At 47.6% G+C, this 71477-nt stretch overlaps 1 protein-coding gene across 1 annotated transcript; it reads right to left on the reverse strand.

The window, feature by feature from the left end:
* Positions 1–15086: 15086 nt before the first annotated feature.
* On the reverse strand, positions 15087–55106 carry CAPN9 (calpain 9). The gene is made up of 20 exons (XM_025448577.3): positions 54791–55106; positions 49554–49623; positions 46617–46735; positions 44591–44724; positions 39835–40003; positions 38791–38874; positions 36255–36340; positions 34164–34241; positions 32704–32864; positions 31552–31709; positions 31201–31409; positions 28206–28242; positions 27109–27189; positions 25163–25220; positions 23594–23658; positions 22818–22886; positions 22443–22521; positions 20717–20833; positions 17572–17636; positions 15087–15572 (listed from the first exon to the last, which is right to left on the reverse strand). Exons 1-20 carry the CDS (start codon positions 55001–55003, stop codon positions 15546–15548), a joined length of 2079 nt encoding a protein of 692 aa, XP_025304362.1. The 5' UTR covers positions 55004–55106; the 3' UTR covers positions 15087–15545.
* Between the last annotated feature and the right edge of the window lie 16371 nt (positions 55107–71477).

A 71477-nucleotide genomic window follows, 5' to 3' on the forward strand; every position in this document is an offset into this window, starting at 1 on the left:
TGTGTACCTTCATGAAGCAAGGGAGGTGAGACCTTTCTGGAGAATCCTGATCATGATGCCATAAGAAATCAAAGACTCTAGGAAATAGTGGTGGCAATTGTTCAGGAAATGGATTTTGACTTTAAAAGCAATAGGAAAAAAAGTTGAAAGCAAGCTTTTATAAGTAGAAAAAAATATTAATTAATCAAATTCTCTTGACTCAGTTTCTCGGACATTGGCCTTAAATCTTCCCAAGAAAGACTTTTCAAAATCCCCACCCTTACCCAAGTGTTCTTTTGCAGTCGGAGGGTTTTATTTTTTAAAAGATTTTACTTATTTATTTACTTAAGAGCATGTATGAATGTGGGGAAGGGACACAGAGAGAGAGAGAGAATCTTAAGCAGACTCTGTACTGAGTGAGGAGCCCAAAATGGGGCTCAATCCCATGACTCCAAGGTCATGACCTGAGCTGAAATCAAGAGTCAGACTGACCCAGGGGCCCCAGTCTGAGTGGTTTAATAGACTTTATGTTTTAGAGCAAGTTTAGGCTTAAAGAAACATTAAGCAAAAAGTACAGAGTTTCCATATATCCTATCTGCCTCCCCTAACTCCCCCCAACCTACCCACTTTCCCTATTATTAACATCTTTCATTATTGTGGTACATTTGTTATGATTGGTGAACCAATGTTGATACATGATTATGAACTAAAGTCCGTAGTTTATATTAGGGTTCACTCTTGGTGTTGTACAGTTCTGTAGGTAACTTCTGATGTTTGTGGAAAAAGGCAAGAATTAATTCAGAGAAAACTTCTCATACATAGAAAAATGTCTGAGGCCTGAGGTGATTGACTATTCATCTGAGTTACACATTCTCAAGAAAGATTTATTCTGTGCAGTGTAGGGGGGGGGTAAATTTGCATTGCATCCAGTATTCCTTATAATAGTTGTATTATAGAAAATTCTCTCAGGAAGAATTTCATCATCGGAATGAGCAGTTGTGTGCATACATACATATCTGATGGGGAATTGAAATTTAATTTTTGTATTTTTCACGGAAGACACCTTTAGCCATGTTACCTCCAGACAGCCCACATTCACGACACAAATTGTATCTTTACTCAGAGTTGAAAGGTCCTTGTGTACACAACCACCATGCTCAGCAACTGTCACCATGCTTGAGCCAAGTGCCACTGGGGAAGGAAGGAGAGGAGGGAAGAAGGGAGGGTTTTGTTCTTCCTTTCCTGTTGCAGTTCTGGCTCAGTGGCAAAGGACTTCCATGCTCTCTCCCCATGTGGAGGTATGTTAGAGAGGGCTATTCTGCTCTCCCTGTATCCTGGGCTCTCTCTTTCCTGGAAGAGTGGCTAATAGGCTCACTTGGGGACCAACATTCACAAGCCAGTGTCTGCAGGGTCACTGGACTGAAAGTCATGGGCATTACCTCTGTACTTTCAGGGTAACCCATGTGCAAGGTGTGTCAGCCACTAGGCTCTCATCTCTCTGCTGCACACACTCACCCTTTCAGATCCAGCTCTGTGATACTAAGGCTGATTCTCTGCAAAATCCTTTTCTGCTTTGGCAGTTGCTCCCCATTGGGCCCTGCCAATAGGGGATCTACACAGAGACTGCAAGGCCTGTGGAAGAGGGGACTCCCTGCTTCCTACTTGCTTCCTGTCCACTTGCTGTTCTTGTGAGCTTCATCCTATAATGCTTCTCCACCCTGGAAGCAACAAGCCATTCCCGTTGCAGTAACTGAAGCCTGTTTGCAGTTTCTCCAACTCTCGCAGAACCAGCCTAATGGCACCCTCTTCAAATGCCACACTATCTTCAGGCCTCATCCACTGCATTCCAGATTCTAGCAACCCTTCAGTGGGTGTTGCCCACTGATTACTACAACTGGTTCTTCATTCACACTTTGGCTATTGCTCTTTGTGCATTGCTCCCACTGGTTGTAATCTAACAGAAGAGGAGAAGTGAGTGCAGCCAGACCCACCTAGTCCCACACCCATCTTTGTAGACAGTGTACTGGCAGGCTATATTAGTGACTGGAAACCATTACGTACTGCCAATAGGAAAGAGGTCCGAGAGAGATCAGAACACAGAAGGAAGGGAGAACCTTCTATTTCTGGTTTTGGCAATGTGGTACTGCTGGCAGTTGCAAGAGCAGCAAGAGTGGAGTAATGCTGGAACAGAGGCTGCTCTGGACTTCCGGGAGGCTGGGGGAAGGCAGCACCTGTTTGGCATTTCCAATCTTTGTGATATTTTTGATGGTGCAACATCAGGGGAAGGCTCATGGACTCCTGTATATTTTGCGTGTGGAACAGACATGAATCTGGGGGAAGGGACACTAGAGGGTGAATCGTGTGAGGCCTAATGACAACCCCTCAAAGATGCTGAAAGAAATTATTATTTTTTTTTTTTGCTGAAAGAAATTAAAGAAGACATAAATGGAAAGATATTTGATGATGTTCATGGATTAGAAAGCATAATAATTAAGATGTCAGTACTACCTAATCAATCCACAGTTACAATACAATTCCTTTTTTTAAAAGATTTTATTTATTCTAGAGAGAGAGAGAGAGAGAGAGAGAGAGGCAGAGATATAGGCAGAAGGAGAAGAAGGCTCCATGGAAGGAGCCTAATGTGGGACTCGATCCCGGATCCCGGGATCATGCCCTGAGCCAAAGGCAGATGCTCAATCACTGAGCCACCCAGGCATCCCTCCAACACAATTCCTATTAAGATACCAATGACATTTTGGGGGGCAGAAATAGGAAAAAAAAACCCATCCTAAAATTTATATGAAATTTCAAGGATGATAGTCAAAATGGTATCGAGAAAGAACAAAGTTGGAGGACTCACACTTCCTGATTTCAAACCATCTACAGAGCTAAAATAATCAGTGTGTACCAGGCATAAGGGCAGATGTGTAATGACCGATGATATGCAATAGAGAGTCCAAAAATAAACTGTCACATATACAGTCACTTGAGTTTTGGCAAGAATCCTAAGACCATTCAGAGGGGGATAGGACAATCTTTTCTGTAAACAGTGCTGGGAAATCTGGATATCCACAAGCAGAAGAATGGAGTTGGATCTTTACCTTACACCATATACAAAGTTTGATTTAAAATGGACTAAAGACTTAGACTTAATGGCTGTACCCATAAAACTCCCTAGTGGAAAATAGGGGGAAATCCTCATGACACTGGTTTTGGCTTGATTTCTTGGTTATGACACCAAAAGTTCAGGCAATAAAAGAAAAAATACATAAATTAGACTTCATGAAAAGTTAAAACTTTTGTGCATCAAAGGATGCTGTCAGGAGAAAGAAAAGACAGGTCACAGAATGGTCATAGAAGCATTGTTTACAATAGCCAAAATAGGAGAGGTGCCTGGGTGGCTCAGTCGGTTAAGCATCTGAGTCTAGATTTCAGCTCAGGTCATGATCTCAGGGTCATGAGATCAAGCCCCATACCAGGCTCTGTGCCCAGTATAGAGCCTGTTAAGATTTTCTCTCTCCCTCTGCCCTTTCCCACCTTACTCCCTCTAGCACACACATGCACTCTCTCTCTCTCTCTCTCAAAACAACAACAACCAAACAATAGCCAAAATATGGAATTCTTGGTCAAGAGATGCACAAGTAAACAAAATATGCTATATACATAACTATGGAACATTGAGTCACAAAAAGGAAGGGAATTCTGACACATGATACAACTTGATTGAACCTTGAAATCATAGTGCTAAGTGAAATAAGCCAGATGCAAAAGGACACAAATTGTATTATTCCACTTATTGGAGGTACCCTGAATAGGGAGACTCAGAGAGAGAGAGAGAGAGAGAGTAGAATAGAGGGCCCCAGGGGCTGAGCCTAGAGGGACAGGGGGTGCCTGTGGGTTTAATGACTACTGAAACGATGAAAGAGTTCTGGAAATGGATGGTGGTGATGGTTGTGCAACATTGAGAATGTACTGAATGCCACTGAAATGGCTAACATGATAAAATTGTATGTCACATATATTTACTACAATAAAATAAGTTTAAAAATTATTTTTCTCTGGATGATGGTATTTGGGTGATTTTTTCCAACCTCATTCATATATAAATAGTGACCTCTGTCTCTCCCTTGTGCTTCGCGTGGACTCCATCAGACTGGGGCCTTGATGACCTATCCTGTTACTTTATCCTCTGACAGTGGAAGGCATTTGCCCAGATGTCTGAGAGTCATCAAGTCTGTAAAAACATCATGGGAAAAATCAGATACTTTATGGAATAGTAAAACTTGCTTATTAAACGTTCACCTAATACCTCAGGGCACCTGGGTGGCTCAGTCAGTTGAGCATCCAACTCTTGGTTTCAGCTCAGGTTGTGATCTCAGGATCCTGGGATCCAGCCCCACATCAGGCATGTCACCGTCTTAGCACAAAGCTGACCTGAAAGAGAAAGATCAAGAGAGTATAGAACCGTAGTACAATACCTAAGGATCCCATTGCCTGCCACTGAGGAAGCATAGGCCCTGGTTTGACTCAGCCTAAGTGTAAACTCAGAGCCAGAATTCACATGAGGTAGAATTTCCCCTGGAAACTAATGAGAAACATGCTTCCATAAGTCTAGACAGAGATACATGGATTTTGAACTGTGCTTGACCAGAGGACACAGGCAGAGTGAAGGAGGTAATTAAGTCTAGGGCAGGATGACCTGACACCATGGGATGTTTTTACAGACTTGAACTTGGTCAAGTCTAGATTTGGTTAGGTTAGATGAATAGTAACAAAGACAAGAAATGGAAGTATGCACGCTTGCAGGAAAGATGAAGAAACCGTTTACTAAAGAAATACTCAAAATTATTGGTGAGTGTGGAATCATTCTTTGTATTTTTTATCACTTAAACCCTTTGTAAAAATATATAAAATAACAAAATATAAAGTGATTTAAGAAATATTGGGATGAGTTTCAGAAATATCAGGGTTTATAATAGGCCTCGGAACTGTGCTGCAAGAGCCCTGTGCATTATTATTGTGTCTAATGCCCAGTGATATGATGACATCCATGGCCACATATCTCTGTGATTTTAACGAAAGAAAGTTCTGTTTCTGTAGACACAGTGACCAATTACCAGTCTTTGCAAAAAGAAATCAGCTTTGCAAAAACAGACTGACTTTTATATATTTCTACCAAATGCAATCATAGAGATAAACACAATATAGGATTTCTGTGGGAAACTCAACTGCACATTTTCTGACTTTTCCAGGGACTTTAAACCAACTGATGCTACTCAGATAGGGTGATTAAAAAAAAATCTTGTAATTATTGAACACAGCAGGCATGTTCTGTGAACAGCACTATGATTCTTTTGTTTAGAGAAAGGGGCCTGCATCTGCTTCCTATCAAAGGCTTTTACCATAGTGTTCCTTGCTTCAATGAAGGCCACCCTGTATGCTTGAAAATTCTCATATCTGGAAGGCATAATGCCATCTCTGGAGCAGAACACCCTGCATGCTTTTTGAGCAAAGCAGAGCCAGTATTGCATGCTAGCAAACAGATGTTCAGTGGGTACCCTTCATGTATCCACAAAAGCTGGGCCTATTTGAACAGAGCAAAGGGATCAAAGGGGTTTAGGAATACGTATTCTGGGTCCCATTTGTCTTCCTCCATGCTTGTGGTCCACGCACATTAGAGACAGGAGGCCCAAACATTAACATGGACCAGCCACTGTGCTGGTATGACATGATCCCGTCCCTGCCAGCAAGTTATTCCTGGTCTATGAGGGTGCACAGTAGAGGCAGTGCTGTGATCCGTCAAGGCTAGAGCATCGTTTCAAAGAGGAAGACAGCCAATCTGGCTCCGGGGTGCATCCTGAGAACACACTTAGCGCTAAGCAGGGCCATACTGAGTTCTGGGCATTTTTCTGGGAGCAAAGAGGAGGCCCGACTGTATGTTAAGCAAGAAGGCCACATATCACCCATCACAGTGCTGGCAGAGTATTCAGTATTTGTAGAATGCAGAACGGAGGAGCCTATTGGAGTCCTCGCCAGAGCTGGGTAGAGGCACATGCAGATACATTTCCTCCTCAGTGCTGTCAAGGAGTTCAGGAGGGGCCTGGAGGGAGACATAAGGTTGGGAGTCAGTGGTGTAGAAATGGTGACTGAAGCCACGAGAACACAAAATTCGGGCATGTGCACAGTGGGATGAAAGCAGTGACAGCTGAGTCCCAAAGGCACCAGTATTCAAGTCTGAACAGAGGAAAGAGCATGGGAATGGGATGGGCAGGAGTGGGTGGCAAGGCAGGAGGAAGCTAGAGAGTAACAGTGCTGAGAGCAAAGAAGTGAGTTCATAAAGAACATAGCCAGGAGCATCCTATGCTGCAGAGACCTCACATAGGAGGAGGACCCCATTGTCCCCAGGAGCTGGCACCATCCTAACAGAGATGCAACCACAGTGGTGGAGGGAGGAAGACCGTTCCAGCAGTGTGTTGAGAAGTGACAATAGGGGAGACCATCTGATGGATGACCACCTTTTTAGGATCTAGAAGTTCAACTGCAAGGGAATAGAGAAAGCTAAATCATATGGATAGTTGACTTCTGATGAGTTTGGAAGATGGAGGAGCATGGTGAGATGCTGAAAGAAAGGAGGACAGAGAATTTCCTAGAAGCCAAGTCCTGATGTAGCCTGGAAAGTCTCCTCTGGATGCTCTCATTCTTTTCAGAACCCTGAGTTTTGTCAGGGAATCAGATAAGTGAATTCTCAGGCTGGCTGGCCCCATCTCTACTCCCTCCTACCAGTCTCTCCATCCACCCCACTGGACCAGGACTGAGCCACATGTGTTCAAAACTCCAGAGTTAGAGAAGGAATCAAAGCAGCCCAGAGAAGTTAAGTGATATGGCTAAAGTTCCACCGCTAGCTGGAGGTAAATTACAGACTAGAATACAGGTCTCCAGACTCCAAAGCCAATGCCATTTGCATTATGTAATCCTGCATTTGTTCCATGTGGTTCAGCTGCTCTTTCTATGGGAAGAGAGAGAGACTTTTCCTCCTAGCATAGCTCAGCTGGTAATGCACAGATAAATCTGCTCAAGAGCACCACCGGGCTATGCTCTTCCATCCAGAGGCACCATGCAGGGATCAAGCAAGAGTCTCTCTCCCTCTCTCATATGCATTTTTCCTCTCTCCCTCCCTCTTGTCCCAGTGCCTAGCCCTTCCCCCTTTCAGAAAGCCACTGTGGGGCTGGAGAAATGCCCCAAGCAAGCATCAGTAGCAAGCACAGCCTACTGTTGATTCACAGCTGTGGTGCCGACACAACCCACACTGGTACTTGGCAGGCGTTCTTGGCTCTTAGTAGAATGGTGCTTTGTTACCGTGAATGATCAGGGCATTGAGTAGAGCTGGCACCACTGACCACAGGACTCCTGCCAATCGGGTCCCCTATTCTGGTACTTTCTGAATCCCTGGCACCTCAGTGCACTGTGTGACTGTGTATAGGACAGAAGAGAAGAGCCTGGGGCATTTCAGAGAAAGGTGTCTGTGGCCCATGGTTCCCTCCTGGTAGGGCCTGAGGGGTTTGGTCTAAGGATCTAGGGGAAAAGATTTCCACTCCCTGGGTTGGGTGCAGCTCTTTATATGTGACCACAAGGGCTGCAGCTGATGCTAGGGCTGGAGGCAGCATACCCATGGGAACAGATACTGGAGAGGTAGGTCATCTCTGCTATCTGAGAGAATAGGGCTCGAGGCATGACCACTCCTTACCATGGTCCACAGGCCTATCTCAGAGAGCCCATGGAAGTCTTTATTTAGAGAATTTTTACATTGTCCTTCATTGAGGGCTTACAGTGTTACAGTGTATCAAACACTGCTGTCACATGCAGGAATTTCAATCTATCAGCCATTGTAGAGTTTGCAGCCTGCAAAGTTAGGTCATAGGAAAGTTTAGGTACTCAGTGCACAGCCACCCTCTGTGTGTGAAGCTTTCCCAGGTGAGCAGAGAGCTGCTCACAGGGGAGGAAGTCCACCCACAAAATAACATGTATCCTCCTCTCTCAACCTGAAATCCCACCAAAGAATATCAATCCTTAGGCTTAAAGCTTTCATGGTCCTTCAAAATGTCAGTAAGAGAGGACATTTTCTTTTTAAATATCAGTCACTTAGACTGTTTTAAGAATAATTTTCAGTTTATTTAATAGCATCATAGAATGTCAAGATGGGGAAGGACAACACCACCTCCAGGAGAGGTTTGAACTTCTTTATCCAAATTCTGCTCAAACAGGAAGCAGTTAGCATTGCATTCAAGTCTCTCTCTGCTGCTTCATGTGCCCCTCTGTGCCTTGGGTTGTTTAGAAATCTTTTACAGGAAAGAGAAAAGCAAACCTATAAGATTGTCTGAATATTAAATGAGCTAATTATAAAGTATGACTGTTTTTAAAGGTTTATTTATTTATTTTAGAGAGAGAGAGCAGGAGTGGGATGGGCAGAGGGAGAAGGAGAGAGAGAATCTCAAGCAGACTCCCTGTGGAGCATAGACCCTGATGCAAGACTCAATTCCAGAGATCATGACCTGAGCAGAAACCAAGTGTCAAACACTTAATTGACTGAGCCAAACAGGAGCCCCAAGTATGGCTGATATTTTGAATGGATAGACTGAAACCAGAGAGCAACCTTGTTTTGTCTTCCACTGTCATTCATTGAACACTCCCCATTCTTCCCAGGCCCTGGATGAGATGTCAGGTGGGTCTCCTGCCTTCGCTGGTCTTCCCTAAATCTTCCTTAGGCCCATAGATCTGCAGACACTGGAAATCAAGAAACACACTTTCAATATGGTAATTAAAATGTCTCCACCAAGGTCCCGGTAAGCAATCGAGACTGAATCCATTGCAATCCATTGCACAAGGACCAAGCAAGTGTCCACTGGTTGTGAATGATTTTCAGTATCACCCCTGTAGTCAAAGAAGGAGTGGTGGTCTGTCTAGAAACATACATATTTCACACAACCAAGCAGATGTCTCTATTATTAAGAAGTTGAAAATTAACAGACTAGTCTACCTAGATGTACTCAAGCTCAGCTCAAGTTGTGTTTTGTGAAATTGATGGCTACCACCCTAAATAAGAACTCTTGTCCCAGAAAAGATGAGTGAAAATATTCTCTTTTTAAAGATTCAAAAAATTAATTAATTAATTAATTTATAGGGATCATGAGCAGGGGGAGTGGCCGAGGGAGAGAGAGGGACAGAGAATCTCAAGCAGACTCCACACTGAGGGCAAAGCCCAACACAGGGCTAGATCCCACGACCTGAGATCATGACTTGAGTCAAAATCGAGAGTTGGAGGCTTAACCCAATTATTGTTGAAAGCAAGAAAAAAACACTAATGTGGATTATCATTTTGACTGATTCAACAGAACACAGTAACTAAGGTAGATAGTAATTAATTCAACATTATTTATCTGCTTCCACCCTGTCTCATGTCTCTGTGTCTTATCTCATAGATCATGTACTTTTTATTAAAGACTTTATCAAGGTATAATTTAAATGCCACAAAACACACTCAATGTAAGTGTACAAACAAATACTTCTTAGTAAATGTGTAGGGTTTTGCAACCATCACCGTGATCCAGTTTTAGAATATTTCCATCACCCCACACAGTTCTCGTGCTGGTTTGATTAATCCCCACATTCATTTCCAGTCCCAGACAACTGCAGATCTGCTTCTTGTCTCCATATGTTTACATTTTTAAAAAGTTTTATGCAAATAGAAAGTAGAATAAGCACATATCAGCAGTCTATTTTACAATATTTACAAAAATTCTATTGTAAGGAATTTTGTTAATCTCTTCCACAGTTAGGAAAAAAAAAATCTCTTCCACAGTTAGGGATTGTTTTCATTTTCTTGACTTTATAAATAAAGCTGCTATTAATAGTCACATACAAGTCTTTGTGTGTACATCATATATTTTGATTTTTCTTAGGTAGGTACCTAAGAGGGAATTTGCTAGTATATGTGGTAAGCATATGTTTAACTTAAAGGAAACCCAACTGTTTTTCAAAGTAATTACATTTTACTTTTCCACCAGCAATGAATGAGGGATGTAGCTTCTGCATATTTTCACCAACACTTAGTATTGTCAGTCTTTTTCATTAACCATTACAGTGGGTCTCTGTGGTATCTTATTGTGGCTTCAATGGGTAGATGTGCTCATTTCACTAATGGCTGATGATATTGAGCATCTTTTCATGTGCTCATTCCATTTGCATATCTTCTTTGGAGAAATGTCTATTGAAATATTTGCTCCTTTAGAAAATGGGATTGTTTGTTTTCCTGCTGAGTTGTAGTTCCTTATATATTCTGGAAACAAATCCTTTGCCAGACATATGATTTGCAAATATTTTCTTCCAATTTGTGGCTTTTCTTTTTATTGTTTTTGCACCTAGTGCAATAGGGACACTATTATTAGTGTCTTTTGCAAAGCAAACATTGTGATTTCAATGAAGTCAAATTTATCAAAGTTTTCTTTTATGAATTGTGCTTTTGGTGCCAAATCTAAGAAATTCTTTGCCTAATGGAAGATCACAAAGAATTACTCCAATGTTTTATTTTAGAAGATTGATAATTTTAGCTCTTACATTTAGGTATGGTACATCTTGAGTTGATTTTTTGTATATGGGATGAGATAACAGTCTAAATTTGTTTTTATGTTTTTGCATATGATTATATGGATAGTCAGTTGTTCCAACACTATTTTTTTTTAAGATTTTATTTATTTATTCATGAGAGACACAGATATATATATAGAGAGACAGAGACACAGATAGAGGAGAAGCAGACTCCATGCAGAAAGCCCCACATAGGACTCCATCCCGGGACTCCAGGATCATGCCTTGGGTGGAAGGCAGGCGCCAAACTGCTGAGTCACCCAGGGATCCCCCCAACACCATTTGTTGAAAAAACTATCCTTTCCTCCATCGAATTGACTTGGTAGTCTTGTAAAAAATCAGTTGACTAGGGATCCCTGGGTGGCGCAGCGGTTTGGCGCCTGCCTTTGGCCCAGGGCGCGATCCTGGAGACCCGGGATCGAATCCCACATCGGGCTCCCGGTGCATGGAGCCTGCTTCTCCCTCTGCCTGTGTCTCTGCCTCTCTCTCTCTCACTGTGTGCCTATCATAAATAAATAAAAAAAAATTAAAAAAAAAAATCAGTTGACTGTAAATGGAAGGATTTATTTCTGGACTTCCATTCTGTTCAATATATCTGCATGTTTGTCCTTAAGCCAAAACCACACTCTCTTGATTACTATAACTTTATAGTAAGTTTGGAAATCAAGCAGAGTGAGTATTCTTTCTTTATTCTTTACTTAGATTTTATGTAGAATTTTCAGGATTTTCTGTGTACAGATTCACATCATCTGTAAATCTGTGAACAGGTTTACCCCTTCCTTTACAATCTGTATATATTTAACTGATTTTTCTTGCCCATATTACACTGGGTAGAGACTCCAGTGTAATGTTAAACAGAAGTGGTGAGTGCTTCTCATAATAAGATAATAAGGGATCTGCCTTATTCCTGATCCTTGGTGGGGAAGGATCTGGTATTTTATCATGTCTCTTACCATTATGTATCATAGTTGTAGGTTTCTTACCGATGTTTTTTTGTAAAGTTGAGAAAGTTTCCTTCTTTCTCAACTGTTTCTTTCTTTCAGTTTCCAAGTCTTCAAATTTTATTTATTTATTTATTTATTTATTTATTTATTTATTTATGCATTTATTTAAGAGAATGTGAGTAGGGGGAGAGGCAGAGGGAAAGAATCTCAAGCAGACTCCCAGCCAAGTGCAGACCCCAAGATCATGACCTGAGCTGAAAGCAGGAATCAGATGCCCAACCAACTAAGCCACCCAGATGCCCCAGTTTCTTAAGAGTTTAGTTAAAGCACAGTTGTTGGTTAAGCATTTGACTCTTGTTCTCAGCTCAGGTCTTGATCTCAGAGTTTTGAGTTCAAGCCCTTCAATGAGATGTACTCTGGGTGTGGAGCCCACTCAAAAAGTTTCAATCATGGTTTTGTTGAACATTTTTCTGCATCTGTTGAGATGATTATATTTTTATCCTTAATCTCTTAGTATGGAGTATTACATGCTTTCATTTTGGGGTGTTAAACTAATCTTGCATTTCTAGGATAAATCCTTTGTAGCCATGTTGTATAAACTATTTAATATGCTGCTGGATTTGGTTTGCTAATATTTTGTTAAGATTTTTGAACTTACTGCAACAGAGATGCTGATCTATAGTTTTCTTTCTTTTTTTTTTTTAAGATTGTATTTATTTATTCATGAGAGACCTAGAGAGAGAGAGAGAGAGAGAGAGGCAGAGACACAGGCGGAGGGAGAAGCAGGCTCCATGCAGGTAGCCGGATGTGGGACTCGATCCTGAGACTCCAGGATAGCGCCCTGGACCAAAGGCAGGCACTAAACTGCTGAGCCACCCAGGGATCCCCGGATCTATAGTTTTCTTTGATGTCTTTGGTTTTGAAGAGTTATAGAATGAGTTGGGGAGTTGTCCCTCTTCCTCCATATTCAAAAGGAGTTGTGAAAGATTGCTATTATTTCTTCTTTATTTATTATTTTATTATTATTATTATTATTATTATTATTTTAAAAGATTTATTTATTTATTTTATGATAGACATAGAGAGAGAGAGAGAGGAAGAGACACAGGAGGAGGGAGAAGCAGGCTCCATGCCGGGACCCCGAGGCAGGTCTCGATCCCAGGACTCCAGGATCGCGCCCTGGGCCAAAGGCAGGCGCCAAATCGCTGAGCCACCCAGGGATCCCCTATTTTATTATTTTTTAATTTCTTCTTTAAATATTAGATAGATTCACCAGTAAAGTTACCCGAGCCTGGACTTTTCTTCATGGGAAGAGTTTTTTTCTTTAAGATTTTATTTATTTATTCATAGAGACAGAGAGAGAGAGAGAGAGAGAGAGAGAGAGAGAGGCAGAGACACAGGCAGAGGGAGAAGCAGGCTCCATGCAGAGAGCCTGACGTGGGATTGATCCAGGGTCTACCAGGATCAGCCCTGGGCGGAAGGCTGCCCCAGGGTAAGAGTTTTTAACCATTATTTCCATTTCTTTACTTGTTAAAGATCTGGTCAGGACTTTCAGTTTCCTCTAAGTCCATTTTGTCAATTTCTTTCTTTCTAGGAAATTTTCCATGTCATCTAAGTTGTCTCCTTTGTTGGCATAATGTTGTTCATACTATCTTCTTATAATACTTTTCATTTTGTAGGGTCAGCAGTGATGCCCCTCTTACACTTCTGATTTTGTTAATATGGCCTTTTCTCTTGGTCAGTTTAGCTAAGAGTATATTGATATTGTTGATCCTTTTTTAAATTGTTGATCTTTTCTAAAAACAGTGTTATAATTTCCTTGAGTTTTTTTATTCTTCAATGTTCTAGTTCATTAATTTTTGCTCTGACCTTTCTTTCTTATTGCTTTCTTTGGATTTAATTTCTTTTTTCTTTCTTTCTTTCTTTCTTTCTTTCTTTCTTTCTTTCTTCTCTCTCTCTCTCTCTCTCTCTCTCTCTTTGGTCTCTCATGTTTTTGTTTTTTTAAGATGGAAGTTTAAATTATTGATGCAAGAACTTTCTGCTTTCCCAAGTCCTATCTCATCCATTTTGATACATTGTATCCTTGTTTAATTCAGCTTAAAATATTTCTAATTTCCACTGTGATTTTTCTTTGGCTCCTGGATTATTTCTAAATATGTTGTTTAATTTCGAAACACTGAGATTGCCCAACTTTCTTTCTATGATTTCTAATTTAGTCCTTTGTGGCTGGAGAACATACTCTGAATGACGTAAATCCTCTTAAATATATTGAAATTTGTTTTATGCCCTAGTATATGATATAACCTAGAGAACATTTAATCTACTTTTGAAAAGAAATGAGTATTTATTTTAGATAGAGTGCTCTAAAAATGTCCATTTGGTTGACAAGGTCATTAAAGTCTTCTGCATCTTTGCTGATTTTCTGTTTAGTTGCTCTATGAATTACTGAAATAGGATATTGAACTAATTGTTAAACTATTTCTTCTTTCAATTCTATGCATTTTTGCTTAATAAATTTTGAGGCTCTACTATTAGGAGTATTACATTTATAATTGTTATATTTTCCTTATGTCTACTATTAGGTGGTATTATATTTATAATTGTTATATTTTCCTAATGTATTTAGCCTTTATCATCAGTCTGACTGCATCAGTCGAGATGCAGAAAGAGGAATAGGAAATGTTGACAAGAGTCTTTATTGTGGAAGGAATGAGTAAGGCCAGATAAGGAGTCTGAAGATTGCCTAGTTTGAATAATTTCGGCAGGCTCTGGGGGCATAGGAGTATTCCCAATTGTCTGGTATCTGGCCCTGTGGCAATTAGAGAAGGTAGGTAGTGGATTGGAGTGTGAAAGTCCCATAGAGGAGGTGATTGGGTGTTGGCTCTGGATTGGTTGGCTTGTATATGAAAGGCACACTTGCAGGCAAGTTGTTTGCTATCTCTGGGAATTGATTAGCCCTGGGAGGAGGAATCCCTCCAGGATCAGCAAGGCCTCAACATGTTAAATATCAAATACAGAAACTAGAAAACACTGTTATTGCATATTGCTCCTATCACATGCCTCCATTGCTGGATGAGCTCAGGGAAGTGTTGAGAAGTGAGAGAGGAGACCCTTCCCCCCTTCCCTTCCCCTTTCCCTCTCTGCACATCCCTCCATTCCACCTCCCCTACCACAAGTATATAAATAAGAAAATGAGAACTAGCATTTACTGAGGCAATATTGTGTTATTTCCCATTATTCCAATTTGGTGGGCCAAAATAAGGCTTCTTTCCTGCTCTGTTCTTCTTCATCATGGTAGAAATGAATGCAATCCAGACTGATACAAATCTGGACTCCTGAAAAGAAATAACATTGCCCCTGGATCTTCTGACTCAAAAGCTTTAGACACAAAGAATGGATTGGACAGAGACTGACTACTTAGTTACCACCTCTTGGAAGAGGAAATAGGGATTTTCATATTGTTCCACTCTTACAAGTAATCATCCAGAATTCCCTGAGGTTTGCCCCCAATAAGGAAACATCTAGGATGAGGAAAGTGTTTAATTATGATGTCATACCTTTCCATTTCATCTCAGGCTCCAATACATTAATAAAAACTTTGTCCTGTATAGGATATTTGAGTATAATGATTGACACTCCACACCCCAAACCATAGTTCTGTGCACTGATTTACACTTTTGACAATTGGTATTGGAAAGAGATGGTGAAGGTAGGGGGAGAAATTGCTAGAAATGCCTAAACCTGAAGGTAAGGCACTGGTGGTGGCATCAGCCTATATTAGGACAGTGCTTGTACAAAGAAGTAGCATAAAATCAGAGATCATAGCTGAGTCCATTTCACTCTTCCAAGATTAAAGTGGTGGGGCAGGGGGATGAGAAGGTTGGATAATGGGAGGAGAGCTCTACACCAAGAAACATTCTGAAGTTCATGGCCCAAGAGCCAAGACTCAGCTGGACAGACTGTATCCTTGCCAGGGAAGCCTCAGATGTTCATTGTCAAGTTGATGAACTAGAAACAAAAAGAAAAAAAAAATAAAGTGAAGAGTTGATTATTCCTCTACTCCCCTACCAGCCCTGGTTTGTTTATGTCACAGCAGTTCTGCATCCAATCATATTGCCTAAAATATGGACTTCGCCTTCAACATGAAATATTTTAAAAAATGATTCCAAGCATTTTCAGTTTTCTGGAGGCCCTGAGCTCTTTCTGAATTAGCTCAAATCAAGTGCAGATGGTGAGAAAGAGAGTGAGAGAGAGAGAGAAATGTGCTTTCTTCCTGGCAAAGCAGACAGCATTCCTGAGGCACCTCAGGCAGGACAGTACTGGACTCATGGGGGAATTTAAAAAATATCAATGCTTGGGCCCCACCCTGAGAGATTTGGACTTAATTGTTCTGGGTTATAGCCAGGCCATTGGGGTTTTTAAATCTCCTGAGGTGATCCTAATGTGCAGCCAGAGTTGAGGATGATGGGCTTGAAGGGAGAGAGAGGGAGAAGACTCAAAGTTTTGTCCAGTTTTGTAACTAACAGTTCTCCATGTTTTAGAGATGGACAACTGTGAGTTACAGTGTATCCAGGGATCTGAGATACACATATGAGAACATTGGTGATGAGCCCACACAGTAAATGGCCAAATTACATGATATTTTTAGAAACCAAACTTTTGGTATAAGATTAAGGTCTTGATCTCTCTGCAGATGGGGAAACTGAGGCACCGAGCAGGTGAATTGACCAAAACCAAGGCACAGAGGGGAGGTTCCATCCCATTTACTGCACACTTATCAGCCTCTTTATCTTGATGGTCAATAAAGTAGAACCCAAATCCCAAGTTGTTACTGAATTTGGAAATGAGCCAGGGTTTGCAGTGTGAAAGTGGAAGACATTGGGGAGGGGGAAGAGCTCAGAGATGACAGGAAGGAGACATGGGCTGCCAGCTTTGCAACCCTTCTGTCTGAGGAAAAGCAGAGCTGGACAGGAAGTCATGGAGCAAGAATGGGAAAAAAATGGGCAATAGAAATTCTGGGAACCAGCAAAAGGAGGTGTTCCGTAGTTTCCTCCCTGCTTTTGGTCAGGAGAATGTCTAGCCAGCAATCTCAGACTTTAGTATGTGTAGGAATCATTGGGGATCCTCCTAAAACAAGATGGGATTTAGCAGGTCTGGATGGGGCCTCTGCATTTTTGTTCCTTTGCATAATTTTTTATTGTATTTATTTTTTTGACTTAACTGACATATAACACTGTACAAGTGTGAGGTGTACAATGTGCTGATTTGATACATTTATATATTTCAATGTGATTGACTAAGACCTCTTTCAGGTCACATGATTATCATTTCTTTTTGTGGCAAGAATAATTAAGATGTAGTCTTTTAGCAACTCTGAAGTTTATAACAGTATTGTGGACAGTTCCCCTAGGTGACACCCAGGCCACTAGTCCACAGACCACACTTTGGGCAATGGGGAGAGGACGGTCCACACCTGGGATGCCTCTTCCAAGCCTCTGAAACTCGGATCCTTGTGCTTCCCTTCATCACATTTGCTGTGGTTAGCCTTGTAACTGGCAAAAGTTGTATCTTTCTCAGGGTTTTTGAGGTGTGTGCACACGTGCGCATACACACATGTACGTGCATGTGCAGGCCAGGCCCCCCTCCCCCGAGGATCACAAGACCCACATGATAACATGAGCAAGGGGAGTGCACAAATAGGGAGCGAGAAGGCAGGCAGGCTAAGGAACCCATATGGCAAAAGAAAGAGAAGAAGGCAGGTTTTGCTTGCTCACTCTGTTCCAGGTGATTAAGCACCTTATGCCTCAGTTTCCACTTCTGCCAAATGGGGACTCTGTTAACCCTAAGCTCATAGGAGTATCGTAATGATTGCATTGGCTGCTGACTGACTAGTACCTAAAAAATACTAGCAGTTTCATTGTTGTTACTACGCCCATGGCTAAGGGTGACCTTCGCGTGCATTCAGCAAGCATTCAGAGAGCAGGGCTCTGCGTAGGCTGGATCGTACCTCATTTATGTTCAGATGAATGAACTCCTCGTCCTTGTCCTTCGTACTGAGAGCCTGGAACACCCCTAATAGGAGAGACACAAGAAAGGCATCATTGTGGGGACGGTTCCTTCAACAGGTTTCTTTCTTTCCCAGTGACCTCGGGGCCTGCTGGGCAGCCCATGGAGGAGCTGCTCCATCTGGTGGTAAGCAAGGATCTTCTAGAATGGCCGGCCTAGACTCAGGCTGACTACATGGGATTTTCTGTCGCTTGGTGGAGGTTCTTGAATTCCTGGGACGGCAGACCTGGTGGCCTTAGCATCGGGTGGCATGTGCTGTCATCTACAATACGCCAGTCAGCCAGCCAGATCCTGGACCCCAAACATTCCCTCTATGTTAACTTTTCGGGGAGCTACAGAGCCCTTCTTTTCCACAGGCCTTCTCCCCAGAGAAAAAGCACATGTGCATAAAATTTTTCATGAGTCTTGAAAGCTGTTCAATCTCTACGAGTCCCTGATGAGCACTGTAGGTGCCCATACACGTAGGTGGAGCTGGGGGAGGACAGGAGCTGGCCGGACACCACAGCTGATGCACTGAATAACCTGAAAGTTACTTTCCTCTCTGGACCTCGGTCTCCCCATTTAGTTAAAGTGGCCAAGCCAGGCAATCCCGGCTTCCCCTAAGAGTTACACAGGAGTTTTTTTGTTTGTTTGTTTTTGTTTTGTTTTATTTTTAGGATTTTTAATTTATTTATTTGATGGAGAGAGAGCACACGTAAGAGAGCACAAGTAGATGGAGCGACAGGCAGAGGGGGAAGGAGAAGCAGAGCCCAACTTGGGGCTCAATCCAGAGGACCCGGGGTCATGACCTGAGCCAAAGGCAGATGCTTAACCCACTGAGCCACCCAGGCACCCCAGGAGCTTTAAAAATATAACGAAAAAGAGGAAGTGGCTGCCATAGAGCAAAGGAGACAGAACCCAACAGTCAAGTGCAGCAACTAGATCCCGAGACGAGCAAGCAAACGTGGAAAGATGGCCTGGGGATGTTCAGCGTGGACCAGGTCTTAGGTGATGTTGAGGGCTTACGAGAATGTTGTTGGGGTGCAGACGGCATGAGGGCTGGGTTGGATAACAAGCTTGCCTGTTAGAGATATTTACAAAGGAAAAGACTGGATTTCTGAGCTTTGTTATCAAATAATTCAGAAAAAAGTACTTGTTAGAAGAACATACAAAAGATTAGCAGGATGATAATTGTTGAGCCCGATGTAAGGCGCTGGAACTATCGGGGGGACTTTTATAAACATCAATGCTGCTTGCCACTCCCTACACTCTAATGGACTGGCCTCCTGTCCAGCCTGGTCATCACAAAACATCTTTGACTCCCCTTCCCCTATTTTGCCCACCCCCCACCCAAGGTCATCGAAATTTTTTAAAGCTACCCTAAGGGGTTGTAATAAGTGGCAAGATTTGGGAACACTGGTGTGGGGCACACGGGGACTAATTGTTATTCCTTATACTTAGTTGTATGATTAAAAATTTCGAGAATCGGGACACCTGGGTGGCTCAGCAGTTGAGTGTCAGCTTTTGGCTCAGGGTATGATTCCAGGATCTGGGATCGAGTCCCACATCAGGTTCCTACAGAGAACCTGCTTCTCCCTCTGCCTGTGTCTCTGCTTCTCTATCTGTATGTCTCTCATGGATAAATGAATAAAATATTTTTAAAAAATCAAAAGTTTAGATAATCCTAGGATAAAGCCCTAGCCTTGGTATTTTAAAAATGTTCTCCAGATGGTGAATGGAACATGAAGATCCTGGAGTAGGATGGTGTTAAGACTGAAGTGACTTTTCCTTTATATTCCTTGAATATAAGAACTAGTTTGTAAGAACTAGCTGAGAGCCCCCTGTCTGGAAGGATCAGGCTGAGGGGATTTAGAAAGGACAGGGACAGTTGAGAGCAGAGAAGCCAGCAAATCTCATTATTTCTAGGTCAGTTTTGACCACTGTGTCAAACTTAGAAAGTCCCTACCTTTCACGAGGGCCCTTCTAAAATGCACCTATTACTAGCTCATGGTGACCACCTAGAGAAGCCCAGCCTTCTGGCTTGGTTGTATAAGGCCTTTTGCACCACTTGCCTCTCTCAAATCATCATGATTACCCAATACATATGCCTCACATGTCCACGAAGTGTGACCCTCCCGGTGATTACAGGCTCAACAGGTAATCACACATGTTCTAAGTGTCACAAAAGAAGTAGAGGGAGCTCTGGCACCAGAGATCCAAGGAACATGGACTCTGCCTTGGCTTAGCAAGTGCCTTGGGGTCACTTTGCAAACATCCTTTAGAAGATCCCAGACAGGATGAGTCCATCATTTGTGAGGCCCAGTGCAAGATGGAAATGTGGGATCCCTTCTTAAAAAGTGATTAAAATTCAAGATTTGACACCAAAGTGTTAAACCAAGCATGGGCCTCCTCAGAGGTGCAGGGCCTGGGCACGGACATATTTTGCTCCCCACCCCCCACACCCAACCATGGCAGCCATCCTGGATGGTGCTGGGTTCCAGGCCCCTAGATGTGCTTCACTGAGCTTCCACTCTGTGACAGTGTGACAACAAACTACAAATTCTAAGGACCCCCCTACACATAATGTGTCTTTTCTTGATAACTGGGTCAGCCCCTAGGGCTTACAAAACACAAAGGTAGGGTGGAGGGAGAGGGAGGGAGAGGGAGGGAGAGGGAGGGAGAAGTTGGGGGGAAAGAGGATCTTTGGATTCTATGTGCTATGATAGATTTGACCCCAAATGGGACCTTTCCTCAGATGTGAGGCGGGAGTACCCCCTCCACCTGGTCCTCCTGCAAGGACCCTAGAATGTGCCCGCAGAGAATGACTCTTAGCAAGCGGAGTGGCCAGCAGAAGTGTGCTGGGCTCTAACCCAGAGTGGTGGATGAGAAGACTCCTAAGGACTGCAGGCAAAGACTCCTGCCCCCCCCTCCCCCCCCCCCCCCCCCCACTAACCACACACACAGCACAGAGGTCACACGGCGGCGGCTCCCTGGCCTATTCTCCCAGGATTTCTGGCCAGCTGTCTCTCACCCGCTCCTGGGAGGGAACTGAGAGGACAGGGACCCTCCCCCAGGGCCCAGGAGACACAGCCCCACCAGACACTCACGGCTGGCATTCTCCAGCCGGACCAGGCAGTTGAGGAAGTCATCGAAGGTCAGCTGGAGGCCCTCGTCCGCGTACCTGAGGACAATCAGCTGCAGGAGGTGACAGCCCAGCTGGAAGCCTGTGGGGAAGGGAGATGAGACTCGGCCTGTCCAGACTGGGCCCCACGGGGCACACCTGGTCAGTGCTCTGTCAGCAGTGTGGGTTCCTGGGCACAGTGGGGGCCACTGTCCCCAGCATGGATGCAGCATGGCAGTGTGTGTCGACGTTAGGGGGGCTGTTGGTGGACTCGTGACGTCATGCTCTTGGTTTTAACATTCACTTACCCATGGTATCTTGCTGACTTTTCAGGAAGCCTCACTTGGGAAGAACTTAACACTGAAGGGTGTCTGAGCTCCATCCCCGCCTTCCCCTGCCTCCATTTCTGGAGAGCATTTTAACCCAAAGATGTTGAGGATTCTAGAAATCGTGTTTCTAGAAGGGATGCTGCTGCCTACAGTGGGTGACACATGGTGCAGGGTCCCCTTCACACACCCAGGCTGAGCCAGGGTGGTTTGCTTCTCTTCTTTGGGATTCGAGTCCTATGGGTTGGTTGAGGGCTTTAGACAGGTAAAGTCACTTTAGATCCGATATTTAAGGCTTCGATGTCTAGCTACATCCCAGGGAATGGCCTCCCTTTGGCTTCAGTCTATGTGCTCACATTCCAGGCAATGTTCAGCATACTGCATAGAAGTCTCCTGGGTCTGTCCTGTTCCTCAGTTCCATCCCAGACAGAGAGGAGGCCAGTCAGGCACAGAGGGCAGTGCAGGGCTCCCTTTGCTCTCTGCTCCGTCCTCCTCTCCTGGATATAGGACCCTCCAAACACACCCTCCTCTCTGCAGGGCTCCCTTTGCTCTCTGCTCCGTCCTCCTCTCCTGGATATAGGACCCAAGATGGTCCGGATTTTAGACATTCTTTATCAGACCATGAAGCTGACAATGTATCCTGATGTTTGGCTCACCTGGGAGGGAAGCAGATTATAAACTCTGGCAGGGCCCGGGGGTGTTTTGTGAGACACACCACACAGCTTGGCAGGGGCTGGGGACTACAGTGGCCTCAAAACCACGACTGTGTGCAAAAGACCTCAGAGCCCCAGAGACTCAGGTGGCCACCGTAGTGACTGCCAGGGGGTTAGAGACACCACCTGGATCCCATCCTTCGTGTACAGAGCTGATAGGAACCATGACTGAATCATCTGGTTTAGATTCAGTCTGTTGGTGACAAAGCCAGGGACAGAGCTGCAGGTGGCAGAGGAGCTCAAATCAAGGGATTTGAGCCCAAATCATGGGATCAGGCTGCCCTTCCTCATCCATGATAATCATCACCTGAAAGCAGCAATTAGAGGTTTGGACACACTGGGCCTGCCACCAAAGGGTCACATGTGCTTCTGCTTGGCCAGAAAACGCGGCCAGAGGCTGGGGAGGGGGTTGGGCTAAATTCACCCTTAGTGGATACATTTTAAAGCTTCCTGCCAATATTGCAGGGTTAAAACATGGGCCTTGGCGTGAGTGGGTCCCGAGCCTGAGGCCTGGCTCTGGCACCCACAGGGCTGTGTCCTTAAGAAGCATGAACTGCATGGTTCACCGAGGTCAAGGACTGGCCAGCTTCCAGGGCCTGAGAAGCAAGTGGCTGCCCACAGACAGTACCTGGCATGTAAGCAGCCCACGCCGGACATTCAGGCTGTGCTTTACCTGTGGCTTTCAGGGCAGTCCGCAGCTCGTAGGAGGACATGGTGCCAGACTTGTCCGTATCGAACTGATGGAAAAGGTTCTGTGGGAAGGAGAGGGCGTTGAGAACAGGGGGAGGGCAGCCGAAGGCGTCATCCGTGGCAGTAACTGCACGGCGCCAGCACAGGACGAGAGGCCTCATAGGGCCTGGCTGCATTAGGCCTTTTGCTTTCCTTCTCATTTTGGAGGCAAGCACTGTGGCACTTTCGTAAGCATGAGAAGGGAACCAGGGAATTCCATCATGAATCCTTCCCTCCTGCCCTTTCCCTCGGCCACTTAGAATCCCCTCCTGCTCTCGGCTTGTGCGATCCCCAGAGGCCATGGTGCTGGGTCTCGTACTGTCCACTTCTTCAGCTTGTCCCAGAACACTTTGAACTCCTTGAACTCCAGCTTCCCATTGCCACTGGTCTATGCCGAGCGCGTCAAGGAAGGAAGAAGAAAGGAAAGAAGATGAACAGGGTTTCAAACCAAGGTGCCTCACAGGACTTTAGGGATGGGAGGGTAACAGGCTGGCCTTGGGGACTTGTAACATGGATTCAAGGCTTCTAGGGAGGGTGGCTTAATCATCAAACCACGCACCTCTGAAGAGGGGAAAAGGCAAGAGTGAGGTGGGGATGGCACCAGAAGGTTGCAGAAAGCGCATAATAAAAACACACTTTAGGGATCCCTGGGTGGTGAAGTGGTTTAGCGCCTGCCTTTGGCCCAGGGCGTGATCCTGGAGACCCGGGATCGAATCCCACATCAGGCTCCCGGTGCATGGAGCCTGCTTCTCCCTCTGCCTGTGTCTCTGTCTCTCCGTCTCTCTCTCTCTCTGTGACTATCATAAATAAATAAATAAAAATTAAAAAAAAAAAACACACTTTATTCCCTTAGCTGGGACATACAATTGTGGCAACAAGACCCCCAAGTGGCAACAAGACCCCCAAGTCCCTTCAAAAGCATTCCCCCCACTGGACAGTCTGTGCCTCTTGATTCTGTTCCAGTTCTAGGGGCTCCTTGGTCTTTGGATATTCTCTGGGAAAAAGGCTATCCTGCCAGTTAAGGGTGTCACATCCTAGGAGGGTCTGCACAACAGGAGAACACAGCTCTTTCTGCCCACAGATTTGGAAGGATACATCCATTAGAGAAATGATGTTTTTACAGGAAATCAGGCTTAGCTTCTTGAATTTGAAGTCCTTTTCTGAAATCACACAGGAAAGCAGAATTCATCTGGATATGTGATAAGATAAACCTATTCCTGGCTGCTGAGAGTCCAAGGGTATGGTCAGATCTGGAGCTGGTGAAGGGGAGACAGGCTCACTCTCAGGATGCTGGTGAGGCAAGAAACTGACATGGCCTTTTGGGAGGAAAATTTGCAAAATATAAAAAAATGCCTTAAAAATGGGAATATCTCTCCATTAATTTATCCTAGTTTTAAGAATCCCAAGCAAAGAATTACAAATTAATTAAGATCTTTATCACTTGATTATTTATAATGGCAGAAATTCAGAAATGACATAAATGACCAATGGAAGGGTAGGAGCAGCAAAGGTTATATGTATAGGATGGACTGTGACACAGTCCTTAAGAACCATGTTTTTGAAGCACATTTAATGACCTGGGGAAATGATCATAAAACATCAGTTTAAAAGGCAGGATTTGAAATTACTGAAGAAATTTGAGCATTCACAAATGCTCATAAAAGAGTCACTTTGGAAAAGAGTCGGACAGTTCCTTAAAACAGAAAGTATAGAGTTACCATGTAATGCAGCAAATGTCTTAGGACACCCAAGAGAGGTGTCCACACAAATAACTCGTTCACAAACATTCACAGCAGCATTATTCATAACAGCCAGAAAGTGGCAATATAAAAAAAAAAAAAAAAAAAAAAAAAAAAAAGAAAGTGGCAATAAATTGTATGTCATCTGTGAGGAATGGAGAAACAAAAGCTAGTATATTCCTACAGTGCAGTATTATCAAGCCAATAAAAGGATTAAATTAGTCCTGGCAAATACTACCGTGGATAAAGCTTGAAGACGTCCTGCTCAGTCAAAGAAACCAGTGGAAAAAGACCACCTACTACATGGGTCTTTCTATGGGAAAAGTCCAGGATAGGCAAGTCTGTAGGGACAGGAAGTAGATTAGCAGGTGCCAGGGGCTGGGGGAGGTGGGGTCTGACTGCTCCTGGGTACAGTTTTTGGAGTGACAGGTTCTAAAATTGGTTGTGGTGATGGTTATACAATGTTACGAACACATTAAAACCCGTGATGAGTGAATTGTATAGTATGTGAATTATATCCCAAAGCTGTTAGGTTAACAAATAAAATTGTATCTATAATTTAAGGACCATTATTAGGTGTGTGTTCATATATACACACTGAGAGAGACACACATACATGAAGTCACACACGCACATCTTAACAGTGGTTATTTCTGAGTGGTTAGATTATTGGTTTTTGTCTTTGTCTTCGGGCTTCTCTGCATTTTTGTGGACTTTTCTACCATTATTGGCATCAGATTTGTAATCAGGAAATAAGCAATGAAAGCTATTTTAAAGTCTACCTAAAGTCAGCCCTGGAGAGTGGGAGCCTTGGGATGCTGGAGGAGACCCAGTGGCGTGAAGTCACAGGTCACACGGCCCCTCCATTGGAACCCTGGGGTCTCCCATGGGTGAGTGGGTGGGTGGGGGTGGTAAGAGCACTTACTCTTTTGCAGCACAGCATTTAAAATATATTCTAGTTCCTCCGCTGTCACCTCCATATCCTGTTGAAGGGGAGACAATTGCTTTTTACGGCCCTTAGAGCCTTTGTTACTTGCTTCCAGTTCTGAGCTTGATTTGGCTCAAGTCACAAGCCTGGCCCTCGAGGACCCGGCTGCCAGGCCCAGGTGCCCATCTCCTGTGACTTCAGTCTGCTTAACTTCTCAAGGACTCACATGCCCAGCCCAGAAAGGATGGAAAAACTGGGCCAGGGGAGGCAAGCTTCCCCACTCCCTGAGCTAAGCTCCCTACATGGCACTTATGTTAGAGGGCCTTCATGTCTGGGTTTCCAGGCCCCTGCATGCAGAACAGCCCAGAGAGTATTAAAAATATCCCCACTGGGGACTCACTCCAGGGACCATTTCAATCAGGAGATTGGGAGGATGTCCCATGGATTATTTTCAAAACCTCTAGGGTGAATTCAGAACCACTGATCTGAGGCCGTCCACCAAGTCCACTAGATCTCAGCACCCACGGCCCTTAGAAGCTTATCAGAAATGTGGTGCTCCCGGCCCTGCCCCAGACCTCCTGCAGAGGAAATCTGCATCCAGGATGCTCAAGAAAGTTTTATGTGCATGACTATTTGAGCAGCACGGACCGAGGGCTCCTTTGCATCCAGGGTTTTGACCTACAGTCAAAACCCTGGAAACAGTTTGAAACAGTCTGTGAAACAGTCTCCTGTGAAGTTATTTCCACATGTGCCCACCCAGGTTCCACCCCTGAAGCTTCTGAGGCTTGGGGGATGGGGTTGGGGTGTTCATCCCTAGAGGAGAAATTACAGATGCAGCCCCAGCCCCCATGGACCAGAGCAGGCCTGACAGGCAGAGCCACCTGCCCAAGTCATGGGGCCAGTCCGAAGAAGAGCAGGACTGGAACCAGTGAGCTCAGTCTACAGGTCATTAATGATGTTTGAAAGAATCTCCTGCAATATTCCTTCGCCTCCTTTCCAAACCCGGATCTTCATTTCTGGGAACTTTTGTCACTCTTCAGCTGTGAGGAGGCCCTTACCCTGGCCTGGCCTTTAGCAGGCGCCCAAAGCTGGAAGTTCACCATTCCTGCCCCACCTGCCCTCTCTGTCCTGCAGTCTGCCTTGCAAAGAGCAGATGGCCACCTTGCCTGCTGTGGCTTATATAAAGTCACACGAATCCCCATTTTTTTGCATCCGGACTGCTGTGCCCAAGTCTCCCTGCCCTCCTGTTTCTTACACCACCCGAAATCCCACCACCTTCTGCCCCCAGGTGCAGGCAGCACACCTCTTTTACAATTCAGGAGCCCTGAATGGAGTCATCAGCACCTGCCACGAAAGGATTAATCAGGCTGCGAGGGAGCATGGGTGGGGCAGTTTCTCCTGGGGCAAGAGATACCCAGGGCTCCCAAGAGTGACCAGGGCCCCCAACAAACAAGCTGACGACCGAGCAGGCAAGAACGGGGTGAGGGCGGAGGGCAGGAGGTGAGAGACAGATTCTCTCCTTCCCCAGCGGCCAAACCTGGCCAAAAATCACATTTGCAATTTCATGGTGACGTCCTCCAACAATGCCACCTTCCACCAGAGCAGAGAGAACATTCTAAAGGCAATGGTTTGTGGGCAGAGTTCAATGAGCCACCTCTGCAAAGTTCTCTCTAGCTTTCTGCAGAAAGCCCCCAGGGCCTGGCTTTGGGTGCCCCTGCCCCACCGATGGTGGCAAACTGGCATGCGGGGGCGGCGGACGAGGCAGTCTGCAGAGCCTCCCAAATGGCCGGGCCTGGTCTCCCATCGGATTTAGCTTCACCAGCTCCACCAGGCCTCTGGGAAGTGTGGCCCACAAACACCCTACTGCACCCCCGGGGCAGAGGAAACTCGGCCCCCCAGCACTGCAGGGGTCAAGGCCAAGCGCAGCTTGCGGCCATCCCTACCTCCCCAGCGATTTGGTCAAACAGGGCCCGGAACTGCAGTTCCTCCTCCGTCTCCTGGCCGGCTGGAGTGGGCTTCGGAAGCTAAAAAGCAACCAGAGGAACTTGCATTGGACCCACAGAAGAGAAACTTGGCATTTGCTTTCCCCAAGAAATAGCAAGAAAAAAGAGGCCTGCAGCGGAGATGGCGCGGCCTGCGGGAGAGGCTGGGACCTCACTCCGCCAGGAGGGCCCTGCTCTGGCCGCTGCCTGGAGCATTAGGCTCACTTGGGCAGGCTCTTTAGATGGAGTATCTGGAAGGACCAACGAGGGGCTTCTGCAGATCACAGCGCTAAGGGAGGCGGAGTCCTGACCTAGCAGGGGTCCAGCCAGGGTGCTGGGCGCTGCCGGCACCTCCTCTGTCTGACCCTCGCCACTCTCAACTGTAATTCCTTGCTGAACCATGTGTCTTGACAGATGGTGAAATCTTTGAGGGCAGGAGTCTGTCTCTGGCAGGCAGCCCTGGGTCTAGCACATGGAGAGAGCTCAGCAAACGCTTGGGGTGTTGTGGTTTCGTCTTGTGCAGATTGGTGCTGCCTTTGGAAGTGTCAGACTGTCCCAGATACACCTCCGCACCTCTTGAAAGTCTTCCAGCCCTTGGACGAGTGTAAGACCCACTCCACTGCTCCCTTATCAGCACACATATTGTAGGGAAGAAGTCGGTGCTCCTCCAAGTCCAGTGCAAGAGAATCTACTCGCCACTCTCATTTTCTTCCTGCTGATTTTTCTTAGACTACATGCATTTTAAAGACATCCCATCCCCTTCAGAAGCAGCAGCCACCTCTCTGGGAACAGAGCCAGTTGGTGGCACAGAAGAAAACAAAAGCTCTAAACAAAGCTTTCCTCAGAGCACCTCACTCGTCCCTACACTGGGTCCTGGTGGGATGTGAGAGACTTAGAGGTACAAGACTTGGCCTCCAGGAGGCTGGAATGAAGACCTACCTGATTGCAGATAAGCCATTCCCTGAACCTCAAAGTTCTGTAGGACGCTGTGACTGAGGAGGCTTTCAGGACAGTCACAGAATCCCACCCTCCAGGGTAACATGTGAAGGAAGGCTCACCTCTGGAAGGTCAATGTCCACATCTCCATCCATGTCCCTGGAGGGCAGAAAACACGCTGGCTCTCTTGGGGATTAACTTCCTCCCTCGGATCTGCAGTCCTCATGGGACCAGAGGTATTGGAAGTTTCTGGCCCATTGAAGCCCTTCTTTTTCCGTGATGTTTACATTCCACAGATCCTTGCGGACCCCCTGCACTGACCTCCCTCCATCTCCCCTATCCTCCGACCCCGCCCAGCATGAAAAGAAGAGGGAGGCAGTGTAGCCGCCAGCCAAGGAGAACTCGTAAGTTCTGGACTTCCAGAAGTAAAAGAAACTGAACCAGCTGCCACCCACTGTTTCCTGGATGCCCTTTACAAGGGATATTTATGAAGTGTGACGTAGGATAGCAGAGCCCCAGAGGGCCCACCAGCCCAGCAGATTCACCACATACTCCCCCTGAGCTCTACATCCCCGAAGGAAATTCAGTTCCTTGGATACGGTCATCCTGTCTACTGAGAGTGGGTTATTTCTGGGGGAATTGAAAAAGATTATAGAGCAAGTTAAGTCAGAACTTAAAATTCCCCCCAAAGCTCCAGCCTTTATCCCTGGTGCCTCCCTGAAGGTGTGTGTCCCTGTTCCCACTGTGGGTGTTGGGAGTGGGGCAGGCTCTGTGTGTGCTCATGTCTGGGGGCACAAACAATGGAAATGTTCATTTTCCTGTTCATATATTTAGGGGAACCTACAGTGTTTGGGAAGTGGTAATTTATTGAGAAGAGAAACAGGCTTCTGCTTTTGGTGATGCTAAAACATTTGGAAGACTCCAATCTTACAGAGTAAACATGAAGCACTCCCTGAGAAAAAAACGCTAAAAATTCAAAGGGAATACCAACAAGCAAACGTTAAGACGGAACGGGGCAAGTTCGCCCCTTCTTCCTCATCCCCTGGGCATGCACAGCAGAACACTTCCAGAGGTTTTTTTCTATCATTGTTTAGGATCCTCTCATGAGGATGAAGCTGATGGAAATAGAGCTTCGTGTGGTTCTTCAGTCACTGAGCTACAGAGTTGGTGCTTATGCTCCAGATCACAGCAGATTAAAGGACCGTGTGTGTATGGACTTAGCTTTGCCAAGTGTAAGCATCAACGGAGGCCCAGGACTCTGACTGCACCCCGATACTGGGACAGGGAACACGAACTGTGTGAGGGCCAGAGCCTGGCTTCCTCCTCTTGTCCTTGCCACCCACAGGAGCTGCCAATCTGTGTGCCTCTCATGTGGGTGCTTTTGTGTGAACAGATCCTGGGAAATTCATCCTCAGCTTGTACCAGTGTCTCGGAGAAGATCAGCCTCCAGCAGAGTTTTTAACAATTAAAGATCGTATTGCTTCTATTTAGCTGAGGAGAAGGAACTATGCTTTTTATCATGAGCTTGGGACACCCAGCCAGACTGGACAACTGGGAGCATCCTCAGTGTCTACCACCAATCCAATCCTATCCCACTAGACCAAAGATAAAACCGGAGGCCACAAAGTCACAACTGACTCCTTCTTGTTATAGAAGGCTGGTCCTCAGTTGGGGATGGATCCAGCTCAAATGCAGAATGAGCTGGTTTTGCCATTCTCTGTGCTCTCTAGAATGTCTCTATTGGGAAAACAAGTGAATGCGTGTATCTTCAACCATTTTTTTTCCTCTGCCCCAGAGAACTGATGGCAAAAAGGCAGTAGTGGGAAGTTTTTCATAGAAGTATCTAACACAAAATAATTCTGCTAAGTCACTGCAAAGGGAAAGTGGTAGAATGTGGGGCAGATAAAACAGAAGGCAGCCTGTGTAGTGAAGCACCCAACAGTTTGCTTTTTGGATTGTAATGTAAGTGCCTGACATTAGGTTTTTGACTGTCAAGGCATCCAGTTCAAAGACATCTGTCTCAAATAAACACTGCCAGCTATATAGCTAGATACAAAGCCCAGCCACCCTACCATCAAGTTCCCTCTTTTTTTTTTTTTTTTAGAAAGCTCTAGTAGACCATTTGATCCACTACTTACTTTTCCTTCAAATACTTTAGTTCCTGCTTTTATGTTTGAAGTTCACCAATAGTGAACCTGTGAAACCCTAGGCCCCTGCCCTCGACCCCAATAAAAGCAGAACTCCAGGCCTGTGAGCACACTCTCTCTCTCTCAGAATCTCATCAGGATTTCTGTGTGGCCTTAGGTATGCTGTGTACTCTCCAGAACCTGTAAGTAATAAACCTCGTCTTTCCAAAGTTCCTTGAGTTGGGCACCTGGGTGGCGCAGCAGTTGAGCGTCTGCCTTTGGCTCAGGGTGTGATCCAAGGTCATGGGACTGAGTCCCATATCGAGCTCCCTGAAGGGAGCCTACTTCTCCCTCTGCCTGTGTCTTTGCCTCTCTCTGTCTCTCATGAATAAATAAATAAATTTTTTTAAAAAGTTCCTTGGATTATTGCTGAGATGCATCTTGTAATCCTAAAAAGATCCACAAGGGTCAGTCTGACTTCAGCATTGGCTCCAGTTGGGGAAATGTCTCTGGAGGCTCACCACAGGCAGTACTGGCGCAGGTGAGTGCCCTTAGGCATTGCTGTCCATAAGCTGAGGCCAACCCCAAACAACCTGGCAACATTTATTTAAACTAAAGCTGAAAGAACAGGTCATTCTGGAAACTTGAAACAGTCCCCGCTTCACTGTGCTCAAAAATAAGTCTCACACTTCTAAATGTGTGTCCCACTCCAGAGGTTTCCTGAGAATTGGGTCTGGAAAATGAAGGGCTCCACCCAAGAGGGTCTGGTGAGACTGATTCTGGGAGTGGTTGGAGAGAGTAACTTTTCAATGGCTTTTTCCGGGGAGGGAATGAGCAGAACCAAAATGGAAACATATCCCGCTTTGCAAATGGGTTAAGAAACTCTCCTGCCTGATTTCTTAGGTGGATCATAGAGAAGGGAAGAGAGGGGTCATAGCTCCAATGAGCCTGAGCCTCTAAATGAAGAGGAATTCTTGAACCTGTTACTCACCGGGTGATGGCTTTCTTCTCTGAAAAGATCCTCAGGCAGAAATCAGCTTCCTGATGGGGCTCAAAAGTGCTGGGAATCAGGATGTACTCCCCAGGCGGCAGCTTGAAGCGGTCGGAGACTTCTCTCAGGTTGATGAACGTTTTGCTTCTGGCCTGGGAAGCATGGTACCTGAAGAAGTCTTTGTTCAGGTGCTCGTCTTTGCTGGGGCTCTGCAATGGGAATGTTCTATAAGGAGGGCCGTTGGTCTTGGGTATTTGGACACAGGTGGGGAACTGGCCATTGAGTCTTGGGCATGTGGACGCTCACCACTGGAGGTGGCAGGCTCCAAAGAGCGGCTTGGGTTCTACCCACCTGGTAAATGGCATAACCAATGGTCAGCATGTCAGCTCCAAACCTCTTGAGTTTCCTTCGATCTTTCTGCATCAGGGCCACGAGGAAAGTGCAGTCCTCTTGCCCCTCATCTTTCTCAGTCAGGGACAATTTTATTTGTGGATTGGTCCAGAAGGTGTCTGCCATTTGAAAGAAGTGAATTATTTCATCTTTCTTTGAAAAAAAAAAAAACAAAACAAAACACAAAGGACATGCATATGCATCACACACACACACACACACACACACACACACACACACACTCTCTCTCTATCCACCTCCACCACATCCTCCCAAACCCAAGAAAGTCAATCATTTCTTCTCTCCCTGTTCTGATGGCCCTTGTGCCCTACTTCTTTAACCCCAGTGAGAAGGCCAAGTGTTCCCCTTTCATCTCCCCCTTCTCTTGAGCCTTTTCCCACTCAGCTTTTTAAAGACAATCTTCCAGATCTGTGGTTTGTTCCATATTATTTTTCCCACGTGGTATTTCAGAGCAGAGTACGGTGCCCCCATGGCTGGGCAAATTGAACAGAACCACTCCACACTCAGCTCCGAGGGTAAATGCTGACTGGTTCACCCTAGCTCCTCTTGCTGTGGACAGTTGGAACAAAGCCAACCAGCCCGCAGCAGACACTAGGCTATATGAGTTCAAGGAATTCTCAGGGAGAGGGAAGTTGAGGACTTCCATTGGGTGACCCCAAGAGATCTCGCTATGCACACAAATGAGGGCTTATGAAGCCCTGGGTGCTACTGGCAGCCCAACCGTGACTATAAGAGGACAGAGGAAAGAATTACAGACAAATGGGCTGACCACACTATGCCTGAAGCGCACCCTACTTGTCCTCTGAGCTTTCCAGTCATGCAAGGAAAAAATCCTTTTTATTGCTAAACTCAAGTGAGTTATGTTTTCTATTACTTGTCATGGAAAATAGCCGGAATGGCTAAACAAGAGTTTCCCTGAGCAATTCTTATCCGACTTGCTGCAACATCTCTGTAGCCCTCACCAGCCATCCTGGAAATCCTACTCATTCCACACTTCAGGCTTCCTCTAGCGTCCTGGCCCTGACCCCCTGATGTACCCCAGGCTGGACTGGACACTTGGCAATGACAGAGAGTGACAGGCAGTCTACCAACCCAGGAAATTGCGGCAGCCCCCGGCCGTGGAGCCCCGCACCCAGCTTCCTTGATGGACGGTCACCTCCCACTTGTGGAGGGCATCCTCCTCCAGGGCGTCAGGAGTGAGGTTGCAGATTTCTACTTTGTCAAAGTGGGCTTTGAAGTCTCTAAATGCCATCCTGCAACGAAGTGGGGAGACACCAGACATGGGAGGTGATAGTGATGCCATAATCCGTTTGTTCGCTTAATCATCTAACCAGCCAGTGGTGAGTGCCTGTGCCCGCCCCCAAGGATGGGGAGAACTCAACGGAAAACACACTGACAAAACTAAGGAGAACCCACGTTCAGGGACTGCAGCCCACCCTTTGCATCTAGAGTGGGATGTAAGCAAGGGTGTGCAGGTCAAGGCTCTCCGGAAGTGGGAGTATCTCCTCTGATTTGTCCTGTCTTTCCTCTTCTGCTGGTTCCCCACACATGGCTGTGTGACCCCAGTGGTTGGTAGAGCCACACAGAGGAAGGGGCTTGGGTCCCAGAATCACTGCATGGAGTGAGCCGTCCATGGAATAGGGATGTCCTCTTGGACTGTCACAATGAGTGAGAAATAAACTTTACTGCATTTGAGTCTTTATCCGTGTTAAGTCTATTTGTTACAGCAGCTGGTGTTACCCTAAGTCATTGGTGTATGGAGCCACCATGACCGAATTCTAAAACATGTGCTATCAGCTTAGCACTGGAGCAGGTTTCAAGGAAATACTGGAGCCGGAAAATAGGTATCCATGTTACACATGGCAATATATTTGTTAAAATTGTAAAAATATGGAGGACAGAGGCTGTGCTCCAGGGGAAGAGGATGGAAAAAGCTAGACTATTAGTGAGTGCTGGTTTTTGCTTGTTGTATTTAATAAGGCATAGAAGAAAAAAGTGAGCTCAGATGAGAACTGACTGGTTTGCTCAGCAGGGAAGAAAGCCGGACATCAGAAATGTGTGGTCTTGCAGAATTGGAAGAGCCAACTGTTTTCTGGACTGCACAGGAAGAAAAAAGATCAAAAAAATCTTCCAGAGACGAAGGCTCATTAAAAGCTCACAGTTAAGCAAAGAGTTCCGCCCCTGTAGAAATTTTAGAAATTCTATTAGGAATGTTTCCTAGTAAACTTAGTTCTATATTTTGGGATGATTTCAAGGTCGCTGCCTTCAGGGGCCCTTGTCATGAAGTTGGACTTCAAATTCACCATGCAAACTGGGAGGATGGGTCTTCAGAGGAGGGCTGCTGGGCTGCAGCCCCAGGCTCAGCCCCATGTTCATTACACATTCTCTGCCAACCTGGGTGCCCCTTATGGGGCTTGAGACAAATGTATTTGGTTTACCAAAGAAATCAAACAAACATAGACAGGAAGCAAGCAAACAAGCTAAGGGCTACAGGGCACGCTCACACCTGTTATGTAGTTAATACAGAAAGGAAAATGAGATGAGCACTGTACCAGAACTCCCCGTCATCCAGAGCCGTGTGACACAGGCGCTTCTGCTCAGCTGGGCCAACGGAACGCCACTCGGAGGAGCTAGGAGTGAGCAGAGTCAGCTCAGACGACACTGGCCTTGGCCAACAGGGGTGTCCCCTCCTGAGGAGCCAAGGTAGCGGCCAGGTGGGGAATGATCCCAGCCATGCCCACTCCCCGGGCCCCAGAAACTTCCCAAGGGACCTAGTTGGAGGCTGGTTGGAAAGGCTGGTTGGAAAGGCCACATCCAAGGGCAGCTGATGTAAAAGGTCCTCCGGGTCATTTGATGCCCCTCCCTAGTAGGACCATCACAGGATGTTGAACACCAGCAAGGCAGCAGACCCTTCCAACTGGAAGCCAGAAGTGGACTGAAATGTGTGCCCTGGAGCATCTCCTGATCTCTCCTCTTCACTTGTTCTGAAAACTGATAATAATATCTTATGTTTGCTTGGGCTTGACACTTGACCCCCAGGTGAACTCGTTAGGAAGCCGCAAGGGTACCGTGTCTCTGTGACCTCCTAGCCACCTCCACACAGTTCACGCTGAGTCACCACCAACGTGGCCACCTCATCCACACCCTGCGGATCTTGACCCAGGAAGGACCAGGGGAAGCCCCTCTCCATGCCCCCCGCCAGGGTCAGAGCAGCAGAACCGAAAGCTGTCACCTTCCAAGTGGCTCACAGTCAGTCCATAACGGGCCTGCAGAGCCAAGAGCACTTTCAGCACTTCCCTCCTACGGGCGGGGGTGGGGGTGGTGTGAGGATGGGGATCAGGATAGGGACACGCCCTCCGGCACCCCTGAGGCTGAGTGGGAGCCCGAGGCAAGCTCGCTTCCAGCCTTGACCCCAGGAAATGCACTTTCCTTAGTTCTCCCTCTTGTCTTTTTTCCCAGGAGAAGGAAACAGCGGCCCTCACCCGTCTGCACACTGTATTCTCTAAATTGAAGGACACTACAAGTCTGTATGATACAAAGCAATCTCAGTAATTCTGATTTCAACATTTCTGTTCTTCCCATTGCTGCCAGGAGAGGGAGGCCGATCTCTTCCCTCCTGTGATGTTGTCTGGAGTGAATCCATCTCTGCCAAAGCCCTGGGCTCTGAGAAGGCGAAGTCGAATGGGGGTGGAAGGTGGTAGGTCAAGAGCAGTGAGGGGATGACGAGCACCCCCAGGGGTGTGTGGTGCACACTCAGACTAGAGTAAGGTTAACAGAGACAGACACACTGATGATGGGTGACATGGTGGCTCTGTTGTGATCTGAGGACAAACACACCTCAAGTTCCTTTACTCAGGCTCTAGACTGGCTCTAGGTGTCCCAGAGCCCCGCAAGCTGTGAGCAGGCAGGGGTGGGACAGCAGGACCCCAAAATCCCAGAGTCCTGGCTGAGGGAGGAGGCAGCGTGGGGGCAGGCCCTGCCCAGCGCATCTGAACATCCCCTGATCCTAGCCACCTGGGATACGTCCCAAGGGGTGAGGAGTGGACACACAGCTGCAAGGGGGACCTTTCTTTACAACTGGGGGGCCAAATAAATAACCCTGGTTGGCTGTTCTGTAATGGATGGATTTCCTGTTCCATTTCCTGTCTCTCCACCCAGCCACCGAGCCTCTGGACAGTGTGGCCAGTGACTTACCAGAAAGAATCCTATAGTGACCTGCTTGGCAATATTTCAGGGATTCTCACACCTCAAATACTCATGGCCACTCCCCCCCACCCCCGACACACATACACCTGCACACACACACACACACACACACACACACACACACTGCACTGGAGCTACTCATCACTGGAAAGAAAGCCTTCACCAATCACAGGGATCTGAGAGTTCCCCATGGGAGGAGATACATCCCCGGACATAAATATAATAATTGGAAAGGTTAAAAGCTGTTATAAGGGTGTTCAATGTTGACTGCACGGTGGGCCCGAGGGCTGCAGAGGGAGGAAGGCCACCCAGCAGCAGGACCATCCCCTGAACGAGAGCGAGGAGGGAACTGCAGACAATGTGCTCCTTCTTCACATGCCCCCAGAAGCCAGCCTCTGTCCCCTGTGCCCCAGGAAGGCAAGGAGGCGGGGACGCACCTGTCACTCCAGGACCCGTTCCACTCAACCTGGCCCCAAGGGTTCCGGACTCGGATGAGCTCCATTTTCTGGCCTCGGAAGTTTACCTAGAGGGAAAAAACAGGAGGGCAACGTGGAAAGATGCATTCATGCGTGAGCTCCAGGACACTTCATCTTCAGCCCTGACTGGCTTTACTAAAAGCCTCTTGATGACAACACGCTAAAGGCATGTCAAAACTCATCAATTCTTTTTTTTAAAGATTAAAAAAATTTATTTATTCATGAGGGACACACAGAGAGAGGCAGAGACATAGGCAGAGGGAGAAGCAGGCTCCCTGTGGGGAGCCCAATATGGAACTCAATCCCAGGGCCCTGAGATCACGACCTGAGCCAAAGGCAGACACTAAACCACTAAGCCACCCAGAAGTCCCAAAACTCATCAGTTTTTAACTAGCCCTTGGAATTTTCTAATTCCTGGTGAGCACAGTGGCTAACATTAACAATGATGTTATATTGTTAACCACCCCAGAATGGATATGCTGAATCTGAGATAAAGTAGAATTATAAATGATAAGAAATTGTTCCATGTGAATCTTCAGATGAGTGAATTTTCTTTTTGGACTGGAATCTCCCTAGAGGCAGGGGCCAAGTCTATTTTATCATTGTATACTCAACACCGAGCACAGTGAGAGGTAAAGAATAGTTTGTCCAAAGTGCCCATAAGTGAGTTTTCTTCCTCCTTAATATCTTACTCACAAATGAATGAAAAGTATATAGGCACACGCTGGAAATTTAAACAACAATAAACAAAAACCACTTCCAAGTCTTCTGAATCCAGTCTTTCCCCCTTTCCAGGTGTCAGGTAAGGATTTCTGCTGTCCATATGGAGAACCCTTGAGCCAGTACAGAAAGATGATTCAGTCATGCCCCTCATGCTCTGCCCCAGACCAGAAGGGGCCAGTACATTTCAGAAAGATTTTGGAGGAAAGCGAGTGTAAGTAAAAGACTTTTATTCATCAACTAAGCAGAAATTTTAGCTCAAAACACTTTATCCTCATGCATTGGGCTCAAATTATATTTTTGATGTGTAAAAATTTAGTTAGTATAACCTCTCCAGAGTCCAGGATGCAGCTTGCAGCTCCTCATTTAAGATGTTCATTAAGTGAAATGTACAGATGGAGAGAAAGGAAAAGCAATTGAACAGATGTGAAGGAAGTTTCTATTACTGGAAATAATATTTGAAAGATGTAACATTAAAAAATCCTGTGCCTACTAGGGCACCTGGGTGGCTCAGCCGGTGAAGCATCTGCCTTCAGCTCAGGTCATGATCCTGGGGTCCTGGGATCGAGCCCTGCATCATTTGGGGGCGGGGGTCCCTGTTTGATGGGGAATCTGCTTCTCCCTCTCCCTCTGCCTAACCCCCTGCCCCCACTCATGTTTTCCTCTTGCTCACTCACTCACTCTTTCTTAAATAAATAAATAAATAAATAAATAAATAAATAAATAAATAAATTTTTTTAAAAAGTCACATGCCTACTCAAGTGGGTGACTAACAAGGCATTATGGGCAGGGAAGGAGGTGGAAAAGAGTCTATGCAAATAGTTCAGTTCTAAAGAATCCCATTGCATCAGCCACCCTAAATGCTCTGCTCACAATTCCCTGGTGAGGAGGCATAACAGGCTTCCTTCTAGCACCCGTTACTCCCCACTCCTCTGGACTGTGTTACTCAAAATGTGAGCAGCCACAAGACAGACCAGATGTACCTGTGTCCTCTACAAACTGTGTTTGAGACTTGTGTCAACTTGGCTTGGCCACTGGCACCCAGATACTTGGTTATACACTATTTTGAGTGTGTCTGTGAGGGTGTTTCTGGATGAGATTAGCATTTGGATCGGGAGACCGAATAAAGCTAAAGCAGATGGCCCTCCCCCGTGTGGCTGGGCCTCATCCGATCAGCTGAAGATCTGAATAGAACTCGAAAAGGCAGAGAAAGAATTCACTCTCTGTGTCTGGCTACCGAGCTGGGACTTTGGTCCTCTTCTGCTCTTAGACTGGGACTTGTACCATTGGTTCTCCTGGTTCTCAGGCTTTTGGCCTAGAACACCACCGCCAGATTTCCTGGGCTTACAGTTTACAGATGGCAGATCACAGGACTTCTCAGCCTCCATAATCATGTGAGCCAATTCCTCATTATCCATCCATCTACCAGTCATCTATTTATCTACCATCTATTGATAGCTCATTGGTTCTGTTTTTTAGAGAACTCTGATTACCCCAGGACTGTTGAAGAATTAGGGGGGGAAAAAAAGGAAAGAAAAGAAAAAACAAAGCCCAGGCTCTCACAGCAGCTAAACAAGGTTGGTACCGTGGTGGAATCACATGTTTCTCTCTCTGTCTCCCGTTTTGCTCTTTTGGATTCCAGCCTGCCTCCTTTAGATGAGACCTTCTCTAACATGTCTGAAGATATGGTTTAAATTGTGATGCACTAATAAGTATAAGAGACTAGAGATGCTGAGTCTACTCCTGTACCCCATCCACGGGGGTTCACATTGCCTACCTGGTCAATTCCTGTCACACTGTAGGCATGGCCCTTAATGAGACCGAAAGGCGTCCGGGCTTCAGATTCTGCTGCATTTCTGGTCTAAAATGTGAAAAAAAAAAGCAGCGATGGACTCATTAGGTAAGTCAAGTCTTCCCTACCTGCCCAGACCCAGCTCTGTGCCTGGCCCGGCCCCTTCTGCTCCCCCAGGTGAGAATCATGTGCCTGAAGCATCTAAAGACACCCTTAAGCTGATTAGTGACATACAGCAATTCCCAGTCTCTTCCAAGGTGAGGAGACCCTCATTCCTAGCTCAGACTCCAACGAAAAGTTTACTTTTTTGCCCCCAAACAGGGTAAGTTGACCCCACTCCCCATCATGTAGGACAGCACAAGAGAGAAGTATGATCCCGTACACCAAAGAGAGCATAGGAAGCATTTAACAGTATCACATACAACTCTACGTCACAAATTTGAATGGATAATTTAGCAGCAAAGAATATATTCCCAAGATTAATCCAAGAGAAAACAGAAATCTCAAATAGGTTCTAAGAACTAAGTGAGGTAAGACTATATATGTGTGTATGTTTGTATGCATAAAAACATTAGAGAAATACTGTTAGATTCCTATCTACCGATATGAATGTTTTTAACGATATATGAAGTAGAAAAAAAAAAAAAACAAAGTTTCGGAAAGGTACAGAGTAAGACTCCATGTAGGAAAATCAAACCCGTCTTCTCCCAGGTGGTGTGTATATGTGCATGCCTGTTTGCACGAGTAAGGAGGGGGTGTGAACGATGCACGCTGGGTGTCACAGGGCTGGGACCTGGGGAGGGATACCAAAATATGCCTTTATAGATCCAAGGATTGTACTGTCTGATTCAATGAGTATGCCCTAACTTTATAATTTAAAAAACATTGAATTAAAAATTTTGTTCTAATGAAAATAAATAAACATCGACACCACCGCAGTCATCTGAAAGTCATGCTCCTCCTGGAGCCGGGCCAGGACACCTGCTGAGGACAGCAAGAGGCATGTGAACAGGCAAGTGAACGACTTACATCAATGGAGCAGCCCACCAGAGAGCCCCTCTTCAAGGCCTTTTCTAGAATCTCGTAGAAGTTCTCGGGAGCCTCTTTAGTTGCGAAGGTCTCTGCTACACCCCCCGTGAAGTCTTCCATGGCCTCGATGGTGCTGCCCCCCTTCAGAGCTTCATAGCTACCGTTCAGCCTGTCAGGGCGGCAGGGAAGCACGGACGCCGCTGCAGGGAACAAGGAGGGCCACCAGGTGGCGCCCCTTGGCCAGAGATTTTCTAACTTTTGATTTTTTTTTTATTATTATTATTAGAGTGCCAACATATATACAGCATAACACCCAGCGCTCATCAACTCTAAGCAGCGTCTCTCCTGGAGGTGCCCTGGGTTGGGTGGTGTGGAAGATGGGGAGCAGGGAGGCGCCTTGGCTTGGAGCTCCCAGGACCCTGGGCTCTCTCTGGGATGGCCAGTGCCCGTGGTGGAAACAGCCTGGACCCTGGTCCCTGACTGGCCACAGTTCCAAGTGCCAGATCCACAACTTATAAACTGAGGGCTCTGAGGACAACTCACTTACCCAGTGCTTCAGTTTCTGAATTTGCAAGATGAGGGTGATGGGTGTATGCTCCCTCCCAGGATTACTGTGAGGTGGTGTTTTTTGTTTTTTTTTTTTTTAAGATTTTATTGATTGATTGATAAGAAACACAGAGAGAGGCAGAGACACAGGAAGAGGGAGAAGCAGGCTCCCTATAGGGAGCCCGATATGGGACTCGATCCCAGGACCCCGGGATCACGCCCTGAGCCAAAGGCAGACGCTCAAACTCTGAGCCACCCAGATGCCCGTGCTGTGGTTCTGTCTCTGTCTCTCTTTTTCCCTCCCTCCCTCTTTCTCGCATGGAACAGGGAACAGGGCTCGACCGTGAGGGTGTTAGTTATCCATAGACTGAGACAAGGTTGAGTACCTTTCTCTTCCTTTCTGGACAACTCCCCAACCATTTTTTCCCTCATAGTTGTCTTTTTTCTTAATATAAGTTGTTTATACATATATAAGCATTATGCTTGAATTTTAAAATAAACTTTTCTGTTTAGAACAGTTTATAGGATTTATAGAAAAGTTTGTAAATAGTACAGGTTCCCATATACCCCTCACCCAATTCCCCCAGTGTTAACGTCTTTCATCCGTGCGGTACACTAGTTACAGTGACGGAGCCCAACCATTGCTATTATTAAAGTCCCTACTTTCTTCTTATTTCCTTAGCTTTTACCTAAGATGCTTGTTCCAAGAACCCACCCAGCAAATCACATCACATTGAGTCCTCGTGTTTCCTTAGCCCCCTCTCGGCTATGGCAGTGTCTCAGATTTCCCTTGTTTTCCATAATCTTGGTGATTTTGAGGAATACTGTCGGGTGTTTTGTAGAATGGCACTCAATTGGGATCTGTCTGCTGTTTTTCTATTGATTAGACTGGGGTTATGGCTGTAGGGAAGGAAGACCGCAGAAGTAAAGTGTCCTTCTCATGACGTCGCATCCAGGGTCCATGCTGTCATCATGACTTATCGCTGTCAATGGTGCCTTGAGCACCAGGCCTTGAGCACCAGGTCATGTCCGATAGGTTTCTCCCTTATAAAGTTACTCTCCCTCCCCCTGTCCACACTGTCCTCTTTGGCAGGACATCATTAGTGCAGCCCTCCCTTAAGGAGCAGGGGGTTTTCTCCACCTTAAATTACTTGCAGTTCTTCTATATGGAAGACTTACTCTTTTCCCCAATTTATGTATTCAGTCATTTATTTATATCAGTATGGACTCATGGATATTTACTTTGTACTTTGGTTTGTAAGCCAATGCCACTTTACTTATTTTATTGCTCAAACTGTTCCAGCTCTGGTTACTTTCAACCTCTTCAGCTGGCTCCTGTGTACCTTTGACATAACCCCATTAGTGTGTGTGTGTGTGTGTGTGTGTGTGTGTGTGTGTGTAAAACATTCTCTCTCATGGTACATCTTGGTACTACAAGATGTTCTAGGCTCATCTTGTGAACTTCCCACCCCAGTCCTAGAATCAACCTTAACTCCAAGGATCCCTGGTTCCTTTTATTGGTAAAATAGTATTAGAGACCAAGACCCGTGAAGTAGGGGTGCTCGTTGCTGTGGGGTTGCCATTCTTTCTAGGCCCTCTCTGTGGACACAGTGAGGAAATGATATGTGTACACTGACCTAGTACAAATACCTGTATCTCTATTAAACAAAACATGAATTCTGAAGTCTCCTACCCTAAGTAATGACCATAGGCATCATTCTAGCCTCCTTCACTTGCTTCTCTGTAACCTCCTTCTCAACAGTGAGAAACCTAGCTCCACCACCTGCCATCCATTCTCCTTAATTGTTCAACTCAGTATATACATATAATGGTATCAGAATTGTTGTCCTTGCCCCTGTGAGAAGCAACTTAATCAGCCTGAGTAGAATACTTGCATATGATTCCTTTTGATTTTAATCTTACAGACCCCATTCATGCCCACAGCTACTCAAGTCAGCTCCCTTTTCTCCTGCCCCTGCAGTGAGTGTGTTGCATAAATTTGCAATGCAGTTAGATGAAATGCATGATCAGGATTTCATCCTGGGATTCCTCATCCTTCTCGATGATTTTTAAATCTTCATGTATTGAGCTTCATTCTTTGTGCTGTAAGGTTTTATGGGTTTGATAGATGAGTGGTGTCATGTATTCACTATTACAGTGTCATATAGAATAGTTTCACTACCCTAAAAAAAGATTTCCTTGTGTTCCACATATTCATCCTTAACTCTGTCCTTCCCTCCCCATGAGCCTCTGGCAACCACTGATCTTTTTACTGTCTCCATAGTTTTGCCTTTTCCAGAATGTCATATAATTGGAATCATACAGTATGTAGGTAGCCTTTTCAGATTGGCTTCTCTCACCTAGCAATATGCATTTAAGATTCATCCATTTCTTTTCATGACTTGATAGCTCATTTTTTAAATCACGAAATAATTTTCCATTGCCTGGATGTACCACCATTTGTTTATCCATTCGTTTTGAAGGACATCCTGGTTACTTCCAGTTTTTGGCAATTATAAATAATGGCACAATAAACATTTGTATGCGGGTCTCTGTGTAGACATAGTTTTTATCCAACTCATTTGAGTAAAAGTGACCTTTTACCAGACTCATTTACCAAGGAGTGGGATTGCTGAACGATTAGGTAAGACTATGTTTTGTAAGAAACTGCCAAAAGGGCTTTCAAAATGGCTGAACCATTTTGCATTCCTACCACGAATGAATGGGAGTTCCTGGTCATTGGAGCAAAGATGCTCTCCATCTTTGTCAGCAATTGATGCTATGTGCGGTGGTATTTTGCTATTGTTTTAATTTGTAATTTCCCAATGACAAATAATGCTGAGCATCTTTCCATGTGCTTATTTGCTATCTGTAGAACATTTTTGGTGAGGTGTATCCCAATTGTTTTTGGCCTCTTCTAATGACTAAAAATAAAGATTTTCTTTTTAGGAAACTTATTCTTCACTCTTTGGGTGAATACCCTTCATGTTCCACTGGATCCCACTGGCTGGGATCCCTGACCCAAGCCATTTCCACTGCTGCAGCGGGAGGATGTCCCTGGGCTGGGGTAACCGACGATGGAGCCATGCCCACCCAGCCCTGGAAAGGACAGATGCTGGCCCTGGAGAGGATCTTGCTGAGGTCTCCTGGTGGGGGACTCACCATGTGGCAGAGCTGGGGCTGGGTTCCCTGGCTGTGCCTATGCCCCTTTGCCCACCTGGAACCTGTCAAGTGGCTCTGAGGGGGTGGACGCAGATGAGCATGGGGAGGTGTTGCGCTGTACACCTTTGGCTCTTCTTTGATGGCTTTAATTCTGTCCTGCTGATTATAGGATTAATTAAACCTCTGTTTACCTTCTCTTAATTTTGCCACTTGCCAGAGTTAGAAGCACAACTGTTCTTCTCAGCTCCCTTCTCTGAAGACAGGGTTCCCATGGCTTAAAGATCCAGGATGAGCCCAAGAGGGACTCCCAGGGTAGCTCTACTGTCAGGTGAGTACAGAGCTCAGGCTACTGTGGCTTTTTGCTGACAAGCCGAGGGCCTACAAATCAAGAGTGCTGGATGGAACTAAGTTCATGTGATAGGTGATTAAAAATCACTGTCTGGATTCCACATACCCTGAGCTTCCTCAGCTCATTAAATCCACAGAGACAGAAGTCAGCATGGTGCTTGCCAGGGACTGGGCACGGGGGGGGGGGTGGGTGGTGATGGGGAGTGGGAAGTTAGTGGGTGCAGAGTTTCAGTTTTCCAAGTTCTAGAGGTAGATGCTGGTAAGGGTTGCACAGCAATGTGAATGCATGCAATGCCACTGAGCTATACACTTAAAAGTGATTAAAGTGGTAAAATTTACCAAACAGACCAGATGTTGGAGTCATGACAGTGCTTGGTGGGAAGTAGGGAGACCAAGTTCTCTTAAGACATCTAGATTTTCCTCCATCTACCCTCCTAGCTCTTTGGAAGGCCAGACACAGGAAGGACATGTGTTGCCACTACAACCAAGGATTGGCACAGCAAGGCCAGGCCAGTAAAACCGTCCAGGCTGCTCCTGACCACCCTCCAACCCTGGCCGAGCCCCAGGCCTATTGGCCCCATTGGGCTACACCTGTGAATCTGGAGCCTCCAAGTCCCTACTCATTGAAGCTCTCTGAAAAGGCCCCAGGGGTGGAGACCTGTTTCGTGGACAGAGCCTGCCCATGCAAGGGGGCACTCACTTGGCGTAGGCTTTTTCCAGCAAGGCACTCCAGAACTCACTGTGGTCAGCGGAGTGGAGGAAAATCAAGCGGTCCCTGAAGGTGGGCAGCCGGTCATCGATGACCACATCCAGCCATTCACTGTGCTGCCAGAACTGTAGGCCAGGATAGAGACGGAAATCATGGGGGTGAGTCACAGGGGAGGGCCAGCCCCATCTGTACATATTTATCACTTGGCTCTTTCTCCCTTGGATCAAACTGCCCTTATGGTCCTACAGAAACTCACACGTGGCTTCCGTGATAGGGCCACGTGGACTGTGTCCACTGAGCCACTGACTGAGCACCCATCCCACCACTGACATCCACTTGAAGACCCAGTGTAGACCCACCAAAGCCAGGGGCCAGTGGGACAGGGTGACACGTGGACACTGCCGGGTGGGCGGAGTTAGTTCTTCTTTCTCACCAGGAGTGGGTGTAGTGCGGGGTTTGCTCTGCTGTTGCACAGCGCAGTTCTCTATGTCCCCCTGTCAACCAGTTTCAGGGTGTCTCAGGTGTTCCTTCATCTTGAGTTCCCTCCTTGCCTGGGGGTGGAAACTCTAAGACTGATTTTTTTTTTCTTTTTGGTCACACATTTTTTTTTCCACACACAGAGAGAGGCTGTTATGAGGCAGGTGGTCACTGGTGCAGGTGTGCAGACCTGAGGTGTGTGTGCATATGTTCTTATGTGCTTACACACGTGTCCATGTACATGTGTGCACGTGTTCACATGCATGTATTTGTGTATTGCGCGCATACATGTATGAGTGTGCGCATGTATGTGCTTATGTGTGTGTGTGTGTGTGTGTGTGTGTGTGTGTTCCTTCTGTTCCTTCTCATCCAGTTGGCCCAAGAGAGATGCTAAGGTAAGAAGAAAGAGGGAAGCAGAAGGGCCTTGGGAGCTGTTTATTTCCAGCGTGGCTGGGGCATCCTGAGCGGCTCTATGTCAGTGATTCCACCCCAGTCAGACCAGGCCACCCAGTGTCTGGCCCAGATTGTGTGTGTTTGAAGGAATACTCCCCTGGGCTCCCAGTGATGGGCCCTAAGGGGTGTGTTGGGAAGCAGCACAGTGTAGGACCTTACTACCACCTGCCCTAGCTGGATTCCCACTTGGGAGTTTCACCCTTCCAGCACAAGTCACTTCAGGCTTTCTTGGGGGCATTTGTGACTTCATGTTCCATGGAGGCACTGCCCCGGCCTCAGAGGTTCCTGAAGCAGGTGCAGGTTTGGGGAGGGTGGCGGTACAGGGGACAGAAGTGCATGCCTGCCTCATGCTGCCTCCTTCATAGGACCCCTTTTAGTTCTGCGAACCCCACAAGGTTGATGTCAGTCGTTTTTCCAGGCAGCATGTGAAGGCTGGGCGTGCCAGGAAATCTGCCCAAGGTCACCCGCATAGGTATGGGGCAGGGCAGGTGTCAATGTGTGCTCGGACCCCGGGCAGGGACTGCGGGAGGAGGAGAGGACCGGGGCTGGGGCCGTGAGAAAACCATAAACCAACTCCCAGGCAGGCTGTGCCCGGAGTGTGGCTCTGCGGGGGGGCCCACCCGGGTGACGTGTGTCCTCCCGGGGCCCCCAGCGGGTGATGTCTCAGTGCTTTTGTCCGTTTCTACTTCTTATGCTTACTCATATCTCCAAATCTGTATTTCTTCAATAGAGAGGATGTCCCAGTTTATGAGAAATAATCCAGTTCCTGGGAGATAGAATCTTTCTGGGCCATTTCCTCTAAAAGCACCACCTATTCCAAAGACGAAAACCCATTAACGTGGACCTCCAGACTTGCCGAAGTAGTGCTTGAAGCCTTACTGCATACTTTCCGAAAGGGCTCACCACGGGATGCCTGTGCTGTCCTTCTAACACACTCAGAGGCTATCCCTTGACACAACCTGGTTTGGGGTGCAGTTTTCACACATATAGAGTCAGATCCCTTCCAGGATTACCAAGCAGTTGAAGAGGCGCATGACGTCATGCTGGGCCCCAAAAAGCTAACTCCACTGGCCAGGCTCCCTCTTACCTGGAAGTGGAATATCCCGGCATAACCAGGTCCAAAGCTTTGGTCCTGGGGAACGACTCTAGCCAGAGCTTTTTCATTAAGTGTGAGGGAGGCAATGGCAGCTAATAGCCAGCAGTCGCCTGCAAAACGAAAGCCATAAATCACCGTCTTCATCGCCAATTTACAGTGAATGGGGAAACGCTATGCCAGAAGGAGAGGTGGGGCGTTCCAGATGTGGCCACATCTTTTCTGCATTTCAGAAAATGGACAGAATGCCAACAAATGCCTCTGTCCTCCCCTTCTGCCTCCCTTCCTGGCTCTTCTATTGCCTGGTTTATCATGCACAGCTGTTGCCGTCCAGGCAATGTTATAGGATATGCTTACTTGGGTTTCAGACATATGCTCCATTATGCATCAGCTCTGTGCAGTTCCAGAGGCCAAGGCTGCATACATTAGTATCAACAGGGCTGGGCAAGTAGGCATTTCATAGCTGCAGCCCAAGAAATTGGGGGTCTTCAGAAATGGGGCACATGCCACTGGTTCCTAACACATCAGCTGCTCTTGGGCAGCCTGGGGTCCGGCTATGGGGAGATGCTAATGAGAAGGGACACAGAATCTTTCAGAATCATTTGTTCATCAAACTTCACTGAGTGCCTCCCCGGTGGAGGTCCCTGCTCTCAGCTCTGGGGTGGTCAGGGAGTCTGGTAGAGGGGCCCCTTCATGTGTGCCGACCTCCTCCCCATTCTTCTCCAAGTTATGGCTTTGCTCAATGTAGGAAAGTGTGTTTCTTTTCCTAGAGTGAAGCAGCTTATGTCTATTCAGCCAGGAATGCCCTGAAGGGGTGGGGGCATTCAGAAGCCAGTGCCATTCATACCATTTAAACCAGAGGAAAAAAACTCAACAACAAAGTGATATTGCTTTCTCTTTCTGCTGGGCCTGTGTGGATGCATGGTATTGGTCATATCAGTGCTATGCCCAGAGAGGGTACCTCTGAAGGTCAGTTCATCAGGCAGCTGGGCGGATAATAGCATACAGCGGCCCACTAGCAGGAAGGGCAGGTGATGGTGTTGGTGGTGTTCTAGCTCTTATTTCGGGAGGCAGGTTCACAGTTGTTCATTTCATGGTTATCCTCCATAGCCTATACATACAATACGTACAATTACGTGCAATATTTAAAAGTAATAAAAGTACTACTAAGTGGAGCACCCAGGTGGATCAGTTGGTTAAGCAAGTCATAATCCCGGGGTCCTGGGATTGAGCCCCACATCGAGCTCCCTGCTCAGCGGGGAGTCTACCTCTTCCTCTCCATCTCCCTCTGCCTCTCCCCACTGCTTGTGCTCTCTTTTTCTCAAATAAATAAATAAAATATTTTTTAAAAGTGTTACAAAATAATAGTTACAATCAACACCAACCAAGGTTAAATATGCAGTTGTAGTTCCAAATAGATGTTTGCACTTATGCTACAAACCAAAATTTTGAGACACACAGGAGCCTGTCCTATGCCTTTCTATTGAATAGCAAGATAGGGTTAAGGAGGGGGCAGTGAGGGGAGGCAGAGAAAGAGTTTGGGGGGAGAGATGAGAGAGGAGATGAGGAAGGGGCAGGCAGAGTGTCCCAGAGAAGGCTTACCCCCAGCAAATGAAGACCAATCTGAAGGTAATTTTTTTTCAAAAGGTCAAAGGGTGTGTAATTCTATCGTCTATGCACAGTTGACCCTTGAACAACATGGGGGGAAGGGGCACCAACACCCCGCCCCCACAGTCAGAAATCCATGGATAGCTTTTGATTCTCCCAAAACTTAACAACTGACCTGAGTCCTTACTGATAACATAAATAGACAACTGACACGAGTTTTGTATGTTCTATGTGTTCTAAACTGCATTCCTGTAATAGAGTAAGCTAGCGAATAGAAAATGTTCATAAGAAAATCATAAGGAAGAGAAAATCCTTTGATATAAGATATATCATATAAGATACTATGATATCCAAAAAGAAATCCACATATAAGTGGGCCCATGTTCAAGGATCAACTGTGTCGTGGGTCAATTGATCAATTGATTGATCTATTTATTATCAACTGTCGTCACTCTAGGTTTGGGACTCTGGGCTCTGTGTTTGGAGTAGCTGGTTGGTGAGCACTGAGGCTACAGCATGACCCACAGCAACCATTAGACCCTAATGGTAACACATATAGAGTCAGTCAGCCTTATAGGCCAGGCCTCATAAGCTTGTGGCTCTACTGGTGATTTTTTTTCTTTTTTTTTTTTTTCTTTTTTTTTATGTCTTTTTGTTTTCATAGATAGAATAAAGGTAACCCAGTTCAATTTTGGACTAAATCCTGAAATGCAAGACCCAATTTAATGGACTTGGGGGCACACTCAGGCAAATTTTAGGAAGGAGATTGTGAAGCTCCTGGGGGGATTCCCCAAAGTCTGAGCCCCTGGGGGGCATTATGGCCTAATGGTTAAGAGCAAGTTCAGATCCTGACTGCCTAGCTATCACTCCTGTGACTTAGGTTACTCAGCCTCACTCAACTTTCATTTCTCATCTGTAAAATCAGAAGGGTGACTGGGAAGATGACCCAGTGACCAAGTTAATGCATGAAAGTTATTAGCTGTGTCATGGTACAGGGAGCCAGACCAGCACCACTGGGTATCTCCATTCTCTGTGAACTTCTGAGCCTCACACAGCAGGCACATCCACCCCCAGGAGATCAAGAGTGCAAAGAGCCTGGGGTCCACTGGGCTCCATCTGGGAGAGCAGACTGGCAGACTGGGAGAGGGGAGAGGAGGAAGTAGTGGGTGGTAGCAGCAATGTTCCCCCAAACCCTGTCATCGTGGGCTTCCAGAGGTCCCATCCTGCTCTTGCCATGGTGGCAGCTCAGAGGTCCTATCCTGCTGGCCCCTAGGGGTGCCTTTCGAACCCCCCTCTCTCCATGCTCCATCCCCTCACACTTACCAAGCTCCCCCTGGCAGATATCTGTCCTGGTGGCCCCTCCAAGAATGAATTCTGGGTTTTTCACTATTTCCTGGAAGAACAAAGGCGTTACTGGGCCAGTGTGATTGGAGCGGGCTCACAGTCTCTCTCCTTTCTGGGAGCAGAAGGCTTTCTTCTTGTATTTGATTCTGTTTCTGTGAAGCGATGCCACACACTCAGGCCATTCTCTGGCAGATGGCACCACCACCCCCTAGGGAGATCCTGCCTTCCGGGCAGCCCCTCAGTGCAGTCCTCTGGCCAAACAACTCCTGCCTGGCTGCAAAGGAGGACCATGAACTGAAAATTCTCATTGCCACCCAGGCCCTTGGGCTAGCAGTCAGGGCTGGGGGCAGGGGGACAGGGGCATAAGTTCTCTGTTTATGGGCATTTTTCCTTCTATGGGCTTCAAATTTCTCATCTTAAAATGAGGTAATACACACACCACAGACCAGTGCTTAGGATTAAATACAAACTTACCCTTACCCATCCAACTTCTTTTTTAAAATAAACATTGTGCATGTATATACACATACATATATACCTATATATAGACACTATATCGTGAGATATAAGTGCACATATCTCTCATGTAACTTTACCTCAATGCATTACATATATTTTATTCTGTATTACACATAATTATATTATTATAGACCATAAACAAGTGAACGGACATACAAGTTCAGGAGTGGTAAGTACCAGGGTGGATAGTGATAGGGTGAGATGGAGGCTATTTTAGCTGGAGCAGTCAAGGAGGGCCTCTCAGGGAAGCACATAGTTGAGTAGAGAGTCATGTGAGGGTCCAGGGAGAAGAAACAACAAATCGTGAGACATAGAGGAAAGTTCTGTCACACAGTGTCGATGCTCGGTCATTTTAATAGGATCTGGACTCAGGCTGAGTCAGGGATTCTTCTCGAATATTTCTCAAAACAGGACTGGAGGCAGAAGTCCTCACCAGTACCTGGGTGGATGCCACAAGCTCTGCCTTGAATAGTCTCCCTCAAGCTCCCCAGGACCCTACTTCTCTTCTGGTCTGTGTCAGCGGGGGGTGGGAGCCAATCTCCTGGCTGGCCCATGCAGACCCTCTCACACTGCTCTCCCCATCCTGTGAGTCCGGCTCCTCGGGGTGTTTGCAGGTGGCTCTGAACCATGCTCCTGGGAAGGTGCAAACCGGGAAAATATGCTCTCCACAGGAGTCCTCTCTGATCAACAGAGGGGCTCTGGGCAGGCCATCCAGCTTCTGAACCAGGCTTTGTTTCCATGTGTCATATGAGACATAGACCACCTTTTTCCATCTTGGACATTTAGGGATAGGTGCACAATGTGCATTGGAGCCCCTTCCCCGAAGAACACCTCAGTAGTTCCCACAATGCTCCCTACACAGCCAGCCCCTATCAGGGGAGCACTGTAGGGCTCTAGCCAGCAAAACTCCAACCCCAGGGCCCTCATCCCTATATGGACATAAAATGGACTCTGAAGGCTGGCAGATCCTGCTCGGTGGGCTATGACAGACGCTGGGCCTCCCAGGGGTCAGATGGGCTGTAGGCGAGGAGGCCCCTGGCTCCCCCTCACAGCCCTTCCCTCCTCCGCCTTCAGCTGGCCCATCCTGCCAACTGTGCCGGCAGATGCCACTGCCTCTCAGCTACATCTTGCAGTTAGTTGTTTCTGTCCAAGAGAGTTTTATCAAATTGCATCAAACTGGATGGATGGAGAAAAATACAAAAGGAGAAAACTCAGAAGCTCTCATGAAGTGAACAGGAATTAGCCATCCAGGTGAATTGGTGAGATCTGCGATGCATGGCTGATGCATGGGCCCATCCAGTGTTCCTGGGTGTCGGTGAATCCACGAGCCATCCTGGGGTTTCTGTGAATGAGCGAGCAGGAGGGGTAGCTGCGCTGCCCCGGGCCATGTGGCCGCATATGCTGACAGATGCAGGTCTCACATGTGGGGAGCCTGTGACTTGTGTAGGTGTGCATGTGTACGGTCCAGGCATATGTCTCCCAGGTATACTGGTGAGAGCATTGCATTTGTGCCTGGGCGTCTGTGTGTGTGTGGGGGGGGGGGGGTGGTGGCGGAGGTGCAGAGGTATGTGTGGTCTTGTGAAATGCTGTCTGGGGCCTTGAGGAAGAGGGTTACCCATTACAGTCATATGACAGGAAGACCAGAAGAGTCTGGACAAACCCGAAGTGAACCCAGACTGAGACTGGGGTAGCTGGGGATGGAGGCAGGAGGTCCGAGGCCAGGGGTCCTGGCATGCTAGCTCCTGGGTCTATTCTGTTCACGTTGTACAGCATCAGGGGCTCAGCCATGCTTGTAGACTTTTCTTTACTTAGTAATTACATTGAGGGGAGAAGAATCACATTTCTAACAGGTTTGAAGAGGCTGGGCCCTATGACTGACAGCTGTGTGCTACTCGAGGCCTTGAAGTCACGTGCCACTGTGGTCACTTGCCACTGTGTACACAGGCTACCAGAGGGCTGTCAGCCTTGACATCTTCAGCAAAGAGGTATCCCGGGTGAGAAATTAGGGAAGGAATTGCACAGAAGAAAGTGGATGGATGCAGGCAGACGGGGAGTGGGGGAGACAAAGGTCGAAGGAAGCCCTTCTGAGCTGAGGAAGTCAGGCTTCGGGCCCAGGAAATCAGGCCCTAGGCTGGACTGCACCCCGGCTGCTGTACCCCAGACCTGCTCCTCCCCACTTTGACACACGGCCCTTTCCAAGAGGCCCACTGCAGGTGATTTCACCTCTCCAGGCAGAGCCTTTCGCCCCACCCCGCTGCAGGCCCCCAGGTGATCCCCCTCAATGCCCGCCTTGCCCTGGGCTCCCTGGAGGGCCAGCCTGGAGGCCCTCTGATGTCCCCCTGACTTCAGAGAACCGCTGCTCAGGTGCTCACTTCACACCCCGCCCTGCCCACAAGCACAGCTGTGTTTGACAAGAAGGTGGTGCTGGGGAGGGCACCCTGCCCCACAGTCCGGCCCCACTGGGCAGCTCTGCACTTGCTGTCTGAACATGCACCACCTAGGCGCCCAACACCAGAGCAAGCAGCACCCAAGCCACAAAGGCCTTCTGGAGGGACGCTGGCAACTCTTACCATCATCCCTCCCACCAGCCCACCCCCATACCAGGGACCCTGGACCTCGGTCCTCAAAGCTCCCCCCTCCCGACCCAGCCCCATGCTCGATTTCACAGAAGCCTGTAAGAGGTCTGCAAAACCCCCAGCCCCCGGACAGCAAACAGCTCGGTGTATTCCTGGGGGGAGGACAGAAGGGACAGTGTCAGTTGCAGGCAAAGCGAGAGGCAGAGCAAATTCAGAGAATGAATCCCTAGGAAGGAGAGCAACAGTGGGCCCGAGTTAGGTAATAAAGAGATCGTAGAGGACCCGAGTGGGTGGCGGCCCCACCCATCATTTGGGGCAACCCCTAGAGGTCAGTAGTGACGAGGAGCACCTCCTAGAGCCGAGATGGGGAACTCTGGCATCCCTCGGAGGTCCCGGGGCCCGTTACCCTCCACCGGGGCCAACAAGGCATTCTCCACCCGGGCCTGTGTGCCTTGAGCTTTTATGTTGCAGAAATTCCAATTTTGGCAAAGAAGGTGACTTGTATGCGGCAGAGTTACACGTTAAGTCAGGAGGTGGCGGAGCAGACCCCAAGGGCAGGGCACCCTCCTCCCCCCGGGGATGCTGATGCGTCGGGTTACAATTCCAGTGGCGGCAACCGCAGGCACGGAGGCATATTTAAGGCTCTTTTCTGCATGCTCTACACGTCCACGCAGTCATCCCTGCAACAACCCTGCAAGGGAGGTGGTATTATGACCCCCTTTTGGGGTGCGCAGCTCAGGCCCCCCAGCAGCAGGGATGGGCTGTTCTCTCTGGAGAGGGTGCGAAAAAGCTACCTCTTCTAAGATCCTGGCTTTCAGGGGTGCCGTGTCTGGCAACTCAGCGGTGAGGGGCACAGACACGGGTGACATGGTCTCCCCGACACAAGGCAACTGAGGGCCCCTTCCGGCTCCAGAGTGCCCCCTGTAACTGGAGGAGGCTTTCATGGGGCCACATCATAGCCCGGAGGCTCCTGCTCCCACTCCTGCTCCCTGTTTGTCCACAGGTATTGATCCTGAGAGCACCTGTGATCACCTGCTAAACGTCCTGCAGGCACTATTTGTGTGGGGTCTGAAGAGGACATGTAGCCACCGTTGGTGGTGTCACTCGGAGGTGACACCCATAAGGGTAATCATGACAGCAGCTGCCATTTACTGCAGCCTCTTGCTGGATGTTGGATCTACATTGGTCATTACTGTTCCCACCTCACGGGTGAGAGGACTGAGGTTTGGAGAAGTTAAGTGGCAGGACCACAGTCTTGGGACAAGTCAGCAGTAGGGCGGGACCGGCACTCATGGCCTCACCTTTTGTCCAGCCCTCTTTGCACTCTCCTTGTCCATAGCAACCCGTCCCCAGAGGAGCCGCCCCCCGGGGCCAGTCCCCACCTAGAAGGAATGACAGCCCGCAGCCCCCGGGCGAAGGTCAAGGCCTGGCTAACCCAGCACAGCAAATATTGACTCCTTGTGTGAAGCACCAGCTGGCACCCCTGGAGCCCATCACCTCCAGACTGTTGGGGGTGGGGCAGCGGGGACCCTGGCCTCTCTCTGGGAAATGAGACAAGTGGTTTGGGCAGAGGAGCCCTGCTTCCTGAGGGTTCCATCCATCACATGCGCACTGAGCACTTGCTGTATGAATGTCCACCCACGGTGAGCATCCTGGGCTGCAGCCAGAAGCGAAGGGACAGTCCACATGCATCCCAGCGGCATCCACACTTGGATGAGCCTGCCTCCCACCCAGCTCTGCATGTTTGCCTTGGGTTCCCGTAGAATGTGTCACCAGACACTTGTCTTGGACAAGCCTTGGCTCCCACTCACCACTTACTGACAAGCCCCTCTCTAGCTCCGGGTCCCAGCCCCAGGGTCACCTTGGTGGGAGTCAGACAGCTGAGGGTGGGGTGTAGCCAGGCACATTGGGCACGGCCCCAGAGCATCCCTGGCCTGCTGGTGTTTGCCCCCTGTGGGGCATTCTCTGTGCAAACTGCACAGCATCTCAACAGTACGCTTGGCCGCCGTGCCCGGCAGATGCGTCTGTGTACAACACGCCCCCCCCCTCCTTGCTACCCCCTGCGGGGCTGCTGGGTCCACACCCCTGCCTGCGGTTCCCACCACTTTCTCTTGCACTCACCCCTGGCCGTTTCCACACGAAGGGGATCTGGGGTCTCTCGCTATAGAAGAGAGAGGAGCTGTTGGCTGGGAAGTCTGGATCCTCAAACAGGATGCCCTTCTGCACACACTCCTGCCTCAGTTGCTCGAAGCTCTGGCCTGAGGAGTGGGTGATGCGGGCGTCCTTGGGAACTGGGTGCTTCTGGGGTCCTGGGGCCCGATAGAGGTAAGGCATGGCTGGTCCCCTGGTGGTAGCCCCTGGTCGGCGATAGGTGGGAAAAAGCAAGACGAGTGTGCTAGTCAAGGAGCCAGCTCAGAAAAACCTGGGCTCAGTGGCCCTTGGCCTCTTCCTGTTTGCCTGGGAACCTCCCTGTTAAGACTGGAGTGAGGCACGCCCTGATGGCAAACTGTAGAGAGAGCTCTCTGCCCTCCCAGGGGCTCCTGCAGACCCAGGGGGAACACTGAGCCTGGGCTGATGCTGGGCAGAGGCAGCAAACTCTGCTTAATGCACTGGGGAGACCCCATGAGAGAGGATTGCTTTACAGGGAAAGAGAACGAGAAACCAAATTGGCCCTGGAGGCGGCAGGCAGCGTTCGCTTTGCAGGAGGAGATGCACTGTGTGTTCTTGAATCACGTCTGAAGGCAGAGAGCTGCAGGGTTTTGTAGTTGGAAGGGAGCCTAGTGAGCCGTCGTGGCCCCTACGACATGACCAGAGCTTACCCCGCTCTCTCAGACTCCCTCATTCTGATTTAGAGCAGGGTCAGCAAACGTTTCCTGTAAAGAGCCAGCTAGTCAATACTTTTGGTTCTGTGGGCCATATGGTCTGTGTTGCAAATACTCAGTTTGGGGGGTTGAGCATGAAAGCAGCCGTGGACACTATGTGATGAATCAGCATGGCTGGGTGCCAATAAAACTTTATTTACAAAAGCAGATGGGGGCCGGATGTCGTCCAGGCGGAATTTGATGACTGACTCGATACAGGCGTGCTCACAGAGGGCATCAGCTCCTCCTCCCTGTACAGGTGCCTCCGTTCTCCAACCTTCCTGGCAGCAGGTGTCAGGAAAACATTTGCAAAAACAGATATCATATTAATACAATTCCATGTCCTGTAGACTCTACAAAAAGCATTTCACATCTGAGCAGAAAGGAAGTTCAGGGGTTGGAGGCAGTTTAATAAAAATATTAGCTGCTGTGTGAAGCCCCTGGTCTTCTAAGGACTTTGCACCGATTTCTCTGCGCTTCTCCAACTGGTCGCGGTGGCTGCTGGAGTCGCAGGGCCTCGAGCTAGTGGGTGTAGTGAAAAGCCTATGACGTGAGTTTTTCAAGGACCTCTCAGTTCCCAGGAATGTCCATTTAACTCTACACACTTTCCGTCGAGTGGGTCCTGCATATTGTTTTGCAGGGAATGTGTAGGCATCATAGTTGGTGACATCTGGTTGAGCTCCCAGTTTTGCCAGGAGTGACTTGGGCAAACAGTCTGTGCCTATTTCCTCGCGTGAGTCAGGACAACAGGGTCTCCCAGGGCTGCAGGGGGATTATGGGATCAAAGCAGCTTGCGGAGCCTGGCATATATGTAAGATCAGGAGCTGCAGGTTCATCCCACCCGTCCTGTCCTCTCTGTCCCCTGCCCCATCCCACAGACATAAGCTCTCACGAGCCTCCTTTGTTGTGTCTCTTTATCCGGGGTCAGGAATGATTCTGTGCTAGAAACGGTGTTGTTGCCCGAGTCCTGGGTCCCGCTGCCCTGCAGACAGCTCTATTTAGAAGTGATTAAGGACAAGAGCCAGGGAGACAGATGTGACAGCATGAGGGCCATCCATTTCTGGATCATTTCAAGGCAATGATCACCAGCCCAGGTTTCTGAGAGTTTCCCCTTCAGATGCCCCAGCAAGGGGGGAAAGGAAGCCTGACGTGAGATTCAATGCTGTGGAGAGTCGCGAAGGGTCCCCTTCCTGTTGGACCCTTCCCAAGTGCCATGAGGCTGTGTCCTTATTCCGTTCCCATAACAAACCCCTCTCTGGGCAGGAGTCTCTCCACCTGGTCTCTCCTAAATGGAATGGAAGAAGCAGTCCTTTCTTCTGGAAGCCTATTTTAGTGACTGGGAAATCATAGACAGCATTGCCAACGCCTTCGGGTGAGAAACACACTGTCGGGGCTCACCTTGCACCCTGCTCCCCACGACCATGTGCCAGCGTGGGAGACAGGACAGCAGCCAGGACCCTGTCTGAGTGCTCCCGCCACCTGCTCGACCCTCCCAGCCCCGTCCCAAGGGACGTGTCATGCAGGCCGCAGTGCCCCGGACTTAGGGCTGCATCAGAGCCCCCCTGAGCCCGCACCCAGCTCAACCTGACCCTGAGGACAAGGTACAGGCCCCCTGGCTGGGTGATCTTCCAACCAATGTGTCAGGAAAGCAGATATTGTTCTTGAGCCTCTCGGTTTAATTTTCTAAATCTTCACTTCTCAGGGTAGAAACTGGCTGGAGGACCGTCAGCCACATCTGGAGGTCTGGAGGCCCTGCACACCTCCTCCATGCAGCCCCTCACTCACCCTAGGAAATGCTCCGGACACCTCGGAAGGGAAGGTCTGTGGGTTTGCTCATGGGAATGGGGTGCATTTCTTGTAATAAAGTCTGCTTGTCACCAGCCTAGAGAGAGACCTGGGTGGCTTCGAGCCCTGTGAGCCTCAGGAGGCCCATTTATCATTTGAGCTGTATTTCCTTCCTCTTGACAGAACAATCTGCTGAAGTGAATTCTAAATTAATTGGTCCTTACCAGGGCCTCGAAGGGCCTACTAGTCCTTTCCCTCCACACCCTTGGCCTGTGCTGAACATGCTTTTTTTTTTTTTTTTTCCCTTTCTCCACGGGAAGCCCAGGTGTGTTTGTGTGCGGGGCAGAGGGATGCAAGGATCATGCCTGGGATGGTCTGTGATACATGGGGGCAAAACTCAGGAACCCACGGTCTGACCCCTTCCCTAGCTGCAGCCACTTTGTCCTAGGACTCGAGTGGACTTGGATGCTATAGCAGGGCAGACTGACTCATCCATCACCAGGTCTTGCCAAGCACGCAAAACAGAGCTGATCCCGGGAAAGCGATGGTTCTGTTTTCCGTGCCCCGCTCAGCGGTGGTGGATGCTGTTTGTGGAGAATGGGTGGAGGAAGATCCCAGAGGGCAGGGGAGCCAGGGCGCATGCCCAGGTGTCCAGGTGCGCGGGACCACGGCTTAGGCCAGGTGTGGTAGGAGAGCAGATGAGAAGGGACAGAGTCTCTTTGCAGATTACTGTCAGGGCCTCCTCGTGGGGTGCTAGGATGGGGCTTTCTGGTACAAGGACGGTTGAAGGACAGACCTGGAAGTTCAAAACTTTGCTAGGTTGGGATGAAAATGCTCTTCTTGCTGCTGCTGGGAGGATAGAGTGTTAACTATTACAGCTTTTTTGGAGAGCAGTTTATTATAAATCTATCAAAATTACAAACGCTCAGATGCTCAGACCACCCCACCTCCACCCCAGAGCCAGCTGTTTCCTCCTAGCAACTTCTCCTATAGATAAACCTGCACCCCTGAAAAGTGAAAGATGTGCAAGCTTATTCATTTCACTGCAGCATTATTCACTTTAGAAAAAGGTTGAGAAGCACCCAGGGCCCACTATTAGAGGCCAGGATCAAAAATGAGGGCCCAGCCAACCATGCAACAGGACACGGTGCAGCCGCAGACCGGAGCGGGGAGACTCCGCCGTGACACCGATGTTTGCGTGAAAGGTCCACGTGCAGCGTGGCGTGCTGCACCACGGCGTGGAGTCCGCCACCGTTTGTGGAGAAAGGGGGAAGAGGGTATGTATTTCTAGCTGCATAAGAAGCTCTTGGAAAATGCATGAGGCATTAACAAGAGGGTCCCCTCTCCTGGGGATAGACTGAAAAAGCAGAGGCTAAGATGTCAGGGAGACTTGTCTAGCTGCCTTTTTATAGCTCTTTAATACTTGTTGCCTTTTGCACGTAGTTGGTTGAATTTCTAAGTTTGAGATGCCCAGGAGATGGCCAAAGTGGACGTCAAGTGGGCGGCTGGACAGCGAGCAGGGATGCAGAAGTGGAGGCCCTGGCCCGTGAATGCCCCCATCCCCCTCCCTGGTAGCTCCCTGCAGCTACCAGTCCCTCTGGCTGCAGGAGCCTGGGGTGCTCCCTCCCCTCAGCATAGAGTGCTCTCCACTTCCCCCTCTCAGCTCTCTTCACAACTCCCCTCATACTTGAGTCCTGTGCCCCAGCATGTGACACCCACAGTGAGTACGAAGGGGCTTCTGCAGTCAGTGCTGGAGGGGAGTGAGGGGGTCCCACATGTGCAGAAATGGAATTCCCTCTCTTCTGGTGCCTTCACCCATCCTGGGCCTCAGGACCTCAAACTGCATGAGCACACGGTTATCCTGCCCCTTTGCAGGGCTTTCTAGCACAGGGAGCTTGCAGCCAGTCACTGGCTTAGTGACTCTTTCAGGCCAAAGCAGAGTCCTTTTGAGGTAAGCACTGTCTCCAGTGTCTCTGCCCCTGTCTCCTTTTCAGGGACAGGGATATGGGCCTCCATGGTGCCAGAACCAGGCCAGATGTCCCCAAGTCTTCTGGCCTCCGGTGGATCTGTTCTCCTCCCCTGACCCCAGAGGGCTTTCTTTCTAAGGTGGGAGTGACCCTTGTGCCACCAGAGACTCTTAAAAGTCTAGCTTGAAGTTCAAAGCCCAGCAGTGGTGTCTTTGTTCTAGAGGGGCTCTGTCCTCCGTCCCTGCATCTCATCCCCCAAGGAGTCCGTGTGCTTGCAAAGGAGGTTCAAGAGTGGTGCTCATGAGTGCCACCCCATTTCCTGGAAGGCAGGAGCTAGTGCTCCCTCTGTTATTTCCCAGGTTCACGCTGGGAAGCCCAGGTCCCCGGTGAGACTCTCACTTCCTCCCCAAGGATGAGTCCTCCCCAGAGCAGCCCCCATTCCACACCCCTCTTCCCCAGTGGGGCGTCGGCCTCCCGTTGGTAGGGATGAGCCTCCTGTCAGCATCACATCACGGGACAGGAGGTCATCCTCAGGCACTCAGCCCAGACCTTCCCCAGACACCCTGCCCAGTTTCTGACTGCGGAGAGGTTCCAGCTTGGAGACACACACTCAACAGTGACCTAATGGATCCTTCTCCGTTTCCCAGAACTGCTCAAGCTGCCTAGGCTTCCTTCAGCTGCGGGCTTGCTTTCTGGCTCGACTGTGGAATATAGTTTCCTCCAAGGCCTTGTCACCCCCAATAAGCACTAGGCTCCTGCGCTATGGCCCTAGGTGACACTGTTAAAATTGCCTTTCCATCTCTGAGAGATTTCACTCTAAAATTTCAGTGTGGGGGCACCTGGGTGGCTCGGGCAGTTAAGCATCCAACTCTTGGTTTTGGTTCAGGTTGTGATCTCCGGGTCATGAGATCAAGCCCCATGTAGGGCTCCATGCTCAGCGTGGAGTCTGCCTAGGACTCTCTTTCCCTCTCTCTCTGCCCCTCCTCCCTGCTCTCTCTCTCTCTCTCTCAAATAAATAAATAAATAAATAAATAAATAAACAAACAAATAAACAAATATCTTTAAAAAAATAAAATAAGGGCAAGTGGGTGGCTCAGATGGTTGAGCATCTGCCTTCAGCTTGGGTCATGATCTGCGATCCTGGAATCGGGCCCCCAGGCTCCCTACTCTGCTTCTCCCTCTCCTTCTGACTCCTGCTCCCTCTTCTAGTGCTCTCTCCCCCTCCCCCACACTGTCAACAAATAAATAAATAAAATCTTAAATAAAATAAAATAAAATGTCAGTGTGAAAAAAAGACTAATGTCCCTGGCTTCCTTCTGCTGACCCTGCAGCATCTCTTCTGTCCCTACAGTCTGAGCTCATTCCAAGAGGACAGCTTTCAAGGCCTCCCATAGGAGCTGCAAGTTGATGCCATGCACAGATCTTGGGATGCCTTGAACCCCAGGCACAGCAGAATGGAAATTTACTCTCTGTGGTTTAGTGTGCAAACATTCTAACTTGACTTTTTAAAAACTATACATCTTGTCTCCTCTTGCTCTGGAGCCCCCATTCCCAACCAGTAGTAAAAATGCAATTTAAATTTTGCTGTATGACACCCTCTTTCATTTTAAAATAGTCTTTTGTTCTATAAAGGAGAAGTCACTTCAGAATTCAAACACCCTCGGAGTTTCTTCCCACTCGATGGTCTTCCTCTCCCTTCTCTCCAAAAGTGAGTAACAGCTGGAACAGAGGGATCTGACTTATCCAGGGCACCGGGGCAGGAGCCTCTGGGGGCCTCCGGGACTTCACCTCTTTTCTGACTGTTTGCTGCTGGAGGCTCACAACTAGAATAGCCTGTGTTTCCATTTCTTATCATGGACGATGCTTTGCAATTCCCTGGGGACGGAGCATGGCTCCAACATTTCCCCCTGTCAGGAGCCCCTCCGCCTGGGTCTCTATGAGCCCCTCCATCTCTGGCCTCAGTTCCCTTCCCTGGCTGGGCTCTCGGCGCTGCGGCCTCCGCTGTTCACCTCCTGCCCACTCAGGGCAATGCCTTGATTGCAAAAGTGACTCTTGATTCTCAGCCATCGCTTCCCCGACAGAGGGGATTGTCACGTTCGCACTGTACGGCATCATTTGAACACCCTTCTTCCAACCAGAGAGTTTCCATTTCATAAATCCCATTTCCCAGGGGTGGGAGCAGACCCGATTCCCAGGTCTTCCTGGCTTCCTGGGCTGCGTGACTCAGGCTCTGCTCCTCAGACGCCCCCGTGCGAGACTGATTCAGAGCGAGAGGTGGAGAAGCAGGAGAGAAGGAATTTGGTTATGGGTGCAAGGCGGTGATGGGGGCAGTCCGGTCTTTGTGGCCTGTGTGGCAAGCTTTTGGTGTCCACTTGTCAGCATCTTGTGTGAGACTCCAGCATGTGGGCCCGAGGAACAAATTCTCCAGCAGCCAGCGACTGTGAAGATGGCATTTCCCCAAAGCAGCCTCAGGATGGCGATGAGCATCACTGCTGGCTGTGTTCTTCATGAGCCTGGGTCTCTGGCTTCCCTAGAAACTGTTATCTCCCTATACCCTTTGGTAAATGTTCTGCCGTAAGTAGGAACTGTTGCTTGCAACTAAGAATCCTGGGCCCTGTGGGCACCCTTGGCTTATTTCCATGTGACAGTCGGGTCCTGGAACCTGGGTGGGCTCACGTGCTTCCCTCTATCTGGTCCTTCAGATGCACGCAGAACCGGGTGCACGGTGCACTGTTCTCAGAGTCTCCCACAAACATCTGGAGGTTTTCCACTGCTCTCTCTCTGCAGGTTTAACCAAGAGGAGTGTTGGGGTGGGGCAGGCAATGACTTCAGACGTGAGAGCTCCAGTCTCACCTTCAGCTTCTCCCACCCCCGCCTCCCCAGCCTGGGCCTCTGAACACTTGGGGACTTCTGCTCTGGTCCTGAGAACCCCTCTGGCAACGCGCCCACGAGCCCTGGCCAGTGTTCTGCTGAGAGAGGGTCCAGTCATCCCAGCAGTCCAGAGCATCCCAGCTCTGTGGTCTCCTTCCGAGCCAGCTCAGGTGCAAACATCAGAGCCCACCCAGAACCAGACACCCCAGCTGAGTCTGATGTAAAACGCCAAGTACAGACTCCTGAAAAACACATATTCTTTAAAATCCTTAAGTTGGAGGTGGTTTGTTACGTAGCAAAAGCTAACTGATACACCTCCCATGAAACAATAACTATCATGGAATTAATGGGACAACCATTATGAGGCAGCTAGGAATTGAGCATGACTGGGAGTAAAAATATACTGGTTTGGGATTTAGTGTCAAAAAAAAATCATCAAAATCAAATTAAATTTGGTCTGAACTCCCAGTCTTCAGAACTGATAGAAAAAGGTCACTTCAGTTAGCTTAGGGGGAGGCTCTGCTTAGGCTTGTACAACCCCTGCACAGGGAGACCCAAGAGGGCAAGGAGGTTCTTATAAGTCAGTCACTGCCTCTCTGGGGCCTCCTGGCTTGGATGAAAAGCAGCGTGCAAGAGCTAGAGACGCTCCCCCCTGCCCCGGCATTGGTCCCATTGGCTCTGTGAGGGTGCACATTGTCCTGCACCTCTTTCCCCTGCGTATGATCACCTCTCCCAGCTATTAATTCACCCCCAATCCTCCTTTGGATCACCCAGCGGAAATACTGATTGGGGTGAGTCTGGGAGACTCCCTCTCTCCTTTCCAGAGATGCTATGGGGGGTCTGCTCTAGGTCTGAAGGTTCCTTCCAGCCTAAGTCTAACCACCATGTCTGGTACCTTCTGAAATACCAGAGGAATTATCCCGAAGAGCCAGGCAAAACACTTAACTGTCCTGGACCATCCCAAATCCAGAAGGCTTCACAATTACACAGCCTGTCCCAGGGTCCCAGGAGGAGTCCAGCCTAGCTTTGAGGGGAGCCCGCGGAGACACTATGACATCAAACAAGCCCCCTGGACCTTGATTTTGTTTTGAGCCCACATCTAGGGAGACTGGAGTAAGGGAGGCCGGAAGCTCCAAGGACGGGACTTTGCCAACAAGTCATGGGGCTCTGGGTGTGAATACTGCAGAGCAGGGTTTGTCCTGAAGCATCTTCCATCACGTAGGAGGAAGGACAGTCACCAATAGTTTGTGAAGTTTTTCCATAGTGGAAAGAGATGAAATAAAAACAAAGCCTTTCATTGTAGAGATTTTTATATTCTCCACTATGCTGCTGGGTTTGTTGAACTAATTAATGTAATTTAAAATATCTCAGGATCCCTGGGTGGCGCAGCGGTTTGGCGCCTGCCTTTGGCCCAGGGCGCGATCCTGGAGACCCGGGATCGAGTCCCACGTCGAGCTCCCGGTGCATGGAGCCTGCTTCTCCCTCTGCCTGTGTCTCTGCCTCTCTCTCTCTCTGTGACTATCATAAATAAATAAAAATTTAAAAAAAAATTAAAAAAAATATCTCATTTGAGCTCTCTCCTACATCAAATGTCCAGCTGCATATTTAATAATTGATATAGATTTTATTTAATTCCCATCTTTTTGGTGGTAAAGGTTTATCTTCAGCATCTCTTCATGTGTCTCATCTTTTGTCACTTCTCATTTCATCTTTTTGACACATTAGATTCTCATAAATTGTGTTCTCCCATGATGGGAAGGCGCCATTAGGCAGCAAACACATGCTATGTTCGCTCCGATGAATGGCTCAGGAAAAGAACTATTTGTCTCCTTTGAGCTAATGGCTTTCATAAAATCTCATAGAAATCCTTATGCTCCAACTTTTAAAGGGATTTATTAGCTTAGGCTCCCATGAAAAGATAATTTATAAAGTCACTGTCAGTCCTAGCTGTGAGGACATAAAGGAACAAATAATCGCTTATTTTGGGTAAGACTTTTTTCATTCGAGTACTATGATATGAACTATTACAATCACAAGTTCGACTACTATGACTGATATATAAATATAATTTCCTGTTTAACTTAGGTAATTAAAAACTGCGTGAGCTGATGGGGATGTAGCCACTTTGGAAAATAGTCTAGTAGTTCCTCAAATGATTAAACATAGTTATCATATGACCCAGCAATCCCACCCCTAGGCATATTCCCTCTCCCCCCAAAAAATGAAAATATATGTCCACACAAAACCTTGTTCATGAGTGTGTATAGCAACATTACTCATAACACCCAAAGGTAGAAATAATGTCTATCAAATAATGAATGGATAAACAAAAAAAAATGGTATCTCCATGCAGTGGAATGTGAGCGCGTCATAACAAGGAATGACGCATGCACGCTACAACACGGAAGAACCATGAAAACATTATGCCAAGTGAAAGAAGCCAGTCACAAAAATCCACGTATTATATGCTATAGACTGAATGTCTATCCCTGTCGCCCCAATTCATATGTTGAAACCTAACCCCCAGTGAGATGTCATTTAGTGGTGAAGCCCTGGGAGGTAGAGCACTCATGAGTGGGATTGTTGCCTTAGTCAAGGGGTTCAAGAAAGCTCCCTTGTCCCCTTCACCACTGGGGACACAGGGAAAAGACGGCCATCCATGAACCAGGAAATGGGTTCTTACCAGACACCAGATCTGGCAGTGCTTTGGAACTGGGACTTCCCAGCTTCCAGAACTGTGAAAAATAAATGTTTGTTGTTTAAGCCCCCCAATCCTTTTTTTGTATATTTTTTTTATTGGAGTTCAATTTGCCAACGTATAGCATATCACCCAGTGCTCATCCCGTCAAGCGCCCCCCTCAGTGCCCATCATCCAGTCATTCCCACCCCCTGCCCACCTCCCCTTCCACCCCCCCTAGTTCGTTTCCCAGAGTTAGGAGTCTCTCATATTCTGTCTCCCTCACTGATATTTTCACTCATTTTCTCTCCTTTCCCCTTTATTCCCTTTCACTATTTTTTATATTCCGTGAATGAATGAGATCATATAATATTTGTCCTTCTCCAATCGACTTACTTCACTCAGCTTAATACCCTCCAGTTCCATCCAAGTCGAAGCAAATGGTGGGTATTTATCGTTTCTAATGGCTGAGTAATATTCCATTGTATACATAGACCACATCTTCTTTATCCATTCATCTTTCGATGGACACCGAGGCTCCTTCCACAGCTTGGCTATTGTGGACATTGCTGCTAGAAACATCGGGGTGCAGTTTCCTGCTGTTTCACTGCATCTGTATCTTTGGGGTAAATCCCCAGCAGTGCAATTGCTGGGTCATAGGGTAGCTCTATTTTTAAATCTTTGGGGAACTTCCACACAGTTTTCCAGAGTGGCTGCACCAGTTCACAGTCTCTCCAACAGTGCAAGCAGGTTCCCCTTTCTCCACATCCTCGCCAACATTTGTTGTTTCCCATCTTGTTAATTTTCCCCCATTCTCACTGGTGTGAGGTGGGATCTCATTGTGGTTTTGATTTGTATCTCCCTGATGGCCAGTGATGCAGAGTGTTTTCTCATGTTAAGCCCCCCAATCTGTGGCATTTGTTATAGCAACCCAAAAGGACTAAGATATTCTACGATTCCATTCATGTGAGAGTCCAGAATAGGAATATCTGCAGAGACAGCAAATAGATTAGTGGTTGCCAGGGGCTCGGGGAGTGTGGGGGGATGGAGTAGAAGTGGGGTGATAGTTACAGGATCCAGGGTTTCTCTGATGTGATGAAAACGTGCTGATGGTGGTGATGGTTGCACATACCTGTGAAGATACTAAGTATTATTGACTCGTATACTTCAAACAGGTGAATTGTGTACTATGTGAATTATATCTCAATAGAGTTGCTTATAAAAGATGTGTGTGAGTGCTGTGCTTAATTATGCCCCTGACAAGATTTCATAAAGTTATGTGCTGCAAATGTGATTTAGGTTTTAATACTAGTAATAGTACTAATAACAATCGCCGCGTATGGCTCTTGGCCATCCCCTGCACGCAGTGTTCTGTGCAGATGGCCCCTTATGTGTCAGTGTTCTCCTTCAAGTTGTGCAGATCAATCTGTATAAATTGGCTAGAAGGCATTTATCAAAATTGCTGGGGAAACCCAGAAAAGAGACCATGGACAGGGAAGCTAAGAACCAGGCATGGAGATAAGCAGGAACTGGGGGAGATCCATGAGCTGCAAACAGGGGAGCTCCTGGGTGGCTCAATCAATTGAATGTCTGCCTTCGGCTTGGGTCGTGATCGCAGGGTCCTGGGATCGAGCCCCAAATTGGGCTTCCTGCTTAGCAAGGAGCCTACTTCTCCCTCCCCTCTGTTGTTCCCCTCTGCTCATGCTCTCTCTCTGTATCTCTATCTCTCTCAAATAAATAAATAAAATCTTTTTTTAAAAAAAAAAAAGAGCTGTGAACAGGAACATTCTGGAAGCAGGGTCAGAAGCTGGGGTGACCAGAGCCAACTGTCCCCATTGTCTGCACCTCTGTGCTCCAGACTCCACCCCAGCCGGCTGCCCCTGAGCCCAAATTGGGCAGAGCTTCCAACTGACCCCTTCCAGATTCTACCCCAGAATCACAGGGGTCCAGGTGCCAAAAACTGACCGATGCCCACTGCAGTCTCCAGGGACACTTCCGGTTTGTCCAGGGTGAACCTCGTGGCCCCATCCTGATTTTACAATTTGGCCTCTAAGTGCTGCTCGAAGAATTATATTAGGCAGTATAGCAGCATGTGGCTGAGTCAGGAAAAATAAATGTGGAGTGGAGAAAATATTTAATTAAACCCCAAACACCCGAGTAACATATTTCTTCCTTGCCCAGCCCCCATTTGCAATTCAGATCAGTGTTCGTGCTCCAGATGTTGTGAAAATCCTGGGGAAATGAAAATGTTTGAAATAATTTTTCTGATCAAGACCAAAATGAGAAGAAGTCAATCAAGTTAGAAACAACAACAACCACTGTGCATTAAACCTTTATATGTAAAGAATGAATCTGTTTCAGGAGCTTGGAAGCAGAGCTGCGTATTACTGCTACTGAGTATTACTGAACAACTCGTTTTCTCAGCCACACCAACAGGTGAGAGATACGCCCAATCTTTGGGTTTAGGGTATCATATTTGAGTTTTGATACTCTTTTCCAAACTCCCCTAAATGTACATGAGACATTTTTCTTTTAAATAGTAAAGTCAGCATCCTGGGAAGAAATAGGCTGTGCACCCACCGAGGCAATTGAGAAGACTTTCATCAATGAACTGTTTACTGGGATGTGGGCAGGAAAACACAAGAGCCTGAGCAGTTCCCTGGGGCTTAGAGAGACAGGACATCTTTGGAACCTCCACGTTGGGGAGGGTGCAGGTAGGGGTCCAGGATGGGGGCCCGGGCAGGAGCTGATGGAAGAGCGCGTAGTCCCTGGTGAGGCTCCTATTTGAAGCAGGGGCTGCAGGAGTGGTGGGCAGATAAATAATGGTCACTCCCACCCCCCCCACTCGCAGGAACCAGCTGGAAGCCCCACCAAGGCTGCTCTGTGCACCATTCATGTCAAAGAGCCTCCGTGGAACAGGGCAGGGAGGTGAGGGCAGGAGGGAGCCTTCAGTGATGTCTTTGCAGGGGTCCTGGCGGCCAGCAGTGCTGTTGGCATTGCTCTCCCACAAGAGGGCAGGAGGCTCCCAAACACCAAGGACAGCCCTGACAGCAGCTTCCTGAGCCAAGGAGCCATCTGATTATTTATCCACCTTTTCCTCCAGACTGCCTCTGGCTCTGGTCTTTTGTTAAGAAGATGCGCATAGCCAACGACTTATGGAATTTACTAGTTAAATTCTTCCCTAGAGACTTCTTGTGGTAAAATAAAATGTAACATAAAAGTTACAACCAAAAGATTTTATTTATTTATTCATGAGAGCCAGAGAGAGAGAGAGACAGAGAGATAGAGAGAGGCAGAGACACAGGCAGAGGGAGAAGCAGGCTCCATGCAGGGAGCCCGATGTGAGACTCGATCCTGGGACTCCAGGATCATGCCCTGGGCCGAAGGCAGATGCTTAACTGCTGAGCCACCCGGGCTGCCCAAAAGTTACAATCTTAACCATTTCTAAGTGACCTATTTCACTCAGCATGTCTTCAGGGCCATCCGTGTTGTAGCCTAGGCCAGAATTCCCTTCCTTTTTAAAACAGAGTAGTGTTTTATTGTACACACATACCGCTTTGCTTGGCTTATCTGTTCACCCATCAGTGGGTTCCTGGATTGTCCCCCCTTCTGGTTATTGTGAACAAAGCACAGGGGATTTAAGTGAAACATAATGCAAACTCACTCTGCAAATTCCAGCATGTGCCCATGACCCCACTTGGGAGAGGATCATCTACTCAAGAGGAATAGAAAATGCAGGTGCTGCATGCAAGAGAATGCACGAGAAGCTTCAACAGGCCTGGGTTCTGCTCCTTTTGGTATCAGAGAAGTAAAATCCAAGCTGCTGCCTGAGCTCTCCCTCTCACCTTACAGATGGGGGTGGTGGTTCCTGGATGACAGCAGCACATGTCTCCAGAACATGGTGTCCCAGTAGAAGAGATAAAAGAAAAGGCCTGGAGGTGGCCCAGTGATCGGCCAGCCGAGATGAAGACTCCAGCCCTCATCACAGTGGCTGTCAGTTGAACCAGATGCACCAGCAGGCAGAACCTGGGGAGAAGCCATTGTGGAAATACAATCAGATGAGTTCACCCCACCCCAACTGCACTGGCAAGTTTTCCAGAGGAAAAGTCAATCCTTCAAATGCTTCCTACTTTTACCGGATAAGCAAAGATGCCATTATGGCATGCATGGGTTTATTACATCGTAGCACATGAAACAGCTTTTCCGGTGTTGGTGAAGACAAACAATCTAGTAAGAAAAACTGTCTTATGACCAAAGGTCCTGGCTAGGCGTCCTGATGGTATTTGTCACAGGTACTTGCTTTCGCAAGCTTTAGCCTTTAGTTTTTTTGTTTGTTGGGGCACCTGGATGACTCGGTCTGTCAAGTGTTAAGACTCTTGATCTCAGCTCAGACAATGATCTCAGGATCCTGAGTTCAACCCCACTTTGGGCTCCATGCTGGGCTTGAAGCCTACTTTTAAAAAATGGTAGATTTTTTTTTGTTTGTTTATTTGTTCAAAACCTGGTGAACATGTAAAAGTGTGCTTGGAAACATCTAGTGAAGAGCTGAGTTTAATAGCTGATAGAAATATTCTATCATTTCAATTGGAAGGAATTTTCACCAAAAGGGGGCTGAATTCAAGCTCATAATACAGAATTCAATACATAAACCATGTAGTTTCATGTGATGATCACTGGCATAAGAAAGGTAAAGAGGGGTCATGGGATAAAGGGTGGGGCAGGGTGCTTCTCTAAGGTGCTCACAGCGTCCTCTGAAAGGCAAAGTTCCAACTGATCAATGAGAAATCAGCCACTGCTCACAGATCAAGGAAGAAATCATGCTGGGCAGTGGTTTCTGCATTTGGGGACAGGAATGAGGTCAGAGTGGCCAGAGCCCAGAGGATAAGGAGGAGCATGTACTAGTGCTTACAGAGGAAGGCTGTGGTCAGTTGTGCAAATGGCTACATGTGGCAAGGGTTCGGATTTGTCACTAAATACAATGAGCCGCCTTTGGAGAGTCTTGCTCTTAGAGGGAATGTGATATGATTTACTCTGAAGAAAGACACAACAGATGGAAGGGAGCAGAGGGGGTGGGGAAGCAGGGAGTCTAGTAAGGCTGACTATGGGACATCTGGGGGAGCCATGCATGCAGGAGACAAGCAGTTATGGGGCCCTGTTGGGAACATTTAATTAAAAACAGAGTCTTCTCCCAACCCAGCAATTCTCTCCACAACACAGTAGGGAAAGAACACACGTTTATGAGTGAATAAGCATTAAACCGAATCCACAAAAAGATGGCAAGCAGATACCACCATTACACACGGATTCTTAAGACAGATGACAACCAGTTCTCAAGTCAGAGGACATGATGGCACTCTTGGTCACACAGAGTTCATCTAACTTTACCTAGTGATTGGAGTGATAATCTGTGTTAGTCAATTGGTCTTATCCAAAGGAAAGACACACTTTTCACATCTTTAGGACAGGTGGTAGTTTTGCAACATGGAGCCAGACCCCAACTCAGCTTACGCTCCTACTTATGGCACACAGGGATGGGAGTATAAGGGAGCTGTGGCCCTTCCTGTTTATATTTCAAAAAGAAGAGAATTGTATTGACAATGCCAAGTTTTCTATGGTAAGTGCTCTGAGAAAATGAATGGGGGAAGGAAGAGCCCCTCCCCCATTCTCAACAAGGAGGATGGAGTCTCTTATTTAATTTGAGTTTGTCCTTACAGGGCCCTCTGTGTGTAGGAAATACTGCCCAGGAGCACAGGGGAGCTGTGCTGAAGACTAGTTGGGCACCATCAGGCTCTTGCTGGCTGTGGATGAAAGTCCAGGAGAGATGGAAAGCAGAGGCCAAAGGGCAGTGTGGGAAACTGGCGAGGTAGAGGGTGGCCATAGCACACAGGATAGAAGCCTTAGGCTCTGGGTCGGGTGGAGGGTCAGGTTACCTCTACATTTGTGTTTGCTGTCAGCCCAGCAAAGTTAGCTCTTTCCCCAACCACCTGGCTGGAAACCACATTCCCAGCAGTTCTTTCATGATTGACAGCGCACTGCATGCCAAACACTCATATACGTTAACTCATGAAATGCTCATCACAACCCTTGAGACAGGAATTTTTCTCCAAGGCTTGCAGAGAATATAAAAATGAGCCCGCTATGTCTCTGACCTTAATTAAAAAGTATATGACACAAGAACAAGAATAATGGCTCTGCCCAAAGAGCTATGTTGCATATGATATGCTCTACCCATTTACCACATGCCCTCTTATGGAGACGGGAAGTGAAGTAGCAGGTGTGAAGTTTTAGAAAGGAGACCTGTACATCATAAGTGCTTTGGTGGCGGCAGCATCTTCTAACTGTTTGCTGTGATCTCACTGGTGACATCTTCATGAGCATGAATAGGGCCTCTCCAGGATGGCAGAAAGCCCTGGAAGGCTGGAGAACTTCCTGTGTTGTGCCTCCCTGTGCTAGGTCAGGACCCTATACAGAATACGTGCTCAGGAATTATTCACAAAAGATGAGGATTATCAGTCCCTCAGAAGTGGATACAACTTGCCATTTTCCCCTTGAGCATGGTGTCTTTCCGGAGGATAGAACCTTAGCAGAATTATGTTACACACTCCTGAACTATTTACTTAAGGTTTCTATTACTTCCTGAACCTATA

This window comes from Canis lupus, chromosome 4 (assembly GCF_003254725.2).
Source record: "Canis lupus dingo isolate Sandy chromosome 4, ASM325472v2, whole genome shotgun sequence".
NCBI lineage: Eukaryota > Metazoa > Chordata > Mammalia > Carnivora > Canidae > Canis > Canis lupus.

Excerpts from the sequence above, each read along its gene's own strand:
- CAPN9 (XM_025448577.3), bottom strand. The coding sequence starts at position 55,003 with ATGCCTTACCTCTATCGGGCCCCAGGACCCCAGAAGCACCCAGTTCCC. Across the intron at positions 49,624-54,790 it reads TCGTGTGGAAACGGCCAGGG|GAAATAGTGAAAAACCCAGA; the intron begins GTGAGTGCAAGA and ends TTGTTCTTCCAG. Across the intron at positions 44,725-46,616 it reads CCGGGATATTCCACTTCCAG|TTCTGGCAGCACAGTGAATG; the intron begins GTAAGAGGGAGC and ends CCTGGCCTACAG.